The sequence below is a fragment of the Syngnathus floridae genome, chromosome 21, assembly GCF_059516105.1.
Source record: "Syngnathus floridae isolate MCC-2025c chromosome 21, RoL_Sflo_1.0, whole genome shotgun sequence".
In the NCBI taxonomy this organism is placed as follows: domain Eukaryota; kingdom Metazoa; phylum Chordata; class Actinopteri; order Syngnathiformes; family Syngnathidae; genus Syngnathus; species Syngnathus floridae.
In genome coordinates, this window is record NC_142433.1 from 8,135,737 (window position 1) to 8,190,483 (window position 54,747).

Consider the following 54,747-nt stretch of genomic DNA (forward strand, 5'->3'; position numbering starts at 1 on the left):
CTTGGAGCCTCCTCTATTAGTGGCTCCTCGCCCCCTCTGACCTTTCCACCCTCTGCCTGTATCTTGGTAGAAAGTGTCACTGTCCTCATCTACCCAAAAAATGTCTTTTGTCGCTTTCACTTGTTTCTGTTTTTCTTTGACTACTTTTTCTGCATGGAGGGCGTGATTTATGTATTCCTCCAAAGTTCCGGTGTTCATGCCTATATAATGTTTGATCACCCAGCCTTGTATTGCTGGCCTGGACCCTGCGTGGATGGCATTTTTTAATTGCTGTTGATAAGCACCTTGAGGCGCAATATCTTCCACCAGCCCACTGTGTGTTTTAAACACTTTTGTCATGCGCACTCGATACTCGTCAAAGGCTTCATTATCATTTTGTTTTGTTCTCCCTATCTCTGTATAATTTGCTCTCATTCTATATCTGTTGCGTACCCGGTTAATCAGCCCTTCCATTTGATTAATTAATTCTGGGCTATCATAGGGTAAGGGTTGACCCCGAGCATTTATGGGTGCCCACTCTCCTCTGACCAAATGCCACTCTGGGCCCAAAGCAGTCATCCAGACTTGTTGGACTTCAGTCCCATTCAAACTATAAGATCTCCTCAAGTCTTCCATTCCTGTACAGAACTGTTCCACATCCTCCCTATAAGAAACTACCCCTTCTAATGCTTTCCTTATATCATCCATTGTCCATGTTCTGTAAACCATTACCACCCTGGGGTGTACTTGTTCATTTCTTGGGTCATAATTTGGGTTGGCCACTTGTATCATTGGATACAGTGGCATATCTGGAGTTAATTCCGAATTTTCAACAGTTGCCTCTTCAGCAACTGGGGCTGAAGACCCAGGTTTGGTTCTAGGGATCAATGGATAGTTTGCTCCCATTTCCTTTGACCAGTCCATTTCTATTGGGTTTTTCTGTCTGGTGGCTCTGTCTGTTAACCCATAAGGGGGGGGTGACCCCTCTTGTGCACCAGTGTCGGGTATTTGTGGATACAACTTCTCTATGACCTTATGTTTTGAAGTTGTAGCATGTGCTTTCCCTACGCGCTTCTCTACTTCCTCTACACCTCCCCCTTCTTCTCTAGCTCTCTGTAAATTTTGATTATCTCTTGCCTGCCTACTATTAGGCCCAGTCTCATCATCTTCCTTCCTACAATACAGTGCCTTTTCCACTTTCTCTTTTTCTCCCCTCTCTCTCTCTCCTGCTACTTTGAGCCAAAACACCACATCCTCATCTCCTTCTTTTTTCATTTTTCTAGGGTCTCTCTTTGTTTTCTCTTTTATGGCGCCTCTAAGTTCTATCAATTTGGTTGTTTTTAGTTGTCCCTCAAATTTATATTTCTTAACCCATTTATCGAGGTTTTTAAGTCGGTCGGGATCCTGCCTTTCAATTATTTTCCAATCTTTACATTTAAGATTATCTCGGATATTATTTTTACTCTGCCCGTTCCCCATTTTAATCAATTTGGTCCCAACTGTAAAACCATAGGGGTTTCTAAAGCCGGGTGTTTCCAGTGGGATAACGAAAAGATCCTGTGGTGATTCTCACTTCTACCAGCGTTCTGGTGGAGAATCCTTGCCTATTGCGTCCACAGAACCACGTTATGTGTTCCCCACTGCTTTAATATGGAATACTGTATCTAGTGATACGTATTCCCATTCACACTCTCAATCACTCAGTATTACGGATGTTATAGACGGAAATTTCATTTTCAGCTTTTCTGCGGCTCAGCAACCTACTACTTGGACATCCACTGTCCTACACGGAATTTCAGTTATGCAGGGTCTGTGGACTTCCGTTGTCCTACTTACACACCTAGGGTTTTACAGGGCATGACGAGCCCTCGGCCGCACCACACTTTTAAACAAAACAAACTCACCCTCTGGTTCTCTTCACCTCTGCACCTCGGACTGCCTTCAACCCTTAGATCCCAGCTGACGAGCAGACAGCCAGCCCTTGAAAAGGATGTAGGACCCCACCTAGGGAGGTCCTGCCGCGCGCGGTCTTTCTGGATCTCTGCTGCCGTCCGCTGGAATCCTCAGGTGTGTTGGCATCCGGCTCGAAGGACCAATTAAATGTTGGGTCTAAATACGATTAGACATTAAATCACTCGCTGGAATGAAGAGGAGAAGACAACCAGAACAGGTTTACTCGCGAGGAGAACGATAGAGAAAGCAATCTCAGTTACAACCTCCATCAGTTCTGAGTCCTTACTCCACGTGCCCCTCTTTTTAATGTTATGGTTGCCCTGGTTACAGAGGCGTTGCTACACTAAAGGGAGGGGGGATTGTGTCTGTAGCAACGCTGATAAGTTAAAGAATGTAGTGTGGTGTGAATTAGCACTTCGTTGTTGGCTCGTGACCCCCCGCAGAGGCCGTCCCCAGCTGTCCTCCCTCAGTTGGCTGACTCTTCCTCGACCGGGGTCAAATACCCTGAAGCACGTTGATTGCCGCTTTGCTGTGGAACAAATGCAACTAGACCTTTGCTAACTTTATCTACTTGGTAATTAACACATAATAATAATAAGTAACTTGTCCTAAACATTTCAACACACATTAAACAAATGTGAGGTAACCGGTATGCAGTTCCTTAAACAAACATTGAGTAAATATGGGATAACTTTTATGCAACTACTTCTAACTGTATGTAACCCTTAACAAAGAAGAATAGGTCTGATAAACTACAATCTATGAACCAAACCTACATCTAAATGAAAAGGAATGAAGTTCCTGTGAATCAAACAAAGAACATGTCACCTATGCAAATAAGCCCTGCTCATTGTTAGTGAAGGCCTCTTACGGGAACCAAAACACACAGACAACATAAGGACAGGAAGGATACAAATGGCTGACAGGGATCAAAAGACATCCCTATCACTAAAAAGGAAGAACCTAGATAAAAGGAAAGATAAACTCGTAAAGGCGAGGCCTCCAGGTCTGGCAGGCCAAAGCTTCACTTAAAATTATTCCAACATGGATAACGAACATCCTCACTGACCGCCCGGTATGTGAGGTTACATCACTGTGAGTCCAACGTGGTGCGCTGCAGCACAGGTGTCCCCCAGGGTACGGTGCTCTCTCCTTTCCTTTCCACCCTGTTCACTTCAGACTTTACCCACGACACCGCTCACTGCCACGTCCAGAAGTTCTCCGACGACACGGCCATTGTTGGATATGTCTCTGAGGGGAACGATTTGGAATATAGGACGGTCATCAAGGACTTTGTCAGCTGGTGTGAGCTCAACCAGCTTCAGCTGAACACCAGCAAGACGAAGGAGTTGATTGTGAGCTTCAGGAGGACAGCACCCATCTTCACGCCGGTGAAATTCCAGGGATCGGACATTGAGGTAGTGGAGAACTACAAATTCCTGGGTGTTCGCCTTAACAATAAACTGGACTGGACTGATCACACCCACACCCTGTACAAAAAGGGCCAGAGTCGTCTCCACCTGCTGAGGAGACGTCCTTCGGTGTGTGCAGGGCTCTCCTCCGGACCTTCTATGACTCTGTGGTGGCCTCAGCCATCCTGTACGCTGTGGTCTGCTGGGGTGGGGGCAGTACTGACCGGGACAGGGGGAGTGTCTGGTCTAAGTACCATCAGACATTATTTTACACACTGAAAGAAGAGAAGACAACCAGTATTCTTTTTGCTCGCGAGGAGAATTACATAGAAGGCCCAGTTACAGTCCTCCACCAATTCTGACTCCTCTTCCGCTATCTCCTCTTTTTATTTTGGGTTGCTCTGGTTACAAAAGGCTTTGCTACACTAAAGGGATGGGACATTGTGGCTGTAGCAGCACTGATTAGCTAACTAAAGGATGTTGTGTGGTGCGAGGCCTTGGCTAATTCGTGACCCCAGCAATGGAGAGTCTGTCTTTGGTTGGTTGGCAGCCTCGTCCTAGGCTGCGATCTCCAAACGTGCTGGGTGCCGTGTCCCTGTAAAAAAATGCTCTAGACTTTCTTGCTAAGTTTCATACAATAATAAGAAAATAATCAGATACTTCTCGTGCAAACACTCCAACAAACATTAAGTAAATGTGATATAACTTGCATGAAGGCTACTTAAACATTGAGTAAATATGGGATAACTTATGTGCAACTACTTCAATGTATGTCTTTTCTGTAACACTTTATATCAACGAAAAACTGTCCCGGTCAACAACAATTTATGAATAGAAACTACAAGGTTTAAAAGAAAAAGAACTTCTCTCGAACTAAACAAAGAAAAAAGGTGTTCTGTTCATAACTAGTGAGGGCCTCTCACAGATAAGAAAGGAAGGGAGTCTAAGAACTCCCCGGAGCCAGACAGAGATCTTTGTTTAAGCAAACATATGAGGCCTCCGGTTCAGGCCGACCAGCGCTTCTGCAAAAACAATTATTCCAACAGGGAAACTGAATAAGATGGTCAGAAGAGCGAGCTCTGTCCTGGGCTGTCCCCTGGACTCCATTGAGGTTGTGGGTGAGAGGAGGACATTGATTAAGGTGAAATCCATCATGGACAACACCTCTCACCCCCTCCATGACATTGTGCGGTCCCTGAGCAGCTCCTTTAGCGGCAGACTTTTGCACCCTCGGTGTAGGAAGGAACGGTTCCGCAGGTCCTTCATTCCCTCTGCTGTCAGACTTTACAACATGCATACCACCTGATAAAATGATGTGTTTATAAAATGATAAAATGTTTCGTCTCTACTAGCAGCACTTGTGTTTGTCCTTGTCTGTTATTTACCCATTTTCTAATTCTGGCACTTTTTTTATTCTTGCACTCGAATTATTCTTGCTCTCATATGCACTGCTGTGACAAGTGAATTTCCCCGCTGTGGGATGAATAAAGTTCTATCAATCAATCAATAAACCTCAGAATGATTTATGCCTAGGAAACAACATAACTAATGCAGTGCAGTAAAGATGATAAAAGCATAAACAAGTAATGAAAACATTTTAATCTTAGTACGACAACGTTGCGGAAAGTCGAGGAAAGAAAAGGGATGGTTTTAGCCTGCGCTGTGTGTAACCCCCCCCCCCCACACACACACATACTCATTGGGAAATGTCCAAAATTAAAATACAGTACAAAAAAAGGAAGCAGCTGTGTCAGAAGAACACGACAGACCATAGTATACATTGCAGAACTCTAAATCCGTGTGTGGTGACCAAAACTATACGTGCGTTTACATTACTCGTTTAAAAAAATTAAATAAAAAAATAATTAGAAAGAGGGCGTGAATTAGATCTGGATGCTTGCGGAAAAGAGAATAGGTAATTTTTTTTTCTTACTTATTTACATGTTAACATAGTAACAAAACTGAGCACATTCCTATCACAAAAAGTGGGCATGGAAAGTCAAAGCAGGAGGAGCAAGTCAGTGCTTTTCAGTCACCACACCCCTGGGTGAACAACCAAAATACTACAACCACGTGACAGTTATTAATAAACGTCACTGTTTACCCTGATACAATCAAAATTACAGTGCAGCCAGCATTTGAACATGTTTTTCGATACCAATCTTTTAGTTGCTGTTTTTCTGCTTGGGCCAAAGCATAAAAAGTGCTCAATGCCATCTGTGTAAGTGAGCTTGATTTGGACAAAAGTAGGGCTTTGCTAGCATAGAACATTATTTCAACTTGATTTGTGGGCGGGGGATATAATTTACTTCACAATTAACTGCAAGGTTCGGAGGCAGAGAGAAGCTCACTTACGTGACAAATTACTTTGAGACTCCAAGAACACACAAAATGCTCAATTGTAGCTACAAAGTAAAGAAATATGCACGTAATTCAAAATGCACACAATATTTTGTTATTTGTTGAAAACCCGACTATTCTGTCTGTGCTGTCGCCAATGAGCACAAAGCTGTCACAAGATCGCGCCAAAGCCACGTATAATTGAAAAGTAACACTTTGCTTTCCACTTTGCGACATTTCGAGGCAGCCATGAACCTTTTTACAGGGCATGGTGTGAGTTTACACACGGATTTTGGCTTGGCATGGCAGAGTTTGAAAATTATTTTCCTCCTGTCAATCATTTTGCTCCATAGGCACCTCAGCAGCTGTTTTGTCATTGCCACTTTCGTCCTTGGGTCCCGGTTGTGGTTCAAGCAGCGCCTCCCTGGCATCTGCCAGTACCTCCGGCAGCTCGTCCAGCTGCGTCTCCCTTGACTCGACAACCCTCTGCTCGGGTATTTCGAGCGGGTGTCGCAACCGCGTCAGTTGCGTCATGTCGAAGCCCAAGAGCACGGCGGCGGTGCTTCCGTTGAAGCTCTTCATGCAGCGGACACGCTTGGCGCTGAAGAGGGCCACCAGCTCCGATTTACTGAGTGACAGGCGGCGGCACAGCTCTTCTACCTCGACGCGGGTGATGTACGGCCTGGCATTGAAGTAGCGTGCGATGAAGTCACGGCGTTCTTCATGGCCGCGGCGGTCTGGCGGCATCGGCTCCAGCGCCAGCTTGACCTTAGAGTTCGCCACGATTTCGGGTTCCGGCGGTTCCTTCCTACGCACAGCCGCCTTCTGCTCGCGCTCTCGCTTGTTGAGCTCAATGACCTGCTTCAAGGCGGCCTCCAGTCTCTTGGTGGATTCCAGCTGCTCCTTGTTCTGCGACGGCGGTGGGGGTGGAGGAGGCGGCTTGGGTTGCAGCGGTTTGACCGTTACCCCTTGGGGCACCTGGAGGAAGAAGAGCCCCGAGGGCTGGCGAGGCGCCTGAGCAGGTTTAGCGAGCGGCGGAGGAGGCGGGGCAGTGATTTTGGGAGCCCGCGGGGGCTTTGGGGAACAGCGGCACCGCTGGATGTGCAGCATGACGGCTTGTTGGGTCACCTTGCCCGTGTAGACGCCGTTGCAGTAGATACACTTGAAGGCGTCTGTCTTGAGGATGGCGTGAATGGTGGGCGCAACCAGGTGCTTCTGCTTCAGGTGCTGCAGGTACTTGGCCTCCTCCTGGAACTTCTCGTCGCAGAAGGGGCAGCAGGAGGTGTTGACTTTGACAGGCGCCGGGGAGACTTGGGAGTGGGTGCTGGGCAGCAGCTTGACGTAGATGAGCTCCAGCGAGCTGGTGACCAGAGCCAGGTCGACTTCGCACTCGCCCAGGATTTCCTGCGGCACCTCAGTGGTGACGTCAAAGTAGGGTATGAGAATGCCGGAGGTGGCCTTGCTGTAGATTTTGTAGTTCTGGCGCAGAAAGTCACAGTAGAGTTTGCTGCTGGGGTCGTGTTTCTTGACATGCTCGGCCAGCTGCTTGACGGAGAAGAACAAGGTGGCGCAGTAGAGGCAGCTGAGGCCGTGGAGCAGGTGCTGCAGGACGCTCTTCTCAGACAGCAGCACCTTGCACGTCAGACACTTGATGGTCTTGTCGGGCATCTTCCTGAGGAAGGCCGCTCGGCCCGCCAGGCTCTCCGTACGGGCCACGGCCAACTTGTTCTGGTGGGCTACCTCTATGTGCATGTCAAAGACATTGCTGGGGAAGAGTTCGTTGCAGAGAGGGCAGGTGATCCACTTCTTGGCCTGGGTGGCGGTCTGCTCGGTGGGCTTGGCAGAGCTCTGCGTGATGGGCACAGCTACCTGGAGGGGCGCGAAGGTGTACGTGGGCATGCCATTGACGCGGTTGCCAGTTGGGATGAGATGGCTCAGGAGAGACTGGGAGGTGAGCATGGTGCCTTGGAGCGTCACCTGGGTGGCCGGCGGGATCTGCGCCACAGCTGGTTTTGGCGCCGGGATCAGGACCTGTTGCGTCTGAGGCGAGGCCACCGGCGGCGGCTTCACGGCAGGATACTGCACCACTGATGATCCTCGCAGGGAGATGGTGGCACTGGGCTGAAGCAAACCCTTGGCCTCGGCGCTCGCCAACTGGACCAGCGCAGAGGCCTGCGGGGGCAGGAAAGTCTGGTTGCTCCCGGGGGCGCAGATCAGGGTGGCACTGTTGGGCGCCCCTTGCAGCTGCTGTAGCGCCACCACAGTTCTGCCACTGGGCTGCCCGTTGCTAGGCGGCACTAAGGACTTGTTGACGGGCTTTGGCGCCAGACTGGGAAGCGTGACGTAAAAACCGTTGCTGTTTGCCGTCGAGATGGCTCTGGGGGCAGCGGCGGGGCCCGCCTTGTTGTCATAAATCATCGCTTGCACCTGTGAGTAAAATTACAAAGGGCTGAGCATTTCCGGTCCACTTCCATGAGGATTTAAGGTTTGGAATTGTGGTGAAAATAATTTAATCAGCTACACTGGAGGCACTCATACAGTAAGTCAAGGTATCGCTTCACTTCCACAAAATCTGTTTACCTGCGTGCTGATGCTGTAGTGCTTGGGGTCCACCAGCAGGTGGTGCAGCATCTGGTCCAGGTTGCCCGTGTTGACCGTGCACAGTTTGCAGCAGTACAGCTTGGCGTTGGAACCCGCTATTGGGTGTCGGTAGCCAATGTATCGTTCAGCCACGCCCTCCAGGTGCTTGAGGATGATGTGCTTCTTGACGGCAAACACGGAGTGCGACGGGTAAGAACACTTCCTGCACTTGTAGCGTTCAACGACTCGCTGGGCCACGGCGGGCTGCGCCGGGGTCGCCGCCCCGGCCGATGCCACCGGATCAGTTGCGCGGCCCCCGTGGAAGAGTAGGATGTGCTTTTTGACGACACGCGGGGACGCCACAAAGACGCATCGCTGGCAGGAGGCGAGTGTGCAGAGGCGCTGCAAGTACTCGTGGCAGCGCGCCACATGGTTGCGGTAGTGGTAGATGTTCTTGGACGAGTACTTGCACATGACGCAGCACAAGGTGCGAGAGCGGTAAGGCCACTGCAGGGACAAGGGTGCAAGCCAGTTAGTCCTTGGGGGTGGAACACTAATGTTAAAAACCTTTCTTTTAAACTCTTTCACACAGTCAATACAAATGAAAAAGGCATTTCAATGTTTGCTCAGGTGAGCTATTTGCTCAAGTCACCTTCTTGTGTAGTCGTCCGTTGTATCCGTCGGTAAAGTCGGTCCACTCGGTGCCCAGTAAAGGATCTTCTTCCTCTGAGTCTTCCTCTGTATCTTTCTCAACATTTTCACCATCAAGCTCCTGAAGCAACAAAACTTAAATATTGTTTTTATTTTTGAGTTGAGGTATAAACGAGTACCTTGAGGAGGTTCTTGCAGTCTTCCAGGCCAATCTCACTGAGCACGTTCTTCACCGCCTTGCGTGCCTTGCGGACTTTCTCCAAATTGGTCAGCGGGAGTTGATACATTCTTGCTCACGTCCTTCAGACACAAGTAAGGCGGTTTATGCCATTCATTTGGTGCTCATTTCTTGGACCAATGAAAGAATGGATTGTCACGCTCGCATAGCATATCATTGGTCGTGGTCATCTCCAAAAACCGAATCACGGTAAACTGAGCCTTGCTTGTTGCATTTGTCGCGTTATTCTTGTTTTACAAAAGCATCCTAAACTGACTTGTCGCATTATTGTCCCCTGGTGGCTGTAAGCGGCGTAGCTGATGACATCACGGCCATCTGACTGGACGCTTGGTAAGTGCTCGAATTTTCCAGCAGCCATACAGGGACATTGTTGTCAATTATCATTTAAATCCCTGGACAATATAAAAAAATATCTGTGTATCAAATTGATTATATTACTATCAATATGGAAACGGACTGTCATAGAGTTGTGCAAAGTTATATGACACTAAATCTCAACGTGCATGTATGTCATAGTATGTTACCTTGACTGGGCAGCCATAACTGTAAACAAGCGTGCGCGCGTGTTGTGTCTACGTGTGCGTGCCCAAGTGATTGGACGCCGCGGTGACAGCATCACGCCGGGTCACAGGAGCCTCCTCCCTGCCCCTAACAATCGACACCCTGCCGGCGGACGTCTACCTGCTCTGGGCTATGAGGTAGGGTTCGGCTGTGCTTGCTCCGCCTTCGCCCCACTTCCTCCACTCGTCACCCCGCGACAACTCTAGTCCGCCCGCCGAATTCTCTCCGTATTCCTACGCCGTCGCCGGCACGCTCAGCCGAGCTGCATCCCGCGCGTCTGTGGGGCGCTCCGGGGTTTCAAGTGCTTTGTTAGTGAGCCGCGTGTGAGGGCATCAGCGATTTTTTTCACGCGGCTTTTTGTCCCCTTTCTTCACCGTTACGGAAAAAATGGCGCTCAAGTTCAGGATGTGACGTCGGCTTCCTCATTTCCATACCACCTGAACTGACCAATAGGAGGCCTCCTAGCTTTTTAGCTAAATAACTTTTTACTAGCCTACTAATGAGTTTTAGTGACCTTCAGAGTTCGAGTACACGAGTTTTTAGTTGACTTTTGGACTTTTATTGATTTCCTGACTCGCTAATTGGTTTTGAGGGTTAACCGTGTTAGCTTGGTGAAGGGGGCGTGGCTACGAGGGCTGTGTGAGTGAGCAGTGGCTCACTGCTGAGCCCGGCCAATGGGAGGCAAGAAAAGCGAGCTAAATGGGCGGTGCCTTTCCTCAGTGATCTCATATCAGGCTACTTTTATTAGCCAATCATACGCTAGTCATCATTTTGCTGGAGCAAATGAGAGCTAAGCGTTCTGACAAATTTTGAGGCTAGCTATTGCAAAAAACGAAAACGTTTTCAAATAAGACCAAAAATATTTTTGAAAATACAGTAGCAAGTTTTTTTATATAAAATCATAACTTTCAATGTTTATCTACAAAAACTCAACTTGCATATTTACGCAAATATCACAACTGTACTGACGAGGCATAACTAATTTCTAACGTCATCATTTTACCTAAATGTTCAGTGTGTACCCAAGTGTTTTTACAAGAAACTTAAGTTTGACAAAACCTTTAAAATATTCACTAACATTAAACAAATCTATTTTATATTCGAGCGAGAATGGCTAATATTTCAAAATCACATTCATTAAAAAAAATAAAAAAATAAAAATTCCCAAAAATCGTTTTCTCAACATATAAATCTCAACACCTCCGATCTACAATGTTCACAGATTAGGCAATAAGCAAAATGTTAATAACCTCACCACTTCCAAAACATACTAGCAGAGTCAAATTGCAAAACCAATGCAATCATGTTTTAGCATTAAAATAATTTTGGTCAAAAAGGATTCCTGTGTGCTACATAACGTAGCACCTATTACAATTAACAAGTTGCAAACATATTACATTGACGGAATGCCAACTGTAAATCAATCACTGACACAGGATGAATGATTTCAGTCTGTAATGTATTAAATTAATCACTTTCATTACTTCAACAAACACAACTGACAGTTCAAAACCAACCAACAAAAAAACAAGGTGTGGTCCATTTTTGCTTTTAAACAGAAAGTCATTCTGAATACATGAGTTGTTCTTTTTGCAACACAGGCACACAGAGAAGGGTTGCCTTTCATGAAGCGAACTGTACAAATGGGCCAAGGGATGAGTCGGTGGCCATTTTCAGGTGAGAAATGACAGTCACAGAACATCAGAAGACATTTAGGAAACAAACAAACAAAAACAACATATTATTAGGAGAAAGCAGTCGCCACAGCCTCAACTTGATCCAATAAATACACAAAAAATCTGAAATAATTTCATTTTAGCTATGCTAGGGTCTGAGGTACATTAATGTTCTTCAAAAATGTACACACACGCACACATTCGCACACACAATTAGCAATTTTGTAAAAGGGATTATAATTATGATCATAATAATGAGTGGAACCCCCCCCCCATCCAGTCCTGGGTTAGTGTGGCGGTGGTGGGGGAGGGTTCCATCTCCGGAGTCGTCCATTTTGTTGCATAACATCACTTGGGCGGGCGGGATTGATTGGACATGGCAGGGCAAAAAAAATAGAATGGTGGGAGGAAGGGAGTATTTTGTGATAAAACGCTGGCTGGAATGTCGACCACAGCGAGACGCTTGGGGTGGTGAGGGGGGCTTTTAGGGCTACTACACAAAGGCAAAGGTCTTGACGGCGCCCTCCAGCGTCACACCCACTTCCTGCATTTTGTACCTGCAGACCACAACCAGTTGTCAGTGTCAGACATTTCTTTAAGTTGATACAAAGAAGTACACAAAGAACGTCACAGAAAAAAGGTCTTTGTTTATGACAAAAAACAGAATGATATTTTGGCAAACGTATTTATTATTTTATTTATTTATATATAGTATTGATCTCAATTGTAATTTGGAGGGTTGATTTGGATTGTGTTTTATTTTAGGGCGTAATTCAAATATTTTCTTCCCTAATTGAAATAAATAATTAAAATCACAATTTTGAGAGGTTTAATTAGACTTGTTTTAAATCATTTGGTTTTTTTTTTAAACTAATTATTTTAATGTGGATTTCTATGTGGGGGTGGGGTTGCAACCCCAATGGCCTGTCCAAAGAACACCTTACCAGTCGGACGAGGTGGCGGCGTAGTAAACGGGCGGCTGCGGTGAGGCACACGTGTCCCCGGTGAGGACATCCAGGCCGCAGGCGCCCATGTTGGCAAAGAGCAGCCAGTCGCCCACGCTGAGCTCGGGCAGGAGGCAGCGCTCCACTACCAGGTCTATCTGGTCCAGCGTGGGACCCCGCAGACGGCTTGGGTACGCCGCAGTGGCGGCGCACGGCGCCTGCTGCATGCAAAACAATGACAAGAATGTAAAACACAAGCATCAAGTCTCCTACCGGGCATTTGGTCATCCCAAAGTCAATTCAAGGTCAATTGCAACACATTCGGTGAACCCAGTTTGGGTTTTATTTTCTTAGTTTAACTTTTCTTTTATCAGGGATGAGAACGGCAAATGAAAAAAAAACACTGAAAAGTAGCAGGGGTCTGGGGGCCGCATGGCCCACTGGGGGGGGGGGCCTGTGCCTCCCCCCCACTTGCCGCAGGGGGCCAGGGGCCGCAGGCCCCTCCCAATGGGGGCCACAGGGCCCACAGGCCCCCTAACAGGGGCAATGCTCCGGAGGATTTTGGCAGTACAGCGACCCCAAAACCATTATAATTTCATCACTCAATTTCAACAGTTTTGTTAAAAAAATATTCCTGCTTGGTGGGCTACCAAAGTGAATATACATAATACAGTCAAGCCTCCGTTTTCGACCACAATCCGTTCCAGAAGGCAGTTCAAGAAGCGAATCGGTCGAATTCCGAATCTATTTTACAAATAATGGAAAAAAATTTAATCCGTTCCAGGACTTTTTTAAGCATTTTTTCATTTGCGCGTTTTTGTCCGATCGCGCAACTGCAGCGCACTGTCAACCGCGCAACTGCACCGCGCTGGTTGCATTATTGTGACAGAGCCGTCGCTGAAGTTTAGAAAATATTTTTAAACTCCTGATGTACTTTCCAAAATTCAAGTGGACCTAAATGTGCAGGGAGCTTAATTTTGTCTGATCGCGCAACTGCAGCGCACCGCCGAACGCGCAAACATAGCGCGTCGCCGACTGCGCAACTGCACCGTTTCAGCCGTCACTGAAATTTAGAAAATATTTTTAGTCCTGATGTACTTTCCAAAATTGAAGTGGACCTCTGTGCGCAGGGAGCTTAATTTAGTCCGATCGCGCAACCGCAGCGTGCCAGGCGCTCAGTGTCGCATTGCTTTAGGAGCGTCTTTGTGTTTTAGGATGGCTTTATTGCTCCCACTTGCTTCCTTTGGAGGCATGATTAGAGTTGATGCAATCCTCAGAGTAACGAGATCGTAATAACGAACGGAGTCAGTTGGCATGCGGGTCCTCTTGGCTCATCTCGCGAGGTTCGACAACCGAATTTCGCCCGACATCGGAAGCAAAAAAAATCTCGAATTTTTTGTTCGAATACCGATTTGTTCGAGAACCGGGACGTTCGAAAACCGAGGCTCCACTGTGTGTGTGTGTGTGTGTGTGTATCTATATACCGTATTTGCCGGTGTATTGGTCGACCTTTTTCGATCCAAAATCGACCGAAAAAAATCGACCTCGACTTATACACCGAGTCATAAAATTTAACTTCGTATTCATCGCTTCAAATGTGATGGTAACCAAGGCCGTTTCTCATGCATCTCATTGTGCGTTGCACTTAGAAAATTTGAACCGGGCGGCGTGCGCGAGTGCGCGGCCTGCTGGAAGTCGAATGAGGCGCCGCGACCACCTCCGCGGTGCTTATAAACAGCCGATCCGCTCGGCGGGGGCTATTTTCGGCCACTTGGCTCGTGCGCACGGCCTCCCGGATGTGCCGGGCGGGTGCGCGAGCTCGCCGGCCGCTGGAAGTCGAATGAGGCGCCGCGACCACCTCCGCGGTGCTTATAAACAGCCGATCCGCTCGGCGGGGGCTATTTCCGGCCACTTGGCTCGTGCGCACGGCCTCCCGGATGTGCCGGGCGGGTGCGCGAGCTCGCCGGCCGCTGGAAGTCGAATGAGGCGCCGCGACCACCTCCGCGGTGCTTATAAACAGCCGATCCGCTCGGCGGGGGCTATTTTCGGCCACTTGGCTCGTGCGCACGGCCTCCCGGATGTGCCGGGCGGGTGCGCGAGCTCGCCGGAAGTCGAATGAGGCGCCGCGACCACCTCCGCGGTGCTTATAAACAGCCAATCCGCTCGGCGGGGGCTATTTTCGGCCACTTGGCTCGTGCGCACGGCCTCCCGGATGTGCCGGGCGGGTGCGCGAGCTCGCCGGCCGCTGGAAGTCCAATGAGGCGCCGCGATCTCCTCCGCGGTGCTTATAAAGTGCCGATCCGCTCGGCTTGGAGCTATTTCCGGCCTCCCGTTGGTGCCGGGCGGCGTGCGCGAGCTCGCCGGCCGCGATCTCCTCCGCGGTGCTTATAAACAGCCGCATGCGCACGGCCTCCCGGAATTTGAACACATTTCATCAATAAATTTCGCATATTGAATTTTGAAGTTTAATATAATGCAACAATTGAGCTCGATATATATATCATAAAATCGTAAATTTCCGTCGAATTTTAGGGGGTCGAGTCGACCTGTACACCGGCAAATACGGTATATATATATATATATATATATAGATATATCTATAGAAATATCTATATCTATATATATAGAGAGAGAGAGAGCGAGAGAGAGAGCGAAAGATCTATAGATATATATCTATAGATATACCGTATTTATTCTAATTATCGCACAGGGCGATAGAGAAGGTTTATGTCCAACAGGGGGGGTGGGTGATTAATAGAGAACACTTTTTGTCCGATCGCCAAGGGGCACTGAAATGGGTGATATGTATATTTTCCTTATGTAGTATGCAATACCTGCATCTCACTGGTGTTCTTAACACTAGAACAGCGGCTGTTTTGATCTACCTTTAACAGCGGGGTGCGTCAATTGACGTTCCATCGATGCGACACGTTACCGTCGCACATCACATGTTGCGCACGTCATGTTATCGCGATAGTCTTGTTCGAGCGCACGCCCCGATAACGTAATTGTGTGAGGATATTGTAGCAGAGTGACGAGTGTAGTTGTATCATAGTTTATGGAAAAAAACAATTTGAAAGGGACATTCGACGTGCTGTCAAATCAGTAATATTTAAACTTGCGCAATGACATTGGCATGCGGTCGTGGAGGAAAACCTAAGTTTTGGGGGGAATTTTTAGCAGCATGGGCGATAGAGGTATCAATGTTTTTTATTTATGTCATCGGTAACACACACTGGGTGATTATTAGAATATGGGCGATAATTAGAATAAATACGGTATATCATCTGTGCGTCTTTTATTTACCTGTTCTGTGGTATGAATGCTGCTGGGGCCTGAATTTCCCTACCCACGGGGATCAATAAAGTTTCAATCAATCAAGACTAATCAACAGCAACCCATTTTATTATTTTAAACTAAAAAATGTTTTTCCATCTTGTTCACTGTTTCAAATGTGGGAAAACATTGCGCAAAGTTTTGGTCCTTGTTTTGTTCGGTTGGGAGTAGGACATGCGTGTACAAAACATGACGGTGTAAAAGGTCAACGCACATTGCTCATGTCAAGTTCCTGGCATAAAGTTAACCCACTTTCAGGCAATATGTTCAGGCTGCCAGGTGGGCGGCGGTCAAACCTTGTGCACCGCCGGGGCGGTGATGGTGTTCCCTAGGAGCTTGGCGCCAAACGGGCCATAAACGCCCTCGTTCATGTAGTACAGGAACTCGGCGCACTCATCGTCGTCATTGCCTGCGGTCAGAAATGTGCAACAACAATAAGAACACCCAAGTGGAATTTGAGCTCCAGCCATGTATTCAGATTACGCAACAGGCGTTACTCAATGGCCACACAGGGCGTGCGAGTCACAAAGTGTACCCACCTTGAGCGAAGGCGTCCCAGCGGCGGGTTACCACCTCCTTGGCGATGACGCTGACGGCCAGGCAGAAGGCTGACGCCACGTAGAAGGAGCCCGGCTGGGCCAGCACGCGCACACCAGACAACGGCGGGAAGTACACGTCAAGGAGCGGGCTGACGGCAGTTTCCACCTGCACACGCAACAACGGCACATGGATGGCAAAAGTCAAACTGCCACCGTGTTTCACTTGGACACAAATGGTGACCATGTCGTCCGTCTGTAACATGCACGTGATTCTGGAAAGTGGCCGCTTGACACTCAAATAAGGCAACGATGGCCATCGCTGCCAAGCACAGCTCGAGTGACAAAACCTTCCAAGAGTTAAACAAGTCTTATCTGCGTGCAGCCTGGCTGCCATTAATCAGGTCAAAGTCTGAGCTCAAGATGACATTCAAGGTGTTGACCTCTTTGAGTTGGAATTCAGAGCCGGTGAATCCACTGCCAATGTCCAGGATGTTCATGGTGAAGCCCAGGTCCGCCTGGAACAAGTAACAACCTGACGTTAGCCTCTGATAAGGGCTGAAGGTTGAGACAGCTCAGAAATTATTTTCTACGCTCCCCATTTCGAATGGCTTTTTTTTTTCTGTTGTCAGCCTTAAATGTTGTGCGTGAAATTTTGAGTTGCAACGTTTAATGTGGATATGCTTTCGGTCAAATCTCGGGCGGGCTGTTACCCCCATGTCAAAGACGCAGCGAGCGTCGGCCAGGGCATGACCGTAGGCCCGCTGCGGTTCCTGGCAGGAGGTTGGCACATGGAAGGCCACGCCCACCACTCGCACGCCGAGCGTCTTGGCCATCTCCAGCAGGTGACGGCAGCTTTTCAGAGTGGCCCCAAAGGCCACGCTGGTCTCGGCAGCGTGGGCCTCCGTGCTCAGCTGCAGCAGCAATCTGCAAGGTGAGTCACAAAAGCTCAATGTCGTTTCTTGTCTTGAACAATTACCGTATTTTTCGCACCATAAGGCGCACTGGATTATAAGGCGCATCCTCATTGAATTTTTTATTTTAGAAATTATTTCATATATAGGGCGCACCGGAATAAAAGGCACATAAAATAGAAGCTATACTGCATCAAACTGAGGTTGACTAGGGTTGCGGTATGCATCCACTAGCCAATAACCAACGAGCCCTTAGTAAACAATCGCGTTTCTCAAACTATCTCCTATAAAAGTGATTGGAACCGACTAAAGTTCGATCTAACACATTGGTACTGCTTACTTATGTTTCCCTTCCATATCGATCCGTAAATTTACTCAAAACATTAACGAAGCAGCCTTTTTTTAAAATGAAAGAGCCTCGTGCATATAGCAGCTATCATTATAATGGCTTATATTTAGCCACCAGCAAACTCCCATGAGCCTCAACTCGCAGACTCCCATGAGCCTCAGCAAAGTGTCATGGCGGCCCCCTGTAAACAATCACGTTTCTCAAACTCTCTCCCATAAAAGTGATCGGAACTGACATTGGTAGCAGCATCAATGTGTTAAATCGGTCTTTATGATTCCGTTGCATATTGATTCGTAAACGTACTCGAAAACATTAACGGAACAGCCTATTTTGAAATGTACAACAGTTCGCCCCCAGTGACGCCCCCTGATCACAGCATTAGCCACCTGCAAACTCCCATAAGCCTCAGCAAAGTGTCATGGCAGCCCCCCGTAAACAATCACGTTTCTCAAACCCTCTCCCATATAAGCGATCGGAACAGTCTAAATACCGATTTAACACATCGGTGCTCTTTATTTATGATTACGTTGCATATTGATCCATAAACGTACTGGAAAACATTAACAGAACAGCCTATTTTGAAATGAAATAGCCTCGCGGGTACAAAAGCTATTCAGTGACGCTCCTGACCACGGGTGCCGTAATGGTGTGAAGCGATGCGACCTTGTAATTTAGTAGTCGTACTAAAACGTACTGAAACATTTTGGCAGAGCGCTGTGTACAACCAGTATGGATCAACAAATTCATCAATTGATCCATATATAAGGCGCTCTGCATTATAAGGCGGACTGTGTTTTTTTTGTTGCAAATTTTAAGTTTTTAAGTGCGCCTAATAGTGCGGAAAATACGCTATGCTAAGAGTTTATGGTGCTTTCTACTTACTTGGCACGTGGGTGGAGGCGCGCGATCTTGGCCAGTTCGGCCTCATTCTCGCAGACAAGGTGGCGCACATCATGCTTGGCGGCGGCCTTAACGAGCGCCAGCTGCTTGCAGACACCCGCCAGGATGATGTTGTCGGGCAATGCGCCGTGCTCCAGCGCCAGGTTGACTTCGGCCTGCGAGCGATGCAACATGATTCAAAACCCTCCAAATGAGCTCCAAGTTTGTTGAAACCTATGCAATTAATCCGGGTGCTGACTTTGCTGGCGCAGACGAAGCCCAGGCCCAGAGAGGAGAGCACCTCGACGACCGCCGGGCTGCGGTTGCACCGGAGCGGAAAGTACGGCTGCAGGCGTGCCGCGGTGCTTCTCCAGCGGGCGTGCTGATGCATCAGAGCACCCAAATCAGCCACCATGAAGGCACTCTTCTCCGCCTGTCAACACAAAACAACTTGGGCTCAAACTACTACTTATTCCAGAAAAATTAAGACGTTCTGTTCCCATCTCCAGGCAAGTAACTTAACAGCCGGTCTGCTATTTAGAAAAACGCAGAAAATTCCCAGTCTGTGTACCAACCAGGGCCTGTTGGCAAATGCGCTCGTCAATGACATCATTGAGGGTTGCGCCGCTCTCCAGCAGCTCGACGGTGTAGCGGTCGGGTCGGTCGGTGAATCCCTTCATCTTATCCGTATTCCAGCGAGCCAAAACTCATAAAGAACGACGAGTGAGGGCTAGTTTGTGGCGAGCGGGTCACGACTGAGCCAATTGGGGGGTCCTACCGGTTATGCAACAAACTAGGAGGGGAGGGCAAACAAAAAACACATGATTATATAAATGTTGGGAGAAACAACAATGCTCTCGCGTGGCAAACTCACATGGACAAGTCTGGAGATGGACTTGTACTGCTATCAGCTAGGATCCCAAGGCGGCTCAGCGTTGAAGTCAAAGTGCTCCCGGTACAGAGCCGCCCCTAGGCCCTCTGGATAGCGCTCATACACCTGTGCAGAGATGGGGGAGCCCTGCACACACATGCAAATACAACACTGTCACGACAAACCCTCACATGTAAATCAATATGGCAAGCCAATGTTGTCATTTTTTTATTGATAGAGATCACAACTCACATAAGGCCTCAAAGAATTACTTCACTCCAAGAGGAAAATGATTTTGTCACAGCAACGTGTGTGTCTTGTCATTGTGACATTCTGTCAAATTGGGTTTTGTAAAAAGGCAAAACATTTTTTCCAGCCTTGGGAAAAGGTCTGCCCTTTAAAACTACTATAATGGCCACCGCCAAGAAAAGCCAGCTGCGCATGCGCACCAAACAGTTTGACAAATTAGATTAGCGATTCAATGGCTACACCATAGCCGAACACACAAAAAAATATCACAAAGCGGCCAATGCCGCGTAGCTGTTCAATTGAGACGGCGACAGGATGGAAAATAGGAAATTTGTCGGCAGAAAACGAACAGATGAATGTTGTGGCGCCGCCATAGACACTGACGTTTACGTCTCACGTTATAAATAACTCTAGCAAAGCCTATATTGCCGTCGGGCTACACGACGTATTAAATAGCCGATTGTAACTTTGGCCTAGCTGGGTAGCCTTTTATGTATTTGAAACACACGTTAATGACATTCGAGTAAACGGGAAACCACATTGACTGGGACTATAATGTTTGGGCAATGGAAGCGGAAAGAGCAACCCGCCATGTTAACTCCACAGACACTCACACACACTTGGCAATCTGCTTACGTGAGATAACGGCCAGAAGGTTTCAGTAAATCGTCTTCTCTTTTTCGGCGGAATTTTTAAAGAGTAGTGGGCCCCAGGTTAAAAGAATGAACGGCGGCTGCTGCGGCCATATGGCTCGTCGAAGCGTCGGGATTGCAGGGTCCTTGTAGGAGTCTTGTCTCTTCGTCGGTGGCAGCGGATCTACACCGTCAGCGGCGGCAGAAAGTAGCAAAAGCTCAGCAAGCTTTTCGTGGGCGTGGCCTCTCTTGGGCGGCGGGCCAATCAGCGCACGGTGTTTGGAGCGGGCCAAACCAAAAATGTAGTTCCGAAAGGACAAATCGGGATTGCGCTTTGTCGGCTTTACGTAATGATGCACTTCCCAGTTGAAAGGACACTCGCCGCTGTCATTCATGGCTTTTGTGCGAGTTTTCGTCAGGCCCGTCACAAACACTGGTAATCCATACACCCAGAGTATCATTCGTGTTTTTTACTTTGTGCTTTTGGACGCCGTATTCACAGAAGCTCGCTTCTAAAAGTTGCCATGTCACACATTTCTTTGAGAACCAAAACAGATTGTGCAAGCAATTGATTATTGATAGAATATCCAAGTAGCTCATTGTAACTGAGTAAAATGCTTCATAAAAATACTCAAGCAAAAGTAATGCAAAACTAAGCTCGCATCAGCCATGCTGGTTGTCTTTTTTTGTTTGTTAAATTTGAAAGAGGAAACTTGTCAAGTTCTCATGAGGCCCGTTGAAGCCTGAAGCAAAACAATTACTACGAGTGAAACATATTTGTTTTTTCTCCAGTGAGAACAATACAAATGGAATTCTATCATTGTAGGGTTAAACCGAGACCTCCCAGAAACCTTAAATCAAATTTACTGGCAACGTTTTAGACATGTTTTCTCGCATTCTCCTCAAAAAAAAAAGAGACTACTTTTGATAACTGACTCCCGACCACTTTTAGTGGACCCCAATGCTTGGACTAACCGTAGGCTGACTTTTGGGACTGGCTAATTAGTGGCAAACATTACCAGTTGATTGTTGCTGTCAATGTGTATGAATCTGAATTCATTATTCACACCACTTTGTTGATTTCCTTTTCCCCATGCTAACATGATTTAAAAAAAAAAAAAAACTATGTGCATGTGACAATACCAGAGGAGCACATGTCACTGCCGTGTTGTTTGTGGCCGCCGAAGTAGCACGACAAACGGCACGTTTTTTGCATGTTTTTTGTTTTTTTTTATCTCGTGGTAGAGAGAAAGAAACCTCCAATGGGTTATCTCCCTCATTTAGTCCTGGTCATGCATCCGCTTTAGTTGGCATATTTCAGTGTTGTCAAAGGGAAAAGATTGGTTAAGCTTCATTCGGCGTGCTGCTGGTCAGGAGTTCAGGCTCAGAGGGCCTGCGGGGTAACGACGAAACAAGAGGTTTTAGCAAACATACTTGTGCCCTTTGTCGTGCTGCTTCGGCGGCCACAAACAACACGGCAGTGACATGTGCTCCTCTGGTATTGTCACATGCAGATAGTTTTTTTTTTTTTTAAATCATGTTAGCATGGGGAAAAGGAAATCAACAAAGTGGTGTGAATAATGAATTCAGATTGGTGGCATAATTGATTAAGTAGTGTTTCACTATGACGAGTTGTAAGGAAGATCATTCTATATTGGGATCAGATAGGGTCAACTGCATGACAGACGCAGAGTCACAGGGAACTCATAAATATCTCTAAAATGTTTTTTTCGCAATATTCTCAGAAGGGTTTTGATGTCATTTGCAGCCTGCCAACATTTGGGCTTTAGATAAAAAATGCAGTAAATCCATCTTTTGTTCCCTCTTTACGATGGCAGTTTTTATTTTATACATTATTTTGTTTTTTCAAAATCCAATAATTTCTCATGACTAATATTTTTAATACAACTATTTTTGTTGATATTTCTTAATCTAAATGTCACTGATCCCTTAAATTCTTGCTTCCAGGCTGCCTTTTAAGAGTCAAGCCTCTCAATTACAAAACAAATAATGTGACTAATTCCTGTGATTGCACGTTTTCGTCACATTAAGTAAAACAGTCATGTCCAAAGTCCAGCCCGCGGGTCACATTTGTCCCCACGGGGGTCGTGGGCATGCTGGAGCCTATCCCAGCGGTCATCAGGCAATAAGCGGGGAACACCCTGAACCAGTTGCCAGCCAATCGCAGGGCACACAGGAACGAACAACCATCTGCACTCGCACTCACACCTACGCACAATTTGGAGTGCTCAATCGGCCTATCAAGCATGGTTTTGGGATGTAGGAGTGCCTGGAGAAAACCCACGCAGGCTTGGGGAGAACATGCAAATTTCACAGAGGGAGGGTTGGAGGTGGAATCAAACCCACACCCTCCTAACTGTGAGGCCGACGTGCTAACCAGTGCACCACCGAGCCGCCCAACTTAATACATCTAATAAAAAATTAATTCAACTTTCATAAAATTGTTTATTTAATTTATTATTATTATAATCTTTAACTTTTCTGGTAGTGCAATTGACAACACATTCTCATTTGCAATATCAGCATACCTGCAGACAGCAAAGTATATACTACAGTTATAATAATAATAATACCTATTATTTGTAAGGCGCCTTTCAAGGCACTCAAGGTTGCCGTACAGAGATAAAATAGCATACACAATTAAATATAAAAACAGTATAAAAGCAAGGAAACATCTGCAGCAGAATGATGGGTTCAAGTATATGCCTGCTTAAAGAGGTGGGTTTTTAGGTGGGATGCAAACTGTAGAATGGAGTCAATGTTTCTAATGTCAGGGGGGAGAGAGTTCCAGAGACGAGGGGCAGAGCAGGTGAAGGCTCTAGCCCCCATAGTGGACAGACGGAATGAGGGGACAGTGAGGGTAATAGTAGATGCAAACCTTAGAGACCAGGTGGGAATGTTAATGTGGAGGAGGTCAGACAGGTATGGCGGGGCGTGGTTATAGATGCCCCTAAATGAATGGAGGAGGATTTTATAGTTAATCCGGTGTTTTATAGGAAGCCAGTGAAGTTGGTGCAGTACAGGAGTGATGTGATGATGGACAGGGGTTCTGGTGATGATGCGAGCAGCAGCATTTTGAACCAATTGCAGTTTATGGAGGACTTTGTGGGGGAGGCCAACAAGGATGGAGTTGCAATAATCCAGACGGGAGGTAATGAGAGAGTGGACCAGGATAGCAGTGTTGTTCGGAGTGAGTGACGGACGGAGGCGGTTGATGTTGCGGATGTGGAAATAGGAGGAACAGATGATGTTGTTGATGTGGGTGCTAAATGATAGGGTGCTGTCGAGGACGACACCCAGGCTCTTAGCCTAAGGGGAGGGGGAAACCGAAGAGTTGTTAATGGTGAGCATAAGACTAGGCTGTTTGTTGAGGGATGATTTGGAACCAATGAGGACTACCTCAGTTTTGTCACAGTTGAGTTTATGGAAGTTTGAGGTGAACCAGGATTTAATTTCTTGAAGGCATGCAGAGGGAGGATATATTTACAAGTTCATTTGCAATGGTAATGGTTCGAGAAGGGGTGGCTTGGTGGCGCACTGGTTAGCATGTCCCCCTCACAGTTGGAGGGGCGCGGGTTCGATTCCACCTCCGACCATCCGTGTATGGAGTTTGCATGTTCTCCCTGTGCCCGTGTGGGTTTTCTCCAGGCACTACGGTTTCCTCCCACATGCCAAAAACATGCTTGGTAGGCCGATTGAGCACTCCAAATTGCCTTACCATATTAGCCAGCTTACATTGGCTCCCGGTCCATTTAATATGTGACTTCAAGGTTCTTCTACTAACCTATAAATCACTGCATGGCTTAGCGCCTTCATATCTCGTCGACCTAGTCGTTCCTTATGTTCCGTCTCGTAACCTTTGTTCGCAAAATGCGAGTCTTTTAGTTACTCCGAGGACCAAGAAAATGTTTGCAGGTTCTAGAGCATTCTCTATTCAGGTTCCAGAGCTTTGGAATGCCCTACCAATGGATATTATAACTGCTACCTCAGTAGAAACATTTAAGACACGTTTAAAGACACATTTCTATGAGATGGCCTTTAACTAACTTGTAGTGGCCGATTCGGCCGGAGTTTGTTTTTGTTCTCTCTACCCACCCCCTCCCTGGCTGGGGAGGGGGTTAGGTGGCGCAAAAGCTGATAGCGGCTAGCTGGATTCTCGGGGACCAATTCAAGATGAGGAAACTGCAGCTCAACCTCCTTGAAGACACTGCCAGGGCAATCGAGGGCACCTCCGACATCAATTTTTTCATTGATTTTCATATTATGTATTACTTGTGCCCTCTCTGCATCCATTACAACCTGGTGATCCTGAAAGGGGGATCCTTCCATCTGTGGTCCCTTCTCAAGGTTTCTCATTTTCCCCTGGTAGGGGTTTTTGAGTTTTTCCTTGCCCTTTTGGAAGCTTAAGATCAGGGGATGCTTTGAGAATAATTGTCAATTTTTGGCTATGTGAAGCCCTTTGAGACTCTTTGTAATTTAGGGCTATACAAATAGACTTGACTTGACTTGACTTGACATGATGGAACCACCACCAAATTTGACTGTCCTGTAATGCTGTGTTCTTCTTCCGCCATGCATATCGCCCCTTATTATATGTGAAGCCCTTTGAGACTGTTTGTGATTTAGTGCTATACAAATAAACTTGACTTGACTTGACTTGACCTAAGTGCGAGTGCGGATGGTTGTTTGTCTTTGTGTACCCTGCAATTGGCTGGCAACCGGTTCAGGGTGTCCCCTGCCTACTGCCCGATGACCGCTGAGATTGGTTCCAGCACGCCCGTGACCCCCATGGGGACAAGCGGTATAGAAAATGGATGGATGGATGGTTCGAGGAATGTCGGTGTGAATGGTCAGCCCCTAAACATTTTCATCTAAGCAAATCTGACCCGCTTTGCAAAAAGTTTGGACACCCCTGGAGTAAAAGTAACGACAGAACATTTGAAGCATTCTGTTTGATGATGTTTATGTTTGTTGCAAGGTATGACGTACGTTGATTGTCAAGCGCCGTCTCATTCCCAATTGGTGTGCACTTCGATGCGATCCAGCATTGAAGGTCCCGTGTAGTTGTTGGTCTTGACCGCCTGCAGCCCGCCGATGTAATCGCCGGGAAGTCCGTTCTGTTCAGCGCCCAAACACACCACCTTTGCACAAGACAGTCGCTCATTATCACTTCAAACGGCTTCTTCAATTACATGTGGGAGATTTGTGCTTTTTGCCGGACAGTTCGCATCATGAATGCATGGCTACAGTGGCACGTATGCAAAAACACACACCCATGTAAAATATAGACACATACATGTTTGTACTGCGGCGAGGTCGGATAAGCGTGAAAGTTGTTCATCTGGTACGTCCTGCACAGCATCTCTCCGTGGTTGCTGCTCTCCACGGTCACCTCCAGCGGGGAATAAAGGCCCTCATGGATGCCTTCCTGACTGAAAGTGTGCACAGGGCATTCCATGATATTATGCGGTGTGCGTAGTGTATGTTGGGTGTCTGACTGACCGGTCGAGGTTGTCCAGTTGGTCTCGTCTAATGGTCCAGATGATGCCCCACACCTCAGAGCCAGGACTTTGTCGAATGGTGGCCACGCCACCGTGCCAGCTGCTCACTACACTTTCAGCCCAGAGGCCAAAATCCAGCTGATAGTCCTACATACACACATTATGTGAAATTTATGTTTATTACGTTTGTACATGTGAAGTTTGACTTTCGGTCACTGTCAGAGTACTTTGTGTATCTGATGAATCCAACTTAATAACTATGTAACTCAGCAAACACGCACATATTTTACCTTTGGCCAATATGTAACTTTTGGGGCTCTGTACAAATGCGACTAAAGCAGTTTTTGGGGACATCTGGTGGTCATCTTTTAAAGTACCACGTGGACTAAAGAGTGAAACCGAAAGTATAGTTCTGCGTTCTCGTGGTAGTACCGATGTACTTATAATTTGTTTGTAAAGTACAGTGTAGTTACCTGTACATGGTACGTTCAAGACCATGCTGTTATAAAGAAAAGCCTACGCGTGTTTTGCGGCTACAGCCTAATAATCTATTTTAGTCGACATTACTATTGAGCACAAATCAACATTCCGACATTTGAGCGACAAAAAGTGGGCAATATAAAAAAAAAAGGAAAACTGTTCCGCAGCTAAACGGCGGTGAAACAGGTAGCGACAAATAGCACGCACCCAAAGAAATTATTTGAATGACCTTGAGTCGACCGATGTCGAGGAAAGTTGCCGATGGGTTTTCTAGGCACAGTCTCTCCTTCAACATATTACTCCCGAAAGCGAAATACGCGAACGTGCTGATGCTGTCGGTCCGCTCAGGCGCCATTTGGAAATGTATGAGGTCTTTACATGTCTCGTCACCGCTTCTGCTAGCAAGCGAAAAGCTAATAGTTAGCCAGCTAAACAACACGCCAGCCACCAAACCAGCCAATTACTTCCTACTCTCACACATGACGTCACAGAACGAAACTAAAATGGAATAAATGTGCAAAGTTGGCATTCAATGGGGGAACCTTCTGCGTAGTTATAAGGATAATCGTTTACATTCAAATAGATTGCTACATGTAGTGACACAGAAGACTCATGAAGTAACAATGCAGCATTCGATAGTGGTAAATTACATGAATAAAAAAAATATAAAAAAACAAACAGTTTTACTAGTTTGCTCATTTATAACAATTAGGCAATTTGCACGCAATTGTGAAGTTTAATGGTGAAGAAACCAAAACTCACACACCAGTTGTAATGAGGCATCAACAGAACTGTGTACAAAATAAGGGAGGCAAAAAAAATCATACAAAAAGAAGAATCCTGTACAGTGAATGTGGAAAAACAGGTGATGAGCACTTTTGAGGAGGAGCTGATCATCTCCTCGGACCCCCCCGGCCTCGTCCCCGTCCTCTGCCGCGCCCTCGACCTCTGCCCCGGCCTCGTCCAGCCACTGCACAAACACATACAAATTATTGAAGAAGCACGTTCAAACTAAAACGTGTGGGTTAATGAAAAACATGCTTAATAGGTTTAATGTGGCTGTGAGCATGATTTTGGGCCGAGTTCGTTATTCCTGACATTTTGGTGTGAAAATAAAGGCTTTGTATTTGACTAACTTGTAAATATGGCAAGAGTGGCTTACCGGCTTCCCGCTTCTTTGACTTGATCTTGGGCTCAATGTCCACAAGCAGCGTGTCGAGCGGCAGGCTGTCGGGCAAGATGAAGTAGCGGATGTTGTTGCCACGGATGCTCAGCGACTCCAGCTGAGCCGGCTCGCGATTCTTCAGCGTCATCTTCACTGCCTTCAAGTGAGTGTTCATGCTGACATCTACACCTGTACGCATGCGTGAGTACACACGCAATCATGCACAAAAAAATAAAAAAGTGATACTTCAGTTAAAATTACAAGCATCTCAGACAATAAAAATAAGAAAATAACAGGTATCTGACATGTACCGAGTAACAATTTTCTTTCACTTTCTGGTACTAAATGTCATTGAGTAAAATGTTCAAAATGGTTTCAATTGAGATTTTTTAAATTGATCAAAAGCATTTCTTCACATTTTATTTCAGATTAAACTAGATTATTAGGGAAATTTATGGGTAGCATCTAGTACATGTAATCGAGCAGGAGTGAAAGTAGCTAGATATGTATACAAATAAAGACTTGGAAATCCTACTGGAGTAATTTGGCCTTCAATGGATGGAAAAATGTAGCCAACTTAACTCCTCTGCACTTACAGCCAAGTTGTGAGTTAAGGCAGGATTGTGGCAGATTGTAAGTAAAAACTTTTTCCTCTGTACTTTGGTTTTCTCGGATGGTGGTTCACTTTACCTGTGATAGTGCCATGGACCTGGGTACCGTTCTTCAATTCGATGGTTACCGTCTCGTGGCTCAGTTTCATCAAAAACCTTGGATAAATCAAACCAACAAATCAAAATGTCAACTAGCTATCTTTGTTAGCCTGTAGATCACAGGTGTCAAACTCAAGGCCCGGGGGACAGATACGGCCCACCACATCATTTTAAGTGGCCCACGAAGACAAATTGTGCATCAAATTTGTGTCATTACTAGAATTGCAAATTGTCTTCACTTTTAAATATATCTTAGTATATATTTGACCAGTTTTTACTAGTCTGATTTGAAAACGAGTTATTTGTCCATACATTTATTTGGGTTGACAGTCATAATGGCCCTCCGAAATAAACTACGACGACAATGCGGCCCGCGAAAATAATGAGTTTGACACCCCTGCCGTACCACTTTGAAGCTAACGCATCTTTGATGGCTATGAAGGCACAAGTGGGAGAGTTTTATCGTAAATAGCACAAATCGATAATACAGTACACATAGGCTTCAATTTCGTACATCTTGATAGATTCATTAGCACATAAAAGTATCGATGCGTTTCCTTGACTAACTTGACGGTCTCCATTCATCGGAGGGCCGCTTCCCGCCAAGCTAGCGCGCTACACAATTCTCCCACCGACTTTATCTAACTCCATCCGGCGTCTAATCCTCGTTTCGCACATCAGACATCACTTTATCGGACACGCGGATGCATTTTAAAGCGTCTTACCTTACGAGTTTCATGCCGGCGCAAGAAGTCTTAGAGAAAGGTATGAGTACCAAAAAATTACGGCGCTCGATTTGATATAAACCAGCGGTCCGCTAATGGTCGACTTTGCGTTTACGTAGGGGACGCTGACGTCGTTTAAGTGCGCCCAAAAGGAGTTTCCATAGCCACAGTGCCGCCAACAGGTAAAGCTAAACACTACACACCAATGAACGTATATACTATACAGTCGTATGCAAAAGTTTTGGCACCCCTGATCATTTTCATGATTTTCCCTTTTAAATCATTGGTTGTTCGAATCAGCAATTTCAGTTAAATATATCATATAGCAGACAAACACAGTTATATTTGAGAAGTGAAATTAAGTTTATAGGATTTACAGAAAGTGTGCAATCATTACTTGAACAAAAGTAGGCATAAATTTGGGCACCCCAAGAGAAAAATCGTCCTTTTGCAGAAATAACAGCTTCGAAACGCTTTCTATAGCTTCCAATGAGAGTCTGGATTCTGGTTGAAGGTATTTTGACCATTCTTCTTTTTACACAACAGCTCCGTTTTGACCATTCTTCTTTTTACACAACAGCTCCGGTTACGGGTATTTAAGTTGGCCAGTTTCAAGTTGTTCTCCTCTTTGCATCTTCTCTGAAGAGTGGCAACATGGTAGCCTCAAACAACTGACAAATGACCTGAAAACAAAGATTGTTCAACGTCATAGTTTAGGGGAAGGATACAAAAAGCGAGCTCAGAGATTTCAGCTGTCACTTTGCACTGTGAGGAACATAGTGAGGAAATGGAAGACCACAGACACAATTGTAGTTAAGGCCCGGAGTGGCAGGCCAAGAAAAATCTCAGATAAGCAGGGGCGAAGAATGGTGAGAACAATCCAAGCCAACCCACAGAGCAGCTCCAAAAACCTATACAACCCACAGAGCAGCTCCAAAGACCAACATGATCTTGCTGCAGATGGTGACACTGTGCATCGTTCAACTATTCAGCGCACTTTGCACAAGGAGGTGCTGTATGGGAGAGTAATGCGGCAGAAGCCTTTTCTGCGCACATGCCACAAACAGAGTCGCTTGAAGTATGCTGAAGCATATTTGGACAAGCCAGTTTCATTTTGGAATAAGGTGTTGTGTACTAATAAAACTAAAATTGAGTTATTTGGACATAATAAGGGGCGATATGCATGGCGGAAGAAGAACACAGCATTCCAGGACAAACAGTCAAATTTGGTGGTGGTTCCATCATGTCAAGTCAAGTCAAGTCAAGTCAAGTCAAGTCAAGTTTATTTGTATAGCCCTAAATCACAAAGAGTCTCAAAGGGCTCAAATAGCCAAAAATTGACAATTATTCTCAAAGCATCCCCTGATCATAAGCTCCCAAAAGGGCAAGGAAAAACTCAAAAAACCCCTGCCAGGAGAAAATGAGAAACCTTGAGAAGGGACCACAGATGGAAGGATCCCCCTTTCAGGATCACCAGGTTGTAATGGATGCAGAGAGGGCACAAGTAATACATAATATGAAAATCAATGAAAAAATGGATGTCGGAGGTGCCCTCAATTGTCCTGGCAGTGTCTTCAAGGAGGTTGAGCTGCAGTTTCTTCATCTTGAATTGGTCCCCGAGAATCCAGCTAGCCGCTATCAGCTTTTGCGCCACCTAACCCCCTCCCCAGCCAGGGAGGGGGTGGGCAGAGAGAACAACACAAACTCCGGCTGAATCGGCCACTCCAAGTTAGTTAAAGGCCATCTCATAGAAATGTGTCTTTAAACGTGTCTTAAATGTTTCTACTTTTAAGACATTCCAAATGAAATACGAAACTTGCTTTCGACTGAAAAGAGGACTTTGGACCACTCTGCAATTGTCCAGTGCTTCTTTTCCATAGCCCAAGTCAGACACTTCTTCCGTTGTCTTGAGTTCAGAAGTGGCTTGACCATGGGAATACCGTTATTGTAGCCCATTTCCCAGACTTGTGATTTAGTTTACTGAACCAAGCTGAGTGTTTTTCAAGCCTCAGGAAATCCTTGCAGGTGTTTCGAGTTAATTAGGGTTAGGGTTAATTCAAGTGATTAGTTGAATACCCTACTAGTATACTTTTTCACGATATTCTAACATTTTGAGATAGGATATTTAAGTTTTCTCAAGCTGTATGCCATAATCAGCAATATTAAAATAATAAAAGGCTTGCAATATTTCAGCTGATTTGCAATGAATCCTGAATGTATGACATTTTTGTTTTTTTAATAAAGAACTTTATCACAATATTCTAATTTTCTGACAGTCCTGTATAGTGTAACAGGCCATTTTGATGTTAAATGTGCAGTCTGGAGTTATCTGATTATTTCTCACAATGCATCTTCATTCAACACTTCCTGAAATTTGTCTTGCAAAATTTGGAGGTAATGAGGTTGATTAACGCAACAGTAACTCGACCCCCAACCTTTTCTGAGTGTGCGTCTAAACATGGCACAAAAAATTATTTTAGTGTGAATTAAAAAAAAGCACAACAAAGCACTCAAGCATCTTGGTGCATTTTTTTAATTGAACGTAAACTTTCATTTGACACTTTTTTATTTTAAGCCACACCTTGAAGAACTATTCATATGGATGCGAGTGGGAATGTATCAAGTATCATAGGTGAGCGTGAAATGACTTTCCTGTTACATTTGAGGTTTCGCAAAATAACTGTTACCAAATTACCAAAGAAATATTTTAACCAATGTCACTTTAACAGACAAAAATCCCGAGTCATGAAAGGGCCGTGCTGCCTATGTTCTTGATGGAAATTAACACTTTTGATTGATTTCCACATCGTAATCCCCAAATTTGCCAGCTTCTTAAGAGGAAATCAAAGTACGGATTTATATTTTGACGTCAAAAAACATTTTTGAGGCTACATGATTGGTCCCAAAAGTTCAAGTCAGGGGCATGGAGGAATATTGTGGCCCACTGCAATCTGAAGTGTTAAATTCTGTTTTAAAACAAACAATAGCTTAAAAAAAAAAGCACACAGGAAGTTAACTTTTAAAGAAGGCACACAGACAAAAGTATGTCAATTAACAACATCATCATTTTAGTACAGAGGCAAAAAATTAAAATAAAAAACTGACAGCCTAATTTTTAATCTTGCAAATCTAAAAGCAGTGACATTTTTGCAAAATGTGGTACTGTGTGGCAACATGGACATCTGTCTTAAAAAAATTGCTACAATCAAAATACTCCACCAATGGCAATTGTGTAGATGAAGATTGATGGCACTTGGGAAATGGACACTAGGCTCCACAAAAAAAAAAAAGGCTGGTCTTGTAACTGTGGTATTTCTAGGTGGTGGATCTGTTGGCAAACAAAAATGGGGGAAAAACAATTAACAAAACAGCAAACCCAGTGTGTGTTTATCTCTTGCAGGCACAGTGTGCTTGAAGGTCCAGTATCAAAATGAGGCCCTCTTGATTGTACAGTACGCTAACTAATGGTAATGTTAGCTTCAAAAGCTAATTGTTGGACCCCCTTTTTTGGGGAGGATGGGCCCAAAAAAAAAAAAAAAAAAAAAAAAAAAAAAGATTGTTTGGATTCAAGCACCAAAACACCACTGAACACTTGAGGCGATGTCCACAGATAGACAGGTATTGGAGAAAATAAAACAAAGTAATATCCCCAAAACTTTTGAAAATTGTTCACATTTCCAAGAAAGTTTGTTATTGTTGTGTTATTTCAGGTTTTGTGCCTTTTCTTGAGATGGCTAATCGGACAAAACCTCCATTTACAGGAGTTACAGCGCCAACTGTTGCTTTGGCATACACTGCTCACGTAGATAAATATTTTGAAAAAAAATATCCTTGAATGTACACCAAAAAGTGAATAACCATATTTAGTGATGTAAATCAACACAGATGCCCCACTGGTACAAACACATGCATTCAAAAATAGATTTTTGGGCTGTAGACGAGAAAATTGTTACTTTTTCCGGTGCCATGTATATTATACTATATTATACTATTGTCTTTTTTGTCTTTCAGAAATAGCGTTCTTCAGGTTTCTCACTGGCCAATACATTTATAGACGTTAGAGCGTCACCTGCCTGCTTTTGGATGCAACGTTGACACAAATAGAGAGCTCTTAGGTGCATGTGGGCCTTTCAAGGCACTGAACGTTCGTAGGTAAAACAAAAAAGACGCCACAACGCTTTGCGTAAACTAAAATGGACACCATCATGTATAAGCAACCATTCTAATTGAAATGATTTTGTTATAGCTGGAAATATGAAGTAAAATAAATATGAGACAAACACTTCCAGATTAAAAAAAAACAAAAACTTGATTATACGTGGATAAATGATTCACGGGAATAAATTAAAACAATGTGCAGCATTTTATGTGACTGAGAGCTTTGCCGTGATTTGTTTTGATTTTTAAACAAACCTAAATAAAAAATGGCAAAAACCTGCGTGTGACAGCTTTGCTGCATGCTTCACATCCTTCATTCGATAAATCATTAGAATCAGAATAAACCTTGGTTCACAAATTCATGGGTTTCAGCCCTACAACGTTATGATCAATTTGTTTGTTTTTATCAAAAATAATATATGAACTATTCTGAAGCTCAGGAATACAAACACCATTGCCACATTTAGCTATTAATTCCTCTGTTTTCCAACACTAATTTGATTTGACTTCCGAAGTGCACTGTCATGTGCTCTTTGCATTTGTTTTAGAGGAGCCAGAATGTGGAGGAAATAAAAAATGAAATAGCTCCATGTGAGAAAGGTGACACTTGGAGCGTGCAATGTTTGTAAAGCGAAGCAAAACATCTTGTTTGTGAACCGAGATTTCAGCAGATAATGGTGAGAATCATCACAATACACGCAGCTCTCTTCTATAAGATCACACCAGGTGGACTTTCTCCTCCCACTCTACCGGGGACAGGTCCTCCTCCAGCTGGAGGACAAGGTCAGAGTCTGTGGCGCCATCTCCATAAGGAGACGCATCCACTGCCCCTGCGCCACTCTGCTCCTCCTCTTCCTGGGCTGCTCTGTTGTCCAGCTCCAGCGTGCTGGGTCTGCTTGGGCAAGAGTGTGGCGGCGTGTCTGGCTGGCCCTCTGGGGGCTGCCGGGCGGCGACGTTCTCGGCGCCCGCATCCGTGAGCACGTCTGGGGATGAGTCACTCTCGGTGGTAGGTGGCGAGGGGATGAGGGCCAGGCTCTGAGGGTTGTTCTGTGGGGTGATGTTGTGGTTGAACCAGGCCATGATGTTGTCCAGCAGCTGGGCGCTGGCAGCGGGATCCAGGGCCTCCAGGCTCTGCGGGTCACTGGGCGTGAACGCCCCCCCTGGCGGGATAACAGGCGACAGCAGCAGCAGCTCGGGTTCAAGCTCCGGAGACGGCAGGTACAACTGGGCGGGGGAGCATCGGATCGCGTAGTCGGTCGGACTCTTGCGGGCAGTGTGTTCAGCCTCGGCCGGACGTGCGCTTCCAAGGCAGTGACTCTGAGGGTCCGCATTGGGAGACGCCAGGTTCCCGGGTTTCATAAGGCTGTCCCCCAGCTTCAGCAGCTCGGCGCTGAGCGGGGGAGGCGGAGGAGGGAGGGGTATGGTGGTGGACAACGGAGCTGAAGAAGAACAACACAAGGGGTCTGTCCTGTGGGGAGGGTGTGGAGGGTCGGGGTGGGAATGCAAGCCCCTTGTCGCTCCCGCTTGGACATCGCTGGGGAGGGGACCTTCTAGGCTGCGCTCCAAGTTAGGGCTGCTCTCGGGGCCTCGCTCTCGCCGAGACTCCTGAAGGGACAGCTGAATGGCCAGCAGGATGTTGGGGTCGTCCTCGTCCAGGGAGCCCAGCGCTCTACGCCGGCCCTCGCTCCTCTCTGGGCCATCTGGAAGGGGTGGAGGATAGAAAAAAAAAAAACATCATAGAAAATATGGCGCACACATGAGGCTGTTTTGAGGTCACGTGTGCAGCAAATGTAGGACCTGTGCTGTCGCTCCTTCTGCTGCTTTCAGGCGTGTTGCTGCTGCTCCGAAGAGTGTGCAGACTCAGCATGTCTCCCCTGTGTCGTGCTCGGTGCCGCCGGCGATACTGAATGTCAGAAAAATCCTGACAGGCGCCAAAGCAGCCATAAGTCAATTTTCGACACAACAAGAACAACACACACGACCAAAAAAAAAAAAAAAGTAAAAGAAGGAGGCAGTCCACCTGTGACGCTCGGTCTCTTTGGTCTCCTGCTGCCAGCACAGAGTGGCGACTCCCCATCTAGGACACACGCAAGCACGACAGCATTTAACATGAAACGCTCTCAAACATAATTGTACTAAGTTCATCTTGTTTTTCCTTGTTTTAATCACTTCACTGGTTTCTTTTATATCAAACAAATTGTTTTAGGTTCTTTACCTGACATGTTTCGGCGGTTTCTTCCGCCTTCATCAGAGTGTCACAGATGTGATAGTGACGCGTCTTTATCAGCTGATGGATGATGGATGAAGGCGTGGCTCACCTGTCAGATTTGACAGGTGAGTCACGCCCTCTGCTGTCCATTCACCTCTCCAGAATGCTGTTCCAGGTTGTAGAGAGCATATAGGCTCCCTCATCCCTGTTGATGGTCCTCGGGCCCCGCTTGCGGATCTCAATGGCCTCCCTGATCCAACGCTGATGTTTATTTTCTTCAGTGCGGATGACTCTGGCCTTTTCCCAGTCCATGATGTGGTTTTCTCTTTTACAGTGATCGGTTATGGCTGACTTGTAGTGCTCCTGTTCTGCTTGTAGTTTTATTGCTCTTGTTTGTCTTGTTGCCGTCTCCTTCTCACACTCCTTCTTGTGTTCTATTTGTCTTGTGATGAAGTTCCTCCCTGTCTCCCCGATGTATGATTTATTGCATGATTTGCATGGAATTTCGTATATGGAATTGCATTTGTTTTCCGGGTTGACTTTGTTGTATGTGGTTTGATAGGTGTGGTTATGTTGTATTTATTCATGGCTCTTTTGATGCGTTCCGTAATTCCTCTCACATACGGCAAAATCACCATTCCGCTGGGTTCTTGTTTCCGTGTTTGTTTCTTTCTTTTCCCGTGTTTTGTATCTTTTGTTTTTTACCTGTTCTGCACCTTTGGTTATTGCCCATTGTGGATACTGACATTTTTTGAGTGCATGTTGTATGTATTGTTCTCCCTGTGCTATGTCCTCCGGATCCGTGATTATTGTTGTGCGTTCGTATAGTGTTCTGACAACTGACAGTTTATGTATAGTGGGATGTTCTGATGTCCAGAGGAGGTATTGGTCGGTGTGTGTGGGTTTTCTGTGTACTTTTATTTTTATGTCTCCGTTGTCTGTGTGGTGTATGTTGATGTCTAGAAACGCTATGGCTCGGTCTGTTTCTTCTTCATGGGTGAATTTGATGTTACCGGTGGTGTCTATGGTGTTGAGATGGTCTGTGAGGTGTTGTGTATGTCCTGTTTTTGTTTTTTCTAGAATGTCATCGACGTAGCGTCTCCATAGCGTGGGTTTGTATGTGTCCGGAGCTGTTAAGAGTGCCTTTTGTTCCAGATCTTCCATAAAAAAATTGCACATGATGGCAGAAAGAGGGTCTCCCATGGGGAATCCCTCTTTTTGCCTGTAAAATGTGTTTCTGTACTGAATGTATGTGGAGGTGGCGATGAAGTGGAGTAGTTGGGTGATGTCCTGTGCTGTTAGGTTTGTGCGTTTCTTAAGTGTCCTGTCTGCTGATAGTCTGTCATGTACTATGTGTATGGATCAGGGAGGCCATTGAGATCCGCAAGCGGGGCCCGAGGACCATCAACAGGGATGAGGGAGCCTATATGCTCTCTACAACCTGGAACAGCATTCTGGAGAGGTGAATGGACAGCAGAGGGCGTGACTCACCTGTCAAATCTGACAGGTGAGCCACGCCTTCATCCATCATCCATCAGCTGATAAAGACGCGTCACTATCACATCTGTGATACTCTGATGAAGGCGGAAGAAACCGCCGAAACATGTCAGGTAAAGAACCTAAAACAATTTGTTTGATATAAAAGAAACCAGTGAAGTGCTCTCAAACATAATCTTGTTTTCATCGCCAGAAAGACAACCATTCACTTTCAACTAATACTGGAGGGAAAAGGCAGAGTTTACCTCAGGAGAGGCGACGCCCAAGTATTCCCAATCCCACGATCCTCCGGCGTAGCTGGAACAAAACAGAAGCGATATTTCATGGGAGTAGCCGGTAATCCATTTGCCTTGTTTACCCCCGCTGCTTACCTCCTTCGCTGGAGCTCGGGCGAGTCGTTGGGTGCCACACCGCGGGCCACAGACGCCAAGAACTCCTGCCGCTTCTGCTGGACCAGGCGGGCGGCGCTGACAATCTTATGGCACGGCGTCCTCAGGTAGGGCCGGTTGACCTTCTGCGCCAGGTCCTCCACCACCATTTCCAGGTCCGTCTGGCCGGGACAAATGGCGGCAACGTCATGATGCCACTAACGCTAAATATATCGTGTCAACTGTGCGCCACTATTCGCCTGGCGGACAAACACACAACTCTTCTCCCCAGTGACCGTGTGTCTGGTCACATATCCCTCCGCTTAGCAAAGCAGTGCCGCACAACAGCAGTCCACAACCTTTTTACTAATGAGTGTATAAGTGTATTAGACATCACAAAAATCATGAAAAATCCATAGGGTCCAAAGCTTGTGCAAAAAGTAGCAGCTTATAGTCCATAAAATACAGTAGATGGAAAAGGTGTGCAAGAGAACAACTGCTACACAAACAGAAAGCCAACATAAGTGCGTCTCGATCATAGTTTGGGGTCAAGTTAGTGTTTTGACTCTGACTGACGGCAATTCTGAAGTTTTGAGGAACTCCCTAATTGTGGTGTTTGTGCGCGACGGCGTACCTGCATGAGCTCAAAGATCTCCTTCTGGGTGCTTCCCTGCTGCAGGAAGAAGCCGTACGGGTACGAGCACTTGAGCACGCGCCGCGTCTTCAGCAGCTCACTGATGCCATCCTCGATGAAGCGCGTGTCTGGCGGGGCACCCTCACCTTGTGCAGACACAATTCGAGAGGACGCGCCTTAATATTGGCCCGGTGGGCAACACCCATTTCTCAGAAGAGATTGACAACACTCTGGGCTGGGCGGAGTAAAGCAGTCCCGCAACAACTTTCTGTTGGGAGTGAAAGCGACTCACGACTAATGAAAGCTCTGCTCAGCTGCTCCATCTTCTCCTTGGCTGTCTTCAGCAATTTCTGCTCCAGCTAGCAAACATGAGAGGAAAATGATTTTGAAGGGTCCACAGATACAACGACATGATTTTGTGAAGTGTGTGTGTGTGTGTGTGTGTGTGTGCGTGTGTGCGCGCGTGCATGCGTGCGTGCATGCGCACATGTGATGGTCACCTTGTAACTGTGCTCGTGGTTCTTGAATCGAGTGTAGTAGTGCATGAAGCGGTCCAGCTCCTGGAAGCTTTTGTGCTTTTTCTCCGCCTATCAACATTTTTGAAGACGTCATATTACAAAACAAAGGTTGGCACGCGAGTGTTTGCCAACCTCGACTGTCATCTCTTTGGACTGCTCCTCCAGCTGCTGGATAACTTCGTAGCGCGTGCAGCGGTAGTAGCCTCCCGTCGATGAGCTGTGCTTCTTCCACTCCTCCAGGCAGATCCAGCAGAAGTCATACTTGCACTGGGAGAGTGTCATCACAGCGTTAAGTTAAAAAAAAAAGCATGTGCATGTGTGCGTCGCGTTCCTTGGCACAATCTCACCTTGGCACACTGCATGTGGTTGCAGCCCTCGTTCTTCTGTATGGGGGACTTGCAGTTGGCGCAGGGCTTGGAGTTGGACAGCAGCCACAGGCAGTTGGCAGCATCCTCGTAAGCCTCGCTCACACCTGCCACTGGCGGCAGGACGCGTATACGCGAACATTTGAGGGATCTCAAAGCGGCACGCCGCCACACCACCCATCTTTGGCGACACTTACGCTCCTCGGGCTTCATCTCGGTGACTTTCTGGAGCCAGTTCCTCCACATGTGGCAGTCGCATGGCTCGTGGGCCTCGCCGAGGCACTCCCTGGGGAGCGCGGAAGAAATAGCTGATTCTGCAGTGTCTTGTCTTGACATCAGATCCGGTGCTGGAATCGGGAGTTTACCAGCAGAAGAGGTGGCCCTTCCCGCAGTCGACGGCCGGGGAGGGCAGCAGCGGGAAGCCGTGCGGGTCGCTCTCGCCCGGGCCGGGCCGAGTAAGTCGCACGGCCCTCTCACAGCGCGCCGCCGGACACCAGCGGATGGCCGGATTGTTTTCTACAAAGGCCTGCAGTCCAGGAAGAAGGTTGAGAATGGAAAAGAGAAAACAAACTGTATAATAATTTTGTTCTACTAGCACAGGGGTGTCAAACGTACGGCCCGCGGGTCGGAACCGGCCCGCCGGTGGATTCAGTCTGGCCCGCAGGTTAAATCTGCATTATTAAAGAAGAATAAACTTAGTTTTCATTAAAATTTGCAGTTCCTATATTGTCCGCAAGGGGCGCTGTTTTAGTCAGTTCTATCGCTGTACCCGCTATTTCTGTTGACACTGTCACCCTCTTCAGTGAAATGTCTTTGTCAAAAAAGAGAAAAGTGGACACAGAGTGTCGGATTTTTCAAGAAAAATGGACCTCTTCCTATATGTTCACGGAGGTGAATGGGAAACCCGTGTGCCTGGTGTGCATGCAGCAAGTTTCGGTGCTTAAGGAATACAATATTCGGCGCCACTATGAAACTCAGCATGGAGGAAAATACAACAGCTTGCACGGAGAACTGAGAAAACAAAAGGTAAATGAAATGCTGGTGGGTCTGAGTAAACAGCAATCTGTTTTCACCCGGAGCCGAGAGGTCAGTGATGCTACGGTGAAGGCCAGCTACGTAATTGCTAGCCAAATAGCACTAGCGTCAAAGCCGTACTGTGACGGGGAGTTCGTCAAAAACTGTATGCTGAAGGCTGCCGAAATCGTGTGTCCTTAGAAGCGACAAGCGTTTGCCAATATTAGCTTGACGAGAAATACCGTGGCAGACAGGATTTCGGAACTATCGGCAGACTTGGACAGCCAACTGAAACGCAAAGGGGAGTCATTTCTGGCATTTGCCATTGCAATTGATGAGAGTACTGATATTACGGACGTTGCTCAACTGGCCATATTCATTCGTGGCGTTGACGAGACTTTGACTGACAACATTGTACAATGATCATTTTTTATGCATAATGCACTTGAATAAATGTTAAAGTGAGTAAAAGTGTTGAAATTGCACATACTTTTCTTAAAAACTCTTAGGTTGTTCATAATATATTTAGTAAAAGGGACAATTCATTTCATATAAAGATTTTTATAATTTACGTCTTCTTTGCACTAATACAAAGAAAAAAGTGGACTTATTGTTAGTTCTATGTAATTTTGGAATGAGTTTACTGGTCTGGCCCCCTTGAGATCCAATTAAGTTGTATGCGGCCCCCAGACCAAAATGAGTTTGACACCCCTGCACTAGCATATTAATTTTAATAAAGGATAAATACTAATTAAAATACTAGGGTTGATACATTAGTTTGATCCTATGCTTATGTTGGAATGTAACCTGTAATAATTAACCTAGCTTGTCCTGTCTTAGCAAAAGTAGTAGAACAAAGTGCTAAGATCTTTTGAACTGATTGTCCAGTTGCAGAGGAAGCAATCAAAGTTGTTCTGTTTACACAACGTCGTAAAAAAAACCCCTGCTATGCTTTGACCAGAGGCCAGGGGCTTCAACCCCATCCTGTCCACTCTCACCTCCACTCTCACCCCCACCCTGTTTCTCTCAATAATGCTCTTGCAAGAGGCCTGAGTCAGACCTCATTCGATCATCGCTGTACGCACAGCGACGAATGATTCTCCACTTGCAAGTGCTTAAAAAGGGCATACTGTCTCCCGTGTGGTTCTTGCAAAAATAAGTTAGAGTGAGCACCACTTTAACAAATACTAATTCTAAGTACTAATTCAACCGTTGTAGCTGTTCGTGGCGGTGGCACCTTGATGTCAAACTCCAGGTAGCGCTGGTCCATCTCTCGGGAGACCACGCTCTCGATTACGTGGACAGGCACCAGCTGGTAGCATTCGTAGGCGGGGCAGAAGATGTTGTGGGCGTCGCCCTCCTGGATCTTCACGTTCAGGAACCTGCGACAGAAGGATGGGGCAATGTTAAATGGCATCGACGTGGGCTGCACAGAAGCCATCGCAGGGTTTACACGTACCCCTCCCAACAGGCCCGGCAAAACTCGTGGCCGCAGGACATGTCCACAGGATCTTCAAAGACGGAGATGGAGCACAGGCAGATGCCGCACTGTAGAAATATGTTGTTAGCTATTTTCCTGAATTTTGAGGTGCAGTGATCCCTCACTACTTCGCGTTTCATTTATCGCGGCTTCACTAGATCGCGAATTTTTTTTCAAAATTAAAAAAACATTTAAAAGTAAAAATAAAACTTCTAAATTGAGGAAACGTGTAACCTTTAGGATAATGTACAGGGATGAGAACGGCAAATGAAAAAAACCCACTGAGAAGTAGGGGCCGCAGTGGGCCAGGGGCCGCAGGGGCCACAGACCCCTATTGGGGGCCACAGGACCCACAGGTCCCCATTGGGGGCCGCAGGGGGCTAGGGGCAACGCCCCAGAGGGGACTCAGGGGGCAAAGCTCCCTGGAAACTCCTGGATTTTGGCAGTATAGCAACCCCCAAATCATTACTTTCATCACTCAATTTCAACAGTTTTGTTAAAAAAATATTCCTGCTTGGTGGGCTACCTAGGTGAATATAATACATCAAAATGGCACAATCAATTCTTTGTTTTGAGTTTTTCCTTTTGATGAAAACTGTTAATATTTTGCATCTATCTATCTATCTATCTATCTATCTATCTATCTATCTATCTATCTATCTATCTATCTATCTATCTATCTATCTATCTATCTATCTATCTATCTATCTATCTATCTATCTATCTATCTATCTATCTATCTATCTATCTATCTATCTATCTTTGAAGATTTATTCTTTAACGATATCATGACAATAGCCTAACATTAGCTTACATATAACATCATGTTACCCACATGCTTGTAAAAGTAAAAACGTACCTTTGTGTTTTTTTGTTTTGATGTGCTCCTTAATGTTCGAAGCGCTGCGGCCTCCATAGCTTATCACATCTTGACAAAGAATGCACAAAACCATGCCCGGGACATCTAATTTACGGATATGTTCCGTCGGGCAGGTGGTTACGGACTGTGTTCCGAGTTGTAAGATGACGCCGCTCTCGAGCCATGCCCATCTAAAGCAGTTCCTGATCCCGTTCGACTTTTCCTGGCACGATCCTCGTCTTTTTTCTCTAAAACGTTCGCCATGCTGGCTAAAACCTTTGCGAATTAGGCAAATGAGTACGCAAATGATGTGATGAAAGTAGCGCCAAAATGCTACCGAAAAACGTAATTTCGATCTCTTTGTGTGTCTTGACATGTGAAGGAATTGACAATAAAGCAGACTTTGACTTTTGAAAATAAAGCGGCTGTTGTTGCAATACTGCTGCCAGCCGCTCCCCCCCATATAAATGTTTTTTTTTCTGATGATACTGATTTCAAATGATACTCTCGACGGAAAAAAACACGGAAATCCATGGATCCGTGGAAGATTCTCATCCCTGAATGTAGTATTGTCCCAAATGTTCGTTTACATTCCTTTAGAAGTCCGTTTTCGCGTGTTAGCATCTTTCCGCTAACTCGTTAGCCTGCCCAGTCCTTCTTGTTGGTGACCGTACTTCATGGATTTCACTTATTGCGGGTGTTTTTTGGAACCAATTATCCGCGATAAACGAGGGATTACTGTATTTACTCAGTTTTTGTTTTGGGTCTCACCGTGGCCATGCCCTCGTCAGCGGGCGTGAGGCAGCTGTCGGTGGGGGAGGTGAAGGTGAGCGTGACGGGCGAGCGCGGCGTACGGGGAGTGCGAGGCGAGGGCAGCGTGTCCCAGGCGTTGCAGCCGCTGGGCGGCGGCGTAGGCATGGCCACGCCCGAGCGCTGGCAGCAGCCCTCGGCATCTGACATCCACGCCTCCAGCAGCTTCTCTCTGTCCCAGTCTGGAGACAATAGTTGAGTGCGGTCAAAAAAAACCCATAAAAAATTAAATAAATTAAAAAAAGAGAGATTTGCAAGAGGGGCGGAGCGTACCGTGCGCTCTCAGCAAGGCCTCTGCAGTGAAGAGGGGTGCTTGCAACATGTCGGCTGTCTCCACGATCAGCATGTCCTTCAACCGACGAAGGTCTTGCAGCTTCAGGCCCTCGTACGGCTACAAGACATTTTATCACACGAAATTAAATGTGGCTATTGTTAAATTTCTACTTACTCATCCTCCAAAAGACCCTTAATAGTGTTTCTGGATCATAAACTAAATCAATTAAAGAAAAAATACATAACTAAAATACAATAAAATTAACACAAAAAAGAAGTTATAATATTTGTAGTGATTTAGAGATTTTATTATAAATATGTTAGAAAATCTCAAAACTAATGCATGACAATAAATTTAAAGCAACAAACCTTCACCAGCCCGCTCACCTCTTTGTGCTGCAGCAGCTTGACTTGGCTACGCGCGTCTGCGTCCGAGCGCGTCGCTAGCGGCGACGAGGAGAAGACCATCTGCGACTCCAGGCTGAGAGCCAGCTCGGTGTGGTGGTGGCGCTCGGCGTGGTCGCACGGCGTCAGCTTGTCGTCATCCTCGATGAACAGGTCAGCCTCGCTCCGGATGAGCAACTGGAGGACGCGGGCAAAATGAAACATCACGCCGCTCTGCACCATGCTTACAGACAAGTGGACAACGCAAAGGAATCACCTCCACGCAGCTCTTCATGCCCGACGCGGCGGCGTAGTGGAGGCAGGTGCTGTGGCGGTTGTCAGTGGCGTTGACGTTGGCCTTCTCATACTGGCCTCCCTCAAGCCGAGCCCCCGTCCAGCTCAGGATCATCTGGCGCAAAGTCCCCAAAAAGCACGGTCCAAAACGTAACATGACCTCCTACCCGCGTTGGCTTTTCGTTTTGCGGGTCGTACCTGCAAGCAGTCGGCCCGCCGCTGCTCGTCCCGCTGAGGGCGGACCAGGCGTGGCGACAGGGCCCCCTCGGGCAACAGCAGGATGAGCGGGCTCTGGCACAGCACGTGGAGGCACGTCTCGTTGCGCACGTTTCGCTTGTTGGGGTTGCCCTCCTTGCTGAATAAAAAGGACCTGCGCAAGGAAGGAGCAGATGGAGATTGATGGCACATAGCGCGACGAGTTGCGGCCATGCTTCTGCTTTGTATCTCCAAGATAATTGACATGAGGCCTGACGCGCTCCCAATTATGACTTTCCATTTCTCTAGGAGAAAAGAGAGATCCTCATGATGAAACAGACTTTTGGTTTTAAACCTCAGGGAAAAAAAAGATGTGTGTTACTAGGTTGTCCGAAACCAACATGTACTGTTATATATATATTTTTTAAACTTTTGTTAAAATGAGATAAAATATAAATATACCTTGCATTGGGAAAATGTGGCCAGATTCTGACTAAAATGTACACGAAAACATTTTTTTGTTTTGTTTCTTAAATCTACAGGAAATAAAACACATTTTGTATTTGGGAAGAAATAAAACATGTTGCAAAGAAATTGTTGTACAATTTTAACAGCTGAGCTGAAAAAAAATTCATCCATTGTCCATTTTTCATGAAGTCAGCTCATTACGTTAAACTGTGCAAGTGGACCGAATGTAACGTGCAGGGAAGCCAGCGTGAGAGTAAAAAAGTGCGAGAAAAGGATACGCCTCTTGTTAAACTGCTAATTCTCATTCAGTCAAATAGGGGCGGCCTGCCGAACTGGTTATTAGCCTGTGGCCCGGCTTCAGCCACCAAAGCGAGCTAGCGAGCAAAAAGTGGCGTTCACCTGAGCAGCCGCGTCATAGAGTGACGGCACGCATAGTGCAGCGGCGTGTTGTGCTGGTACTGCTCGCCGTATGAGGCGTTGGGGTCCAGGCCGTCACGGAACTGCGGGTTGCCCTCGTACAGCTGCCAGGCCAGCGCCTCGTCGCCGCCCACCAGCGCCTTCCGGAACTTGGTGGCCGCGTTGCCCATGGCGCCGGCGCCCCGGCGGGATGCGTGGCAAAGTCCTTCTTCGCCCTCCGCTTCCCCTGCTCAGGAACAGCTCACAAGTCACTGCAACATGGCTCGGCGGTCCTGCCCTGCCCTGAGAAGGGGAAAAAAGAGAAAGAGCACAAGAGTGAGCAAGGGAGAGAGCACAAGAGTGAGCGAGGGAGAGTGAGGCAGCGCAAAAGAGGCGTAGCGTAGTCAGTGTGATTGGACAATCAAGAAAATGGAAAGACAGATGAGAGAAACCGGTGAAGGAAAGGAGGCGTTGATAAAAAAAAGATGGAGGCAGCAGACGAATATATCAATCTATCAGCTTTGCGTGTTATCTTACCGGAAAGACTGTGTGGGGCGAGCTAAGGTAGGGTTGGGTAAGTGGCAGGAGAAAGAAAAAAAATACGACAGATAATTATAAAGCGGGGCATGCAAGAGAGGGGGAAGTAAATCATACACCCGCCATGCATTCTTCTCCCAGCATTGATGAGACACCACACGCTCTATACCGCAACTGGATTTGCATCTGTGTGTGTCTGTGTGTTTGTTGGAATCTTCATCGAGACGGAAGAGTTGAGTGCCTGCAACAGGTGTTGCCAGCACATTTTTGTTCCAAGAATGTATACATTTTGATAAAATAAGCTGTTTATATTCAATCGACATGTTTTGTATTACTTTAAGATTATTTTTGAGATTAGAAAATGAGTGACGGTCCCTTTTACATTGCTAGTTTCCTTTCAAGGCAAGTCCATTTTAAAAAATCTTTAACTTTCTAACTCATGAAATGTAAATTTGCTTTCTCACCCAGCTACTGTGTCTTTGGTGACAAAGAAGCAAATGTGCTTAATAACAGCTCTGCGATGCAGTTAAAAAAAAAAAAAAAAAAAAGGGTCTTCTCGTCACTCGCCTGAAGCATAATCACCATCTTTAAAGATCGCCTCTCGCTTCATTTCCCGCATCTGTGCCCACCTCTCCGCCACTGTGTGTGCGCAGAGGCCATCATTACAGTGTTGGGTCTACAGCCATCTGTCTGGCCTCTCACTAAGAGCCTCTTTTTTTTAAGGTCAGCTTGAATAAAGCGGCGAGCGGCCGAAGTGTACCCGCCCTGCTTTTTTTTTTTTCTCTCGAGGCCTCCCCCTTGCTCTCCATTTCATCAAGTGCCAGACGGAACACATACAAAACTTTCCCTACATGTTTGGAAATTGTCTTTTTTTGTGGGTGCAGTGAAAAGTCCGGCACGTCCACTTAACTTCCAGTCCGCTTCACTCTTCTGTGTGTGCACGTGTACATGCTACCCCGGGGTAGTAAGTCTGGACATGCTGGAAGCAGCGCTGAAATTCTTGTGCGACGCTATTCATGCGGGCACGCAACAAGAAGTGTTAACCTGATTCGGTAACCTTAATCTGGCAAGGTAGCGCCTCTTCTAATAATCGACACTCAAATCAAGATAAGGAAGTGTCACGGCGCTGTGTTTTCACTGACAGCCAAATATTTGCTTAGCAATGTTTTAAATGACAACCACACCTGATAACAGATACACTGCCATCGACCTTTATACAGGGTCTGGCAAAATTATCTGACACATTTGTAGGTTTAATAAAATGCAAATACATGAAAGAAAAAAACAAGTTTTTATTTTTATTTTCAAAAAGTAGGTACATACAGGACTGTCTCAGAAAATTAGAATATTGTGATAAAGTTCTTTATTTTCTGTAATGCAATTAAGAAAACAAATATGTCATACATTCTGGATTCAGTGCAAATCAACTGAAATATTGCAAGCCTTTTATTATTTTAATATTGCTAATTATGGCATACATCTTAAGAAAACTCCAATATCCTATCTCAAAATATTAGAATATCATGAAAAAGTATACTAGTAGGGTATTAACTCGAAACACCTGCAAGGGTTTCCTGAGCCTTGAAAAACACTCAGCTTGGTTCAGTAAACTAAGGGTGTTTTCACACCTGGACCCTTTTGAAAGAACCGAACTCAGACCTCTTTAAGTGGACCAAAAAGTGGACCAAGAGGAAACGAACTCAGTTCTTTTTGTGTTCACATTGTGAGTGTGTTTCAAAGAGGACCGAGTTCTCTTTCTGGTTCAGTTCAGCCTTGATGGGGCCTCAGTCCTCATTCTGTTCACACTAGGTCCTCTAGAGCAGTGTTTCCCAACCTTTTTTGAACGAATCGTTCACTCACGAGCCAACACTAGATTCAAGATTCTAGATTCAAGAGTTTTTTATTCGCCATGTTTGAGCGTGCCAAACAAGGAATTTGACTTCGGTAAATCACAGCCTGTTCAACATTTAGGTGACTAACAACAACACTCAGCACATGTGAAGAACGAAAGATATTCTCAAGCATCCCCAGATCTTAAACTCCCAAGAGGGCAAGGGAAAACTCAAAACTCCAGCTATGGGAAATGAGAAACCTTGAGAAAAGTCCACAGATGGGAGGGTCCCTCTAACAGCAACACACACATAAATTGAGTATGTGCCGATGCCACAACATGAAATCTCAGAATTCTCCGATTTGCCACGCATGCATGATTAGCCTTGCGGAAACTGACCTGTGGTTTGGTAGTCCTGTTTACAATTCGCTCGGTATTTAATGTTGGACGATTTCCACGGAACATCTCTCACGGCACACCGGTTGGGAAACACTGCTCTAGAGCTCTCACACTCCCACTGCACTGCATTCTGGGTAGTTTTTGATATCCCCTGAATCCCTACTTCTTCGCATTTTATCTCGAGTAGCTAAATACTAAATACTAATACTGTTTTTTTTCACTTTTATTCTGCATTGTATAGAAGTTCTATCAAAACCGGCTCCTTTCATTCTCTCAGAAAATTCTTGAAATACTTTCGCATTACGGTGGGTCGTAGATAGTTGTGATTTAATGCTGTCGTCGTTCCAAATTTCCAAAAGACATTCCGTTTCGTCTTCTCCCCAAACTATGCCGCGTCCAGGTGCCGTGGCAGAACTTTGAACGGTACATGCTCCTCTACGTTTACTATTAGAACCACGGTCACGACCACGACTTGCTGCTGCCATACTTTGGATTCTCTGTTCTCTACATTGTTTTTGCGTCTGCAGTCACGTGACCAATCTACGGCAAGCCAAGGAGGTTACAATACAGTGCAAAAAGGCGAAGTGAACCCAGTGCGCTTTGTGTTCACAATGCACAGATTACGTGAACCGTACCGTTGACTTTTTAGCGAACCGTACTACCTCCTGAGGTGGTCTCAGTACGGTTCGTTTTAAAGGGGTCTGAGTACGGTTGGCGCGTTCACATATGCGCAAAAAATACTGAGTCATCGATCTGAGTTCGCTTCGAGGGCTGAAAGGGACCAAGTGTGAAAACACCCTAAATCACGAGTGTGGGGAAGACTGCTGATCTGACTGCTGTCCAGAGGACCATTATTGACACCCTCCATCAGGAGGGTAAGACACAAAAAGAAATTTCTCAAAGAGCAAGCTGTTCACGGAGGGCAGTTTCAAAGCACATGTGGCAGGTAACGCTGCACAACCAAGAGAGATGACCGCAGATAAAGGCCGCTATTGAAGCATCCTGGGCATCCATAACACCTCAGCAATGCCACAGGCTGATTGCCTCCATGCCACGCCGCATTGATGCAGTAATCCGTGCAAAAGGATTCCCAACCAAGTACTGAGTGCATTAATGGACATTTTCAAATGTTTGATTTTGTTTTGCTGATATATATATATATATATATATATATATATATATATATATATATATATATATATATATATATATATATATATATATATATATATATTAATATATATATATATATATATTAATATATATATATATATAATATATATTATATATTATATATATTTAACTTGGTCTGAGGAAATATTATAATATTTTGAGATAGGATATTTGAGTTTTCTTAAGCTGTATGCCATAATCAGCAATATTAAAATAATAAAAGGCTTGCAATATTTCAGTTGATTTGTAATGACATTTTTGTTTTTTTAATTGCATTCCATAAAATAAAGAACTTTATCACAATATTCAAATTTTCTGAGACACTCCTGTACAATGCCATTTTGTTTTGTTCCGTTCCATTTCATTTTCGAATAATGTTATTTTGGTCTTACCGCTGCCACATTTTCTGGAGTTGTGGTGCAGCGAGGTCGGTGGGTTGATTTTTGTTTCAATGCTGATCCACTGGCTCTGAAGTTGGTAACCCATAACAAGATTGTGTTTCAAGACGGTATGGGATTATGTCTACCAAGTCTGAAGTGCAAACGGAACGGAACACTTGTTGTGTTGCAGTCACAGGTTCGTTCTTGATAAACGTTTCCACAATGAAAGCGCGATGCTCACCGGTCCAATTCATGTTAGCAACTGAAAGGAAACAAAATAACATAACTCAAAAACGAAACGAAACAAAACGGCATTATATTGAAAATAAAAAAAACTTTTTTGTTTCTTTAATTTATTTGCATTTTATTAAACCTACAAATGTTAGATCATTATACCGGACCCTGTATTTATCATTGCCCAAACACGTCGCAAGTTGAACAAGATCAGGCACCTGACACGACTAATTTGCACTTGACTGCACCTTATGAAGATCATCTTTGTCAACAATATTTCGTGACAGGCAAAGAAATGAAGCCATCTTCCACTAGAGGGCAGAAGAAACTATTAACCTGTATCCACTTGTTGCAAAATAGCTTGGGATGCGACAAGAGGTCTAGATCAGGCATGTCCAAAGTCCGGCCCGCGGGCCAAATCCGGCCCCCGGTCAGATTTCATACGGCTCACAGCTTCGGTCTTATAACATTATTTATGGCCCGCCTGCACTGTCAAACTGACTAATAAAATCATGAAACTTGAAACTGTAATTCCTCCTATTACCAAACGGTGGCAGAACTACCCTCTCTGCTCATTTCTGGCATGGCACTGCAAAGAAAACGAGGAAAGTTGACATTGAGGGCCGTCGCTTTCAAGAGAAATGGGAATTACGATACTTCTTCACTAAAAATCAAGGCAGTTGTGTTCATTTGTAATTTGTAAAAAAATTGTCTTGTTTAAGGATTTCAAACATGACATCAGACTAAACATGCTAACCTATACGACAAGCTAACAGGGAGTGACCACGCTGATAAAGTGAAGCAGCTCCAAGCGGAAGTGGCATCTCAACAGCAATTCTTCACGCAGGGCTGTGAGTCAAAAGATTAAATGACGAGCAAAATTCACTTGTTTTAAGTTTTAATAATAACAGACAACTTTGTATTACTTATAACTCCCGTTTAAAATGTTCATGAGGCAAAAATAATTTTAAACTCATGTAAATTTAAGGTATTTCATACAGTTTGTTCAATGTTATCTGACTCTTCAAATATGAAAGAAAGGCAGAATTTGTGTTTTTAGAGTTGTGCACATCTGTCTGAGTGGCTTATATTTGGTTATTTTGTCATAAAAAAAAAAGACAATTGGGACAATGAAATTTGTTTTGAAACAGTGTGTATTTGCATGAAATTTTAGTAGTTAAAAAAATTTCCTGAAAAAACTATTGGCCCCCAGGGCCCTTCACTTTATCAAATCTGGTCCTCCTTGCAAAGAGTTTGGTCACCCCTGGTCTAGATAGTCAATTAAAGAATAAACTGAGATCAGAACTCACTGTAAGCAGATTCCTGAGTTATTGTTTTTTTACTATGTAAATGAAAATATGTCAATAAGAGTTGGGAAACACTGTTGGAGGCTTTTCTTATTAGGTCATGAATACGTCACACTGCAGTTTTGACTGATATTTATTAGTAATGTCTTTTGGAATTCTTGGTTTTATTGGAACCACTCGTTCTAATGCAGTGCAGTCGCACAACCACGACAACAACGCTTCTCTAAAGGTGTCAATCAGCACCGAGCCTCCTGCCAAGTGCTCCTTTCATCAACAACGAATGTTGCACACCGACCACATGGCTTGACAAGCAACGAATAAGTCACTTTGATGCATCACAACATGAAAGACAAGCAGCTAACGTCTCGTTGGCGTGTTGTGTTGTTAAAAAGTTCGTTTAGCCATAGGGTTAGCAACAACAGTTTAGCAACGTATGCTAAAAAAAATTGGGTTAGTCGTGATGGTGGTAAAGTGGGTAATAAAAGCCCGACAATTATGCACGTCTCCCGGGGCGTCTGTTTCCGCTCGGCCACGCGCCTTTGTTCAACAAGCCAACCGGCCGTGCGCTCTCCTAAGCCCGGAAAAGGGACGGGAGCTGCTATCTGCTGGTTAGCTTCCGGATGCTAACGTGTTAGGCTAGCCCTTCGACATGAAATCACAGCCGTTTTCAACTCACCCTTGCCGCCCTATTCACTTGCTCCGCAGTAGTAGAACTGGAAGCTATTGCTGGCTCATAACTCGCCGTCATTCACAGCTCCTCCGCTCGAGCATGCTCTCACAGCCACTGGGAGCCAGCCGGCCGGCGGGCGGGCGGGGCTGGGCGGTGTTAGGGTGGCGACGACGGTGAGGTGGTTGCTGACAGATAGGCGAGACTGGCGGTTGACCAGAGTGGGTTACGGTTGCTGATGCTACTGCTGTCCGCTTCACTATTGTTGTTGCTGCGAGGAAGAGAGCAAGGGCGCATGCGCGGATGGCGTTGTCTTATAGGTAGGCTCTCCTTCTACGCTCAGTTACCGGAAATACTTGTATAGGTGGCGGGCCAAAGCTCGCTAGAGGCTTTCTTTAGTGAAATGATTGATCTGGTTAAAGGGAGGATGTGATATTCATAGATTTCTTATTAACACATTTCTGATTGTTGGTAGCTGTTTTTCGGTCATCGTTTTATGAAAATCAATGTTTAATTTCGAAACGCAACAGGCACTGCTGCAAAGGGGTCCTTGTTGCAGAACCAATCAAAACTCATAACAACGTCACGTGACTTGTTGTCTCCCAATGGCATTCCTCCAACTCAGGAACAAGGAAGTAAATATTGCCCCCGCTCGATTGACCACAACGGACTTTGATCTCACTTTCTAAGTTCTTATTTAATATAAATTCATATTGAAAATGGCTAAGGATAGCCCCAGGGCTAAGAACGTGCAGTGTGAAAAGCCCTAAAATGTGATCAGATGTTAGGAGTCATCAGCAGTTTATATGGAGTCCATTTTGGCTACAGAGATCACACATCACTAATTTTCGTTACAGATAGTAGCTGCAATAACTCCTGGTTTTGCCTTACAGTCTTTCTCAAATAGTAATCTAACATAAACGTTAGTCAAACAACCCTAACCCAATGCTAATAATAGTTGTTTTACATTCTTGTTGGGTGTTACGCCAGCATGTTGTGGGTAGTGGAATACCATTAAACAAGACCAAAGAGAGGATCATAGTGGTAGAGAACATTTATATTTGTAACACAATAACAACATTACCATTTATTATTAACAGTGTTCTGACATTCCAAACACACACGCATGTCTGTACAAGGTAGGTCATTTGATTTGCACATGCATCTCCCGTTCATACATTGTGTTTTTTTGCAGGAGCAGTACACAAGTTCCAGGATTCCGACTGGGGCTGGAGGAAGTGACATCCAGTCAATCTCAAAGAAGTCTCCTTTTATCCTCCTTTTATTTGTATTTTATAGTGGACTACATCATATGGTGTCAAATCCTCAACAAAGACAAAGTCATGTTTTGAAGCTTCTGGAATTTGAGGATAGGAGGTTTGGAGTCTCACTTTCAAGGAAGCAGATTTGTAAGAGGAAATGTCAATGCCTTCGGTGTCAAGTACAGATTTCCTAAACAGGGCTGTTAACGTTGAGAGCTTAAGCAACTTCCGTTCCTTTAAAAACCTCTCCTCCACCACAGAATTGCTTGTATCCTTTTTGATACAGTGTGTAGCCTGTGCTCTTGTCTTGGTCATTTCTCTTGTGCAGAAAACGTGTGTAGTCTCTGTAGCATCTAAAATGGTACTTTGCTTCTGCAGCAACCAGATCCACCCCACGTATGTGGATGAGCAGGTTCTCATCTTTGCGGGCCTCTGCTGCATCACACAGCCTACCAGCTGTCAATGTTTCACAAGATGTGAGCCTCTCTTTGACCTTCTTCCAGTATTTATCTCGTCTGCATATTATGCATAAGACTGGAAGGAGATGGGATTTTTTTTGTTGGTGGTAGTGGCCGTTGCTGAGCGGAGGAGTCTACCCTTTGGTAGTCCTGTATCATGCTCAGTTACGTGTGCCTCTGCGTCTTCTACATTTGAAAGGGAAAAAAATGGTGTGTGTGTGTGTGTGGGGGGGGGGGGGGGTAGATAGAGAGATAATGTGATGACTAACTTTATGTATTGTAGTAGCAATGCTCCAGAATGTATTGTTTGTTTTTCTGTTTCCCCAGATGCTCAACCTTGGAAGACACTACAGGCCTAATCTAATCTAAAATAGCCTGAGGGGTCTATCGTAATCTTGCAAGATCAAAGATTGAGCTGCACACCCCTGCACTGTAGTTACACATCACAAAATCAACATTCTGTTGATTCCTGTCTATTCCAGGCTAGATATGACCATGACTCATACATGCTGTGCCCATGTTACAGGATTAAGATGCTGTGTCCATGTTACAAGACTAATACACATCTCTCACACCCATATTGATAGCTTTCTCCTGAAAAGAAAAACCAGGGCAAATTTTACGCCCAGTCCAGTAAAATACAGTAATCATGTGTCAAATTTTTGAAATAAAGTGCATTTGGTACGAACGTTTTGCTGTCGCTGTCATTTTTTTCTTCCTCTTGCGGGCAGGCTCTATATTCCGTACATTTGCAAATTGCACGTAGCATTCCCTGTGGTAACCTGCATTAGCTTGAGCATCCGGAATTGGGCTGTTAACTTTTAAATTGAATGTTTTAATCGCAAATTGTGCTATTGCACTCTCTGGGCCGTCCATATTAGCCCACTGCAAATAACAAGTAATACATTTCTCCCAGCTTGTCCGTGAAAAAGGAATTATTTTAGTGGGCTCTTTACAGGATTTGCACACATGCATGCAGCACTCCATCGTTCTCACTGTAAATACCTAAATAAATAAATACGCCACCTAGTAACGTCACAAGCACTACGGTTAATATCATGTTAACGTTACCCATCTACCGTAATTTCCGGTGTGTAAGCCGCACCGGTGTATAAACTGCACCAGGTAAAATTCGGGAATTTTTAATTTTTATTCTTACATAAGCCGCACGTGCACACATGTTTTTTTACAACGAAAGACAGTACACAGAAAAAGTTTTAATAACATACTTTAACATGTATTTCTAAACATTCTAAACTTGTTAACAAAGAAATACTGGACACAGAAAGCTTTTTTAAAGTTTTAATAACATACCTTAACATTTCTTTCCAAACACTCCCTGTGACGCGGCAGTAATACCGCAGCAACACGGAAGTAACACAGCACTAATAGGGTTTGATTAAATAAAACATACCGGTAAAAGTCACTGAGACGCGGCGGTAGCACAGCAGCAACACGGTAGCACAGCACTAACAGGGCTGGTTAAAGTATAAGTAAAAAAAAGAGCTTCATCGTCTTCATCTTCCTCCTGTGCAGTGAAACCATCGAAGTCTTCCTCCTCAATTTCCGATTGGAATAGCATTAGATATCCTTCGCCACACACTTTCTCAGTATCTCTTTCGTCGTCGTTTTTATCCATTTCTTCTAGCATTTTCCATGATGAGGGTCTGTTCATGCTAATCTTATTCATGCACGAAGCGCTAAATTACTTTAAACTAGCGCGTGACACGTATAGCTCCAGAGTAGACGGGACCACGAAATAAAGAAAAGGGTGCCGCAACACAATGTCATCAACATCGACTGCCTTTAGCGTAAAAGCGGCATCATATGCATTTCCTTTGTCCCCCATAATGACGGTTTGTGTATAAAAGCTTC

The 54,747-nt window shown here is 45.5% G+C and overlaps 5 protein-coding genes and 1 long non-coding RNA gene across 8 annotated transcripts; 1 reads left to right on the forward strand and 5 right to left on the reverse strand.

Moving 5' to 3' along the window:
• Positions 1–2,075: 2,075 nt before the first annotated feature.
• adnp2b (ADNP homeobox 2b) lies at positions 2,076–10,132 on the reverse strand. 2 transcript variants are annotated; one of them, XM_088364282.1, is made up of 5 exons: positions 9,835–10,132; positions 9,095–9,215; positions 8,917–9,036; positions 8,265–8,771; positions 2,076–8,111 (listed from the first exon to the last, which is right to left on the reverse strand). In XM_088364282.1, exons 2-5 carry the CDS (start codon positions 9,200–9,202, stop codon positions 6,018–6,020), a joined length of 2,829 nt encoding a protein of 942 aa, XP_088220408.1. In that variant the 5' UTR covers positions 9,203–9,215; positions 9,835–10,132; the 3' UTR covers positions 2,076–6,017. The 2 variants fall into 2 exon arrangements, with proteins under 2 accessions (XP_088220408.1, XP_088220409.1); XM_088364283.1 differs by having other exon boundaries at positions 9,678–10,132.
• A 1,022-nt stretch (positions 10,133–11,154) lies between these two features.
• Positions 11,155–20,405, reverse strand: LOC148380454 (antizyme inhibitor 1-like). Its single transcript, XM_088364295.1, has 11 exons — positions 20,105–20,405; positions 19,223–19,366; positions 18,924–19,141; positions 18,608–18,781; positions 18,352–18,524; positions 16,920–17,133; positions 16,650–16,724; positions 16,210–16,375; positions 15,967–16,079; positions 12,335–12,555; positions 11,155–11,947 (listed from the first exon to the last, which is right to left on the reverse strand). The coding sequence occupies exons 3-11, from the start codon at positions 19,026–19,028 to the stop codon at positions 11,884–11,886; spliced, it is 1,305 nt and encodes a 434-aa protein (XP_088220421.1). The 5' UTR covers positions 19,029–19,141; positions 19,223–19,366; positions 20,105–20,405; the 3' UTR covers positions 11,155–11,883.
• Positions 20,406–25,067: 4,662 nt separating this feature from the next.
• On the reverse strand, positions 25,068–26,565 carry LOC148380455 (gamma-glutamylcyclotransferase-like). Its single transcript, XM_088364326.1, has 4 exons — positions 26,332–26,565; positions 25,624–25,769; positions 25,418–25,553; positions 25,068–25,262 (listed from the first exon to the last, which is right to left on the reverse strand). Exons 1-4 carry the CDS (start codon positions 26,455–26,457, stop codon positions 25,131–25,133), a joined length of 540 nt encoding a protein of 179 aa, XP_088220452.1. The 5' UTR covers positions 26,458–26,565; the 3' UTR covers positions 25,068–25,130.
• A 253-nt stretch (positions 26,566–26,818) lies between these two features.
• Positions 26,819–28,866, reverse strand: snrpd1 (small nuclear ribonucleoprotein D1 polypeptide). The gene is made up of 4 exons (XM_088364332.1): positions 28,703–28,866; positions 27,958–28,034; positions 27,265–27,456; positions 26,819–27,072 (listed from the first exon to the last, which is right to left on the reverse strand). The coding sequence occupies exons 1-4, from the start codon at positions 28,714–28,716 to the stop codon at positions 26,996–26,998; spliced, it is 360 nt and encodes a 119-aa protein (XP_088220458.1). The 5' UTR covers positions 28,717–28,866; the 3' UTR covers positions 26,819–26,995.
• Positions 28,867–31,219: 2,353 nt separating this feature from the next.
• Positions 31,220–51,439, reverse strand: ankib1a (ankyrin repeat and IBR domain containing 1a). Of its 2 annotated transcripts, none has more exons than XM_088364280.1 (21): positions 51,162–51,439; positions 44,628–44,927; positions 43,764–43,935; positions 43,549–43,680; positions 43,275–43,469; positions 42,888–43,005; positions 42,576–42,796; positions 40,925–41,013; positions 40,703–40,847; positions 38,817–38,977; positions 38,649–38,737; positions 38,434–38,564; positions 38,219–38,353; positions 38,069–38,155; positions 37,861–37,927; positions 37,569–37,714; positions 36,938–37,116; positions 36,812–36,863; positions 34,881–34,937; positions 34,658–34,781; positions 31,220–34,560 (listed from the first exon to the last, which is right to left on the reverse strand). In XM_088364280.1, exons 2-21 carry the CDS (start codon positions 44,813–44,815, stop codon positions 33,578–33,580), a joined length of 3,471 nt encoding a protein of 1,156 aa, XP_088220406.1. In that variant the 5' UTR covers positions 44,816–44,927; positions 51,162–51,439; the 3' UTR covers positions 31,220–33,577. The 2 variants fall into 2 exon arrangements, with proteins under 2 accessions (XP_088220406.1, XP_088220407.1); XM_088364281.1 differs by lacking the exon at positions 51,162–51,439 and adding an exon at positions 47,392–47,901.
• On the forward strand, positions 50,905–53,561 carry LOC148380458 (uncharacterized). The gene is made up of 3 exons (XR_015854755.1): positions 50,905–51,472; positions 52,348–52,890; positions 53,200–53,561. It is a non-coding gene; the product is annotated as an uncharacterized LOC148380458 (long non-coding RNA).
• Positions 53,562–54,747: the final 1,186 nt, after the last annotated feature.

What these genes read in the sequence shown, in the direction of transcription:
- adnp2b (XM_088364282.1), bottom strand. Translation starts at nt 9,202, where the DNA reads ATGTATCAACTCCCGCTGACCAATTTGGAGAAAGTCCGCAAGGCACGC. An exon ending in ACGGACGACTACACAAGAAG is followed by an intron (nt 8,772 to 8,916) that starts GTGACTTGAGCA and finishes TTGTCCCTGCAG; the next exon opens with TGGCCTTACCGCTCTCGCAC. An exon ending in ACTACAGCATCAGCACGCAG is followed by an intron (nt 8,112 to 8,264) that starts GTAAACAGATTT and finishes TTTTACTCACAG; the next exon opens with GTGCAAGCGATGATTTATGA.
- LOC148380454 (XM_088364295.1), bottom strand. Translation starts at nt 19,028, where the DNA reads ATGAAGGGATTCACCGACCGACCCGACCGCTACACCGTCGAGCTGCTG. An exon ending in CGCCTCCACCCACGTGCCAA is followed by an intron (nt 17,134 to 18,351) that starts GTAAGTAGAAAG and finishes CTCACCTTGCAG; the next exon opens with ATTGCTGCTGCAGCTGAGCA. An exon ending in GCCGCCACCTCGTCCGACTG is followed by an intron (nt 11,948 to 12,334) that starts GTAAGGTGTTCT and finishes TGTGGTCTGCAG; the next exon opens with GTACAAAATGCAGGAAGTGG.
- LOC148380455 (XM_088364326.1), bottom strand. Translation starts at nt 26,457, where the DNA reads ATGGCGCCTGAGCGGACCGACAGCATCAGCACGTTCGCGTATTTCGCT. An exon ending in CAACTGGACAACCTCGACCG is followed by an intron (nt 25,554 to 25,623) that starts GTCAGTCAGACA and finishes GCACACTTTCAG; the next exon opens with TCAGGAAGGCATCCATGAGG. An exon ending in CCTCGCCGCAGTACAAACAT is followed by an intron (nt 25,263 to 25,417) that starts GTATGTGTCTAT and finishes TCTTGTGCAAAG; the next exon opens with GTGGTGTGTTTGGGCGCTGA.
- snrpd1 (XM_088364332.1), bottom strand. An exon ending in GGTCCATGGCACTATCACAG is followed by an intron (nt 27,457 to 27,957) that starts GTAAAGTGAACC and finishes GCATGCGTACAG; the next exon opens with GTGTAGATGTCAGCATGAAC. An exon ending in GTCAAAGAAGCGGGAAGCCG is followed by an intron (nt 27,073 to 27,264) that starts GTAAGCCACTCT and finishes GTGTTTGTGCAG; the next exon opens with TGGCTGGACGAGGCCGGGGC.
- ankib1a (XM_088364280.1), bottom strand. Translation starts at nt 44,815, where the DNA reads ATGGGCAACGCGGCCACCAAGTTCCGGAAGGCGCTGGTGGGCGGCGAC. An exon ending in AGCTGCTGCAGCACAAAGAG is followed by an intron (nt 43,006 to 43,274) that starts GTGAGCGGGCTG and finishes AATGTCTTGTAG; the next exon opens with CCGTACGAGGGCCTGAAGCT. An exon ending in GAGCAGAGCTTTCATTAGTC is followed by an intron (nt 37,715 to 37,860) that starts GTGAGTCGCTTT and finishes TGTCTGCACAAG; the next exon opens with GTGAGGGTGCCCCGCCAGAC.